This window comes from Pseudophryne corroboree, chromosome 7 (genome assembly GCF_028390025.1).
Source record: "Pseudophryne corroboree isolate aPseCor3 chromosome 7, aPseCor3.hap2, whole genome shotgun sequence".
NCBI classification, from domain to species: Eukaryota; Metazoa; Chordata; class Amphibia; order Anura; family Myobatrachidae; genus Pseudophryne; species Pseudophryne corroboree.
The window spans coordinates 139,901,682-139,973,770 of record NC_086450.1 but is presented as its reverse complement, the minus strand read 5'-3'; positions in this window follow the sequence as shown (position 1 = coordinate 139,973,770).

Sequence of the window (72,089 nt, the reverse complement as noted above, 5' to 3'; positions counted from 1 at the left end):
CAGTCGTGTATCAGGGATCATGTGTCACAACTAGACTGTTCATTTTAGATTTTAATTTAGTGACTATTTGTTAATATTTAAAAGGTGTTCACTAACTCTGCACTTGTAACTCAGCATTTGTAACTCAGCATTTATAACTCAGCATTTGTAACTCAGCATTTATAACTCAGCACTTGTGTAGGGAAACAGTTTGAGAATTCAGATCGAGACTGCATGGTTTTACAATTTTGCAACATAGTAATGTGCAATCTGCTTTCACCAGTTTGTACAACATTTGACTCTCCTGAAAGAGTTCTACAGACTTGGTAACCATTACATTAGATATTAAAGGAATATGTAACCTGTAATGAAATATCTATGTTGTGCTATGTCAAGCTAATCACTCACAAGCAATGACATTGTTGACAGATCATACATGGCCTTAAAAGAAGCAGGAACCATAATGAAAAGAATCCCCCTCTATGTAGTCTATGTACCACATCCTGCCTCTCAGAGTTTAGACTGTACATCAGAATTGACCAATGTGAGGTCATCAGATAAGGACAATTCCAGCCCATCATATTAATACAGTAAAAGTCAATATGCAGCCAGTGACAATAAACTATCATTTGAATTACTGGCTTATTTGTTGACTTGAACCAGTTTAGCAGCTACTCAAAAGATACAGTATGACTGTTCAATCAATTCAAACCTGGAAAAATGTCCCAATTACTAATTAAAAAGTAACTTAGACTTCCTTAAAATAAAAATTTGCTTATTAGACTTTTGAATTGAATATCGGTTATTTTTATGACTTTGACTAAAATGGTTAAATTATCCTTACCTAAGAAGAGAAGATGTAACTGAAAAGATTTATCCAATTTAATTGTTTTCCAAAAATGTATTTGAGCAATTGACAGATTTACATTTTGATGAAAAACCCCCAGTTATCTTCTGGACTTACATGCTGGATCTGGGAGAAGTATTGAATTATCACCCATGTGCTTTATCCCAGGTACTCATATTGTAGGTGCAGGCATACTGTTTTACTTTTTTCCAGGGCTGTGATTTGTCTTATAGTTTTCTCATTTTCATTTTTACTTTATTTACATTTTTAAACACAGGAGATTTTCAGGTCTCTCCCATAACTTTCTCTTATGGTGACATTGATATACTTGAAAGAAAGCAACACACTCATATATTGCTCTTCAACCTGTAGATGTGCTGATGGTAAGCAAAACATCAATGATGATAATGGAGGGACAAGTATTGATGGCAGGCAAGTAAAAAGCAATGCTAGGGAGTTGTTTCGCAGCTTATCTGAACTCTGAAACACCTCAGACAAATAATGATGCAGTTGTAAAAGGTTAATTTTTCTCTGACGTCCTAGTGGATGCTGGGTACTCCGTAAGGACCATGGGGAATAGACGGGCTCCGCAGGAGACTGGGCACTCTAAAAGAAAGATTAGGTACTATCTGGTGTGCACTGGCTCCTCCCTCTATGCCCCTCCTCCAGACCTCAGTTAGAATCTGTGCCCGGCCCGAGCTGGTTGCACACTAGGGGCTCTCCTGAGCTTCTAGAAAAAGAAAGTATTTGTTAGGTTTTTTATTTTCAGTGAGATCTGCTGGCAACAGACTCACTGCTACGAGGGACTGAGGGGAGAGAAGCGAACCTACCTGCTTGCAGCTAGCTTGGGCTTCTAAGGCTACTGGACACCATTAGCTCCAGAGGGATCGAACACAGGGCCCGACCTCGATCGTCCGGTCCCGGAGCCGCGCCGCCGTCCCCCTTGCAGAGCCAGAAGACAGAAGAGAATCCTGAAAATTGGCGGCTGAAGACTTTGGTCTTCATTAAGGTAGCGCACAGCACTGCAGCTGTGCGCCATTGCTCCCTATGCACACCACACACTCCGGTCACTGATGGGTGCAGGGCGCTGGGGGGGGGGGGGCGCCCTGGGCAGCAATTAGAGTACCTTACATGGCTAATTGACACATAATACAGCTTTTAAGCTGTATATGTGCATAATCCCCCGCCATTATACAGATAAAAAAGCGGGAGAAGTCCGCCGAGAAGGGGGCGGGGCTATCTTCCTCAGCACACCGGCGCCATTTTCTCTTCACAGCTCAGCTGGAAGACAGCTCCCCAGGCTCTCCCCTGCAGTTTCCAGGCATCAAGGGTAAAAAAGAGAGGGGGGGCACTAAATTTAGGCGCAAACTATATATAAAAGCAGCTATAGGGAAAATCGCTTTTGTTAGTGTAAATCCCTGATTATATAGCGCTGTGGTGTGTGCTGGCATACTCTCTCTCTGTCTCCCCAAAGGACTTTGTGGGGTCCTGTCCTCATTCAGAGCATTCCCTGTGTGTGTGCGGTGTGTCGGTACGGCTGTGTCGACATGTTTGATGAGGACGCTTACGTGGAGGCGGAGCAGGAGCCGATAAGTGTGATGTCGCCCCCTGCGGGGCCGACACCGGAGTGGATGGATATGTGGAAGGTTTTAACCGACAATGTCAACTCCTTACATAAAAGGTTTGACGACGTGACAGCCATGGGACAGTCGGCATCTCAGCCCGCACCTGCCCAGGCGTCTCAGAGGCCATCAGGGGCTCAAAAACGCCCACTGACTCAGATGGCAGACACAGATGTCGACACGGAGTCTGACTCCAGTGTCGACGAGGATGAGATAAATGTACAGTCCACAAGGGCCATCCGATGTATGATTACGGCTATGAAAGATGTTTTACACATTGCTGACATAAACCCGGTTACCACAAAAAATGGTATTATGTTTGGGGAGAAAAAGCAGCCAGTGACTTTTCCCCCATCTGATGAGTTGAATGAACTGTGTGAAGAAGCGTGGTGTTCCCCTGATAAGAAACTAGTAATTTCTAAGAGGTTACTGACGGTGTACCCTTTCCCGCCAACGTATAGGTTACGCTGGGAGACATCCCCTAGGGTGGACAAGGCGCTCACACGCTTATCAAAAAAGGTGGCACTGCCGTCTCAGGATACGGCCGCCTTAAAGGAGCCTGCAGATAGATTGCAGGAGGCTATCCTGAAGTCTGTGTATACACACTCAGGTACTATACTGAGACCTGCTATTGCTTCAGCATGGATGTGTAGTGCTGCAGCAGCATGGTCTGATTCCCTGTCAGATAACATTGATTCCCTTGACAGAGATACTATTTTGCTAACTATAGAGCATATTAAAGACGTAGTCTTATATATGAGAGATGCACAGAGGGACATTTGCCGGCTGGCATCTAGAATTAATGCAATGTCCATTTCTGCCAGGAGAGTATTATGGACTCGGCAGTGGACAGGTGATGCTGATTCTAAAAGGCACATGGAAGTTTTGCCTTATAAGGGTGAGGAACTGTTTGGGGACGGTCTCTCGGACCTCGTGTCCACAGCAACAGCTGGGAAGTCGACTTTTTTACCTCAGGTTCCCTCACAGCCTAAGAAAGCACCGTATTATCAAGTACAGTCCTTTCGGCCTCAGAAAGGCAAGCGGGTAAGAGGCGCGTCCTTTCTGCCCAGAGGCAGGGGTAGAGGGAAAAAGCTGCACCAGACAGCCAGTTCCCAGGAACAAATATCCTCCCCTGCTTCCACTAAGTCCACTGCATGACGCTGGGGCTCCACAGGTGGAGCCAGGTGCGGTGGGGGCCCGTCTCCGGAACTTCAGCGACCAGTGGGTTCGCTCACGGGTGGATCTCTGGGTTCTACAGGTATCTCAGGGATACAAGATGGAGTTCGAGACGTCTCCCCCTCGCCGTTACCTCAAATCAGCCTTGCCTGCTACTCCCAAGGAAAGGGAGGTAGTACTGGCGGCAATTCACAAGCTGTACCTCCAGCAGGTGATAATCAAAGTTCCTCTCCTTCCACAGTGACGAGGTTACTATTCCACAATGTTTGTGATACCGAAACCAGACGGTTCGGTGAGACCCATTCTAAATTTGAAATCATTGAACACTTATATAAGGAAGTTCAAGTTCAAAATAGAATCGCTCAGGGCGGTTATTGCAAGCCTGGAAGAGGGGGATTTTATGGTGTCACTGGACATCATGGAGGCTTACCTAAATGTCCCCATTTACCCACCTTACCAGGAGTACCTCAAGGTTGTGGTACAGAACTGCCATTACCAATTCCAGACGTTGCCGTTTGGTCTGTCCACGGCACCGAGGGTGTGTACCAAGGTAATGGCCGAAATGATGATACTCCTTCGAAAGACGGGAGTTATAATTATCCCATACTCGGACGATCTCCTTATAAAGGCGAGGTCCAAGGAGCAGTTGTTGATCGGTGTAGCACTATCTCAGGAAGTGTTACAACAGCACGGCTGGATTCTGAATATCCCAAAGTCGCAGCTGATTCCTACAACGCGTCTGCTGATATTGGGCATGTTTCTGGACACAGAACAGAAGAAGGTGTTTCTCCCGGAGGAGAAGGCCAAGGAGTTGTCATCTCTGGTCAGAGACCTCCTGAAACCAAAACAGGTGTCGGTGCATCATTGCACGCAAGTCCTGGGAAAGATGGTAGCTGCTTACGAAGCAATTCCCTTCGGCAGGTTCCATGCAAGGAACTTTCAGTGGGACCTGTTAGTCAAGTGAGGATCGCATCTTCAGATGCATCGGCTGATCACCCTGTCCCCGAGGGCCAGGGTGTCTCTGCTGTGGTGGCTGCAGAGAGCTCATCTTCTCGAGGGCCGCAGATTCGGCATTCAGGACTGGGTCCTGGTGACCACGGATACAAGCCTCCGAGGTTGGGGAGCAGTCACTCAGGGAAGAAAATTCCAAGGACAATGGTCGAGTCAGGAGACTTCCCTACACACAAATATGCTGGACCTAGGGGCCATTTACAATGCCCTAAGTCAAGCAGAACCCCTGCTTCAAAACCAGCTGGTACTAATTCAGTCAGACAACATCACGGCTGTAGCCCATGTAAACCGACAAGGCGGCACAAGAAACAGGATGGCGTTGGCAGAAGCCCCAAGGATTCTCCGATGGGCGGAGAATCACGTGCTAACACTGTCAGCAGTGTTCATTCCGGGTGTGGAAAACTAGGAAGCAGACTTCCTCAGCAGGCACGACCTCCACCCGGGAGAGTGTGGACTTCATTCAGAAGTCTTCACGCAGATTGTAGACCGTTGGGAACGGCCACAGGTGGACATGATGGCGTCCCGCCTCAACAAAAAGCTAAAAAAGTATTGCGCCAGGTCAAGAGACCCTCACGCAATAGCTGTGGACGCACTAGTGTCACCGTGGGTGTACCAGTCGGTTTTATGTGTTCCCTCCTCTTCCTCTCATACCCCAGGTACGGAGGATAGTAAGTAAGAAAGGAGTAAGAACTATATTCGTAGTTCCGGATGGGCCAAGAAGAACTTGGTACCCAGAACTACAAGAAATGATCTCGGAGGACCCATGGCCTCTGTCTCTCAGACAGGACCTGTTACTGCAGGTGCCCTGTCTGTTCCAAGACTTACCGCGGCTGCGTTTGAAGGCTTGGCGGTTGAACGTCGGATCCTAACGGAAAAGGGCGTTCCAGATGAAGTGATTCCTACGCTGTTAAAGGCTAGGAAAGACGCTGCCTGAAGTTCAGACGTTCTTAAGGGAGTGCTGCATATTCAGCCCTTTTTTGTGCCTCCAGTGGCACCTTGGGATATCAACGAAGTGTTGGATTTCCTAAAATCACATTGTTTTGAGCCACTTCAGACCATGGAGTTGAAGTATCTCACGTGAAAAGTGGTCATGCTTTTGGTCTTGGCTTCGGGTAGGCGTGTGTCAGAATGGGCGGCTTTGTCATGTAAAAGCCCTTATCTGATCTTCCATATGGACAGGGCAGAATTGAGGACTTGTACCCAATTTCTCCCTAAGGTGGTATCAGCGTTTCTTTTGAACCAACCTATTGTGGTGCCTGCGGCTACTCGGGACTTGGAGGATTCCAAGTTGCTGGACGTAGTCCGGGCCCTGAAATTCTATGTTTCCAGGACGGCTAGAGTCAGAAAAACTGACTCGCTGTTTATCCTGCATGCACCCAACAAGCTGGGTGCTCCTGCTTCTAAGCAGACTATTGCTCGCTGGATCTGTAGCACGATTCAACTTGCACATTCTGCGGCTGGACTGCCGCATCCTAAATCAGTAAAAGCCCATTCCACGAGGAAGGGGGCTCTTCTTGGGCGGCTGCCCAAGGGGTCTCGGCATTACAACTTTGCCGAGCTGCTACCTGGTCGGGGTCAAACACGTTTGCAAAATTCTACAAGTTTGATACCCTGGCTGAGGAGGACCTTGAGTTTGCTCATGCGGTGCTGCAGAGTCATCCGCACTCTCCCGCCCGTTTGGGAGCTTTGGTATAATCCCCATGGTCCTTACGGAGTACCCAGCATCCACTAGGACGTCAGAGAAAATAAGAATTTACTCACCGGTAATTCTATTTCTCGTAGTCCGTAGTGGATGCTGGGAGCCCGTCCCAAGTGCGGATGTTCTGCAATACTTGTATATAGTTATTGCTTAATTAAAGGGTTTTTGTTATGAGCCATCTGTTCAGTGAGGCTCAGTTGTTATTCATACTGTTGACTGGGTATAGTTATCACGAGTTGTACGGTGTGATTGGTGTGGCTGGTATGAGTCTTACCCTGGATTCCAAATCCTTTCCTTGTAGTGTCAGCTCTTCCGGGCACAGTTTCCCTAACTGAGGTTTGGAGGAGGGGCATAGAGGGAGGAGCCAGTGCACACCAGATAGTACCTTATCTTTCTTTTAGAGTGCCCAGTCTCCTGCGGAGCCCGTCTATTCCCCATGGTCCTTACGGAGTACCCAGCATCCACTACGGACTACGAGAAATAGAATTACCGGTGAGTAAATTCTTATTTTTTCTAACATGCTTTTATTTTTAGTAATTATAACCTTCACCATAATCAGGGCTGCCATCAGGCGGGAACTGCTGGTACTCCAGTCCTGGGCTCAGACCGCAAGGGGGCCCACATGGCCACAGCGTGGATTGGAGCGCATTGCAGGCAGCCATAAAGGAACAGTGTGTCACGGGCAGCGGGACCCTGGCGGTGGGGAGCCGGAGCTTACTTCTCCGGACGCTGCGCTTCCACTCCTGGCAGCACTGCAGCAGACAGAGAATGGCTGGTAGGAGTGGGCAGCGGCTGACTGGTCTGAGGTCTACAGTCAGGAGGGGATGAGCGGGCAGTGTGTAGCTCTGTGCGGCCTGGGTCCTGGTGGCACTGGGCTGTAGGCGCCACCATCTTGATGGCACATGATCACAAAGGTCCAATTAGAGGGCAGATACTAGCAATTCCGGCTGCACCAATCCCAGGAGATCACAGGATATTTCTGTGAGCATTCTGGGGCAGTCTGGCACCAGTGCAACATCTGATGTAGCCTAATTTGCGTGTTAGTGCTCTGTGTTTCCAGTTTCCAGAGTGTGCTCTCGATCCTGGTTCCTGTTAGTAATAGCAGCTGTTTCTTAGAGTAGCCACCTTTCTAAGGCCACATGCTCCCTGCCCTGAACAGGCACTGCATAAGTCCAACAGCTGACACCGCCTCACTACAGTTGCCTCTGTCAACGCTCCAGTCCACAAAGATGGGATCCGGCTCCAGATCATGGTATACCGGTGTCCTCAGTCCTCAAGGGATTCTCCTCTGAACTTCCAGAACCCGTGTCATTCTTCTTTCCTTCATTTTCCTTGTTTTCAAGTTGTCTACACCTCATGCGAAGAAACTTTATTCAACCAGCCTGCTTCCATCCCGGAGAGACCATCTCCCAATTGGAACTTAGTTCAGTAATTCCAGTTCCTCAGGGGCAGCTAAGATCTTTAGCCCTTCAGGTCCCTTTCATCCCGGAGAGTTCGTCTCCCAACCGCAACCCAGCTTAGAGCCAGCAGTCACAGCTAGAACAATACTGACACAGTGACTGCTGAATTTTGAATTTGGAGCCGGCTGCAGGAGGGGTGGTGCGGGCCCCTGTCTATTCTGGCAGTCCCGGGCCTCACAATTTTTTGGGGCAGCCCTGGCCATCATCATCATTCTCATGTAGCATTGTCATGCAATGTTTGCCTATTTTGGAGTTTGCATTTACAGCTTGAATACTTGCCACTTGCCAAAAGTCATAGCATGCAACGTATCACATAATATATTCATGTTTATTACTTTATGCACTAAAACCAATTATTATGCAAAAATGAAAAATGTATTTTTATAGATTCTTTTCCTAATACATTTAAATTATAGTATTTGTTGAGATTTTAGTTAGTACTGTAGATAGATAGATAGATAGATAGATAGATAGATAGATAGATAGATAGATAGATAGATCGATACAGATGTAGCCATGCTCATCGTGACTACATCTTACCACGATCGTGCCTTGTTAGGCACAACCGCATGTACATTTGGGATGCACGTATGTCTAAAGATGCGCACGTGCCCTATTTGTATGAATAGGAGTAACAAATGCCACAGCTCTGTGCCGCTAGGTGTGGGTGCCATGTTCCCGGAGACCTGAGCATATGCAGTAGAATCAGGCACACTTTTAGCAGGAAACACTTTTATTCCACTAAATAGCATGTACAGAAATACTTGTATTTATCTGATTTTCTATAACATAATGCATAGCTGTAACTAGGAGACATGGAGCCCTGGGTCCCGCACATTGGATCCAGCAGGCGCATGCTCAACCCCCAACTTCTATGGACGGCATCATCTGCAGCCCATAGAAGCTGGATTGGGCTGCATGAAAGGCAGGAAGTGGCTTCTTACAGGAAGCCAGCTCTCTGCCTATCGCAGCCCGGTCTGGCTGTCCCGGAGGGAAGAAACACTTCCCAATGGGACTGCCTTATGTGTCTGTGACTGGCAGGTACAGTAGGACTTGCAATAAGATGCCAGTCACAGTGAAGACAGTGCAGTCATGGACATCTGGCTTCACTGACACTGAGCTGTGTGACAGATTTTACCTAGGGGGGCTGCAGTCCTGCAGCACATAGGTAAAATCTGCCACTTTTGTAGACACAGAAAGAAATTTGTAGTTTTGCCCATAGGCACCTTTATATTACAGCTTTGTGGCCAGGCAGTCCTTTTCTTGTATGCTTAGGTTAATAGCCATCATCATCATCATCAGTGCATGCTTGCCCCAGCCTATACTTGGAGCAATAGATGACCCTGTAAATGTGTATTAAGCTTCCATCCAAGTCTGCATACCTTGCCCATGCATTGGCATGCTCTCTATGAATGTTGCCTCATTGCAGCTCAGTTGCAAACGTAGATACAACTGAGATGCATAAAACTCTGCATTTCCCGTAGTTGCGTACGCCTGGCACCAGAGCATGCGCAGTGCAAAAACATGCCAGACATGCTCTGCAAACAGGCGTACATTTAAATCTGCATCAGCCTGTACTCTTGTATTTTGAAACCAATTCTTTTTGTAATATTTTGCTTAAATAAATCCATTGGAAGCTCTTTTGCTGCATGAAAATGATGAGGGAGAGAAGAATATATTATGACATTGTTAAACACTGAGCCATAATTTCTAAACTGCATAAATTCCATGTTTTCACCTATTATGATCCAGACAGCCAAACCGAACATTTTTGAAAGCAAATGACCACAGTGTGATTAATTGCAAGCTTGCAGAATTTGTAGCCTCACAAGTAAATCAGCAGCTAAGAATTGCTAACTCGCTAAAATATAAACTAATTTTAGTCTCTGTATATTAAAATATAATCCATCTTCTTCTTCCATAGGGAGAGCTAATTAGAAATTGTGACTGACATAAGGGATAGCATCAAGAGAACGTTGGGATTAAGTACACTCGTATGAAAACTGTGCTCAGGAGAAAATAGAATGTTCACGTATCGCAATTCCACATGACAATGTCCCGGAAAACAAATTTGCCCAGCGTAATTTTGTCCTCCATGTAGGTATGGTAATTTCTGGGAATTACAATCTCGGCTTTGCTTAAAACATATTTTAATTAAACACATTTTGCTCGAGACCCGGCTAATATCTCTAGATTGCTGTAGCACATAAATTAAGATAATGTAGCATCCCATTGGTGAAATATTTATGTTTGATAGTAATTTAAACTGTTGCCTGCAGAGTGTAATTAATACATATGTTAATGAGGGAGCAAAACAATGAAAATAAGAAGTTGCATTTGGCTTGTAACCAGTTCCTCAAATGGTAACTGGGTGCTTAATGCGTCCTCTAGAAATAAATACATATTTTTCCGTCAGATTTTTGTATTTATTTTCTAAGTAACCTTTTGTATAAAGATAGGTTTATTTTATTTAGAATTATTGGGAGACATTTGACCTTTTTTTTTTTGTTCAAAAAGCACTTTGCTAATCATACAGTTATGCAGAAAAATAGTATACAATTAGTGAAAATAAATATATGAATGAGTGAAGTCACTTAAAGAGTAGTGGTGTCACACACACAAAGAGAGAGAATGTTTGCAGTGGCGTCACTATGGTGGTGTCACACACACAAAGAGAGAGAATGTTTGCAGTGGCGTCACTATAGTGGTGTCACACACACAAAGAGAGAGAATGTTTGCAGTGGCGTCACTATAGTGGTGTCACACACACAAAGAGAGAGAATGTTTGCAGTGGCGTCAGAGTAGTGGTGTCACACACACAAAGAGAGAGAATGTTTGCAGTGGCGTCACTATAGTGGTGTCACACACACAAAGAGAGAGAATGTTTGCAGTGGCGTCAGAGTAGTGGTGTCACACACACAAAGAAAGAGAATGTTTGCAGTGGCGTCACTATAGTGGTGTCACACACACAAAGAGAGAGAATGTTTGCAGTGGCGTCACTATGGTGGTGTCACACACACAAAGAGAGAGAATGTTTGCAGTGGCGTCACTATAGTGGTGTCACACACACAAAGAGAGAGAATGTTTGCAGTGGCGTCACTATAGTGGTGTCACACACACAAAGAGAGAGAATGTTTGCAGTGGCGTCAGAGTAGTGGTGTCACACACACAAAGAGAGAGAATGTTTGCAGTGGCGTCACTATAGTGGTGTCACACACACAAAGAGAGAATGTTTGCAGTGGCGTCAGAGTAGTGGTGTCACACACACAAAGAAAGAGAATGTTTGCAGTGGCGTCAGAGTAGTGGTGTCACACACACAAAGAGAGAGAATGTTTGCAGTGGCGTCACTATAATGGGTGCAGTGTCCCTTCGGGTCCAGGTGGGCTCACATCGCACACGCTGCACCTATTTCTTTTATACTTACCTCTCCAAAGTTGTGATTTTGCAGCAGCCTGCAAAATCACTGGAAAAATTGCGGCTTTTTACACAGTGGCTTTGCAAAATTATGCAAGGGGTGCAGGAGGCGACTTCTATGAATAGACACCCACGGTCGGCTCTATGATACTCTGTTGTGTCTGACGGCATCAGATCAGACGTTTGAGTAACCCTTCGTTTACTCAGGATGTTCTGAAAAATCACGCTGCCAGGGTCAATGAAACTGTGTCTGATGACGCAACCATTGGCTTCAGCACTCCCAAAAACGGGGCAGCCACACCCCATTTTTTTCTGAAACATTGACAGGCTGCTGGCATTTGTTAATGGCTATGGGCAATCATTCTGCAGCGTTTGGGGCACTGCGAGCAACATCACAAACCCAGATCTGCACATGTGTAGTACGACTTCTGCATGTGCGCAGATCAGGGCCGGTGCAAGGTCTCTCGACACCCTAGGCAAAACTTCTGCCTACTGCCCCTTCCCCCTACCTGCCCTTCAGGAGAAAGGCATACTGCTGCTCAAGCTCCCCCCCCCCTCCCATCTATGGCTGCTCTCTTCTCCACATCTTTCCAGTCTGTGTGGTCTCCTGCCTGTGCAAGGTGGAGCTGGATGCTGCAATACAGGAGCTTAGCAGTCGCGGCTACTGTAGATACGAGTGCCAGGGGATTGCGGCGGCTATGAGATGTAGGACCACACTACCTTTTTCATACAGCTATAGCAGGCCGCCCCTTCAGGTCCCGGCGCCCCTAGGCAGCTGCCTAAAGCTGCCTAGTGGAAGCTCCGGCCCTGGCGCAGATCTGCAAACATCGGCCAACTGCAAAATAATTGCCATAGCATCCACCTCTGTATCAGCCCCATAAATAGGTAGGTATTTAATATTCATGAGATGGCCCTCACTTAGAGCTGTAAGTCATCCCCTTTTCATACACAGCACTGAGCAGTATACAATGATAGCAGTAGCCTCTTTATTACACATGAACTATCCATTTTCATATCTTCCTAGAACCCCAAGTTAGAAGGATTGTCTTAATTGTACGGGGATCTCCATCCACCCCCAGTGCATGTGTTCTGCTCACCTCAATGCAGAGATATTTCTCGGAGAGGAGAGAGGTGTTATGACCAGCCTAGCACTTCTGAAGACAATAAAAATGTCTAATATGAAGCAAGAGGAGCAAGTGTTGCTTAGAGTGGAGACAGAGCTAATTTCAAGGTTGTGCAGAGTGTAATAGGTACCAGTAGGGTAGGGACAAAAAGACAATACCTGAGGTAGAATTATGCACTTTTCTGTGTGTTGTTCTAATGCAGCTGCTCAATGTAGATTATAGTCAAACCTACTAACCACAACACAATAACAAGAAAATAGCAGCGCTAGGTGAATCTAAAATGGATGGATGAGTACACAACAATTAAAAAGGGGAGGGTGTAAAATCCACCATTGGTGTTCCTGGCAGCTTATCAAGTTTTTATCTCTTTTTTTTTACTATTATTAAAAATATCTATTTTTTAATTGTTGTTTACTCATCCATCCATTTTAGATACACCTAGTGCTGCGATTTTCTTGTTATTGTGACCAGTAGGGCAGGCTCTGGTAATGAAGAGCCTGACTAGACATGGGATCAGGGCCGGACTGGCCATCTGGCACTTCTGGCAGATGCCAGAAGGGCCGATGGCCACGTGGGCCGGTCCAGCGGTCACTGAGACGCGCTGCCGCTCAGTCCGGCGACAGCGCGTCTCAGCTGACAGGATAGGAGAGCTGTGAGGGACGGGGGTGAGAACGCCGGGCGCCCGCCAGCACGGCTGTGTCTGGCGCGGCGCGTATAGCGGACTTCAAAGCAGCCGCCGGTTCGTGAGCCAATCAGAGCTCGCGGACCGGCAGCCAATCAGGAGCCGCCGGTCCGCGAGCTCTGATTGGCTCACGAACCGGCGGCTGGTTTGAACGCTATACGCTGCCGCGCCAGACACAGCCGTGCTGGCGGGCGCCCGGCGTTCTCACCCCCGTCCCTCACAGCCCGGAGGAGGAGGAGCAGCAGCAGCAGCAACAGCAGCAGTGCAGCAGCGGTAAGCAGCTGCAGCACTGGCTGCTGTGGGGGCAATTGTATACCTGGCACTGTGGGGGCAATTGGCTGGCACTGTGGGGCATTTGTATACCTGGCACTGTGGGGGGCATTTGTGGATCTGGCACTGTGGGGGCATTTGTGTACCTGGCACTGTGGGGGCAATTGTTTACCTGGCACTGTGGGGGCAATTGTTTACCTGGCACTGTGGGGGCAATTGTTTACCTGGCACTGTGGGGGCATCTGTATACCTGGCACTGTGGGGGCATTTGTATACCTGGCACTGCACTATCGGGGGCATATAATGTAAATTTCGACTCATACCGGGTGCTGTAATGTGAATTTTGTCTTATACTGTGTGGTATAATGTGAAAGGGGCAGCAGTACTAGATAGTATAAGGGGTCCTACTATTGTGGTGCATAATGCGTATAAGGGGTGTATGGTGTGGTAAATTACACTGAAGACCACACCCCCTTTTGAGTGACCACGCCCCCTTTGAGTGACCACGCCCCCTTTTCCGGAGCGCGCGCAAGCCTACAAGCCTCACATTTCCATACCCCCACTTAAAAATTTCCACTTCAACCACTGGTTGTGTATATTTTAATAGAGAATGATGTACGCCTGTATGTTGTTAGAATATTAATTATATTTGTAAGAACATAGACTAATAAGTGGGAGGAGTCAGGAATAGTAAGGGGAGGAGTCACAGAGGTGGGCCTGTGTGCTTCAAAAATGCCAGGGCCTATTTTTAGTCCCAGTCCGGCCCTGCATGGGATTGAATTCTTTAGGCAAGTACAGTAGCAGTGCAGTTCATGTCTTGTAGGTAGGAGTGAGAGGTGGTCATTAATAAGAAAGTGAGGTAGAAATAAGGGAGAGAGGGAGGAGTTTCTTTTAGATGAGATTGAAGATGTAGGAGTGGGTGGTGTCCTTGTGAGATAAGTAATATAGTTAATAGTAACATAGTTAATGAGGTTGAAAAGAGGCAAAATGCCCATCGGCTTGAACCTGTATTCTGTATTAAGCAGTGCAGATTATAATGCACCAGCTGAAGTAGTAGTTTCGTACCAGTTGACTATATTTCGTACTACTCCCAGATACTTTGTCAATATATTAAATGCTATAGCCTTGGATACTTTCTTCAGCTAGAAAACTTTACAATCTGTTTTTAAATGCATTTACAGAGTCTGCCATTATTACCTTCTCCAGCAGGGAGTTCCAAATCCTTATCACTGAGGCTAGAGGAGAGAAATTTCCGTACAAAACGTAGGGCAACGTTTTGTACGGAAATTTCTCTCCTCTAGCCTCAGTGATTGCCCACGTGTCCTATACAGAGTTCTATTAATAAACAAATCCCCTGCTAACTCTTTGTAATGACCCTTTACATATTTGAAGATATTAATAATGTCTCCTCTTAGACGCCTCTTTTCTAGTGTATACATATTTAACCTAGTAAGCCTTTCCTCATACTCCAGTGTCTCTAACCCTTTAATTAGTTTTAATAGGTCGCCTTTGAGCTCTTTCGAGTTCCCCGATATCTTTTTTATAATATGGTGCCCAAAATTGGACACAATATTCCAGGTGCAGATGTACCAATGGTTTGTACAGCAGCATGATTACATCCTCGTATCTTGTCTCAATACCCCGTTTTATGTACGCAAGGATTTTACTTGACTGCTTTGCTGCATTTTGACATTGTGTACTGTTATTAAGCCTATGAGCACCCCCAAATCTTTTTCCACTACTGTTACCCCTATATTTTCCCCATTAAGTGTGCAGGATGCAAGTTTGTTTTTAACCCCAAAATGCATAACTTTGCATTTTTTAATATTGAACCTCATTCCCCATTTAGACACCCAGGTTTCAAGTTTAAATAAGTCATTCTGTAGAGACACCACGTCGCTTTCTGAATTAATTATCTTACACAGTTTAGTATCATCTGCAAAGATTGACCCTGTGCTTCCCAGACCTATTCCTAGATCATTAATAAATATATTGAACAGTAGCGGGCCAAGGGGGTCATTCCGAGTTGATTGCTAGCTGCATTTGTTTGCAGCGCAGCGATCAGGCTAAAATCTTGCAGTTCTGTGCATGCGTATGTGGCGCAATGCGCACACGCATCGTACGGGCGCAACGAACGAGGTAGTTTTGCACAGGGTCTAGTGAAGCATGTCAGTCGCACTGGTGGCCGCAGTGTGATTGACATGAAGTGGGCGTTTCTGGAGTGTTCGGAAAAACGCAGGCGTGCCAGAAAAAACACAGGCATGGCTGGGTGAACGCTGGGCGGGTTTGTGATGTCAAAACAGGAACTAAACAGTCTGGAGTGATCGCAAGCGCTGAGTAGGTTTTGAGCTACTCTGAAACTGCACAAAAAAACGTTGTAGCTGCACTGCGATACATTCGTTCGCACTTCTGCTAAGCTAAACTACACTCCTAGTGGGCGGCGGCATAGCGTTTGCATGGCTGCTAAAAACTGCTAGCGAGCGAACAACTCGGAATGACCCCCTAAGTACGGACCATTGTGGCATTCCGCTGGCTACTGGTGCCCAGTTGGAGAGTATCCTATTGACAACTACTCGTTGTACCCTGTTATCCAGCCAATTGCCTATCCATGTACAAATAGTATTTCCTAGGCAAAGTTCCCTTAATTTGATGATCAGTCTCCTGTGAGGCACTGTATCGAAGGCTTTTGCAAAATCTAAATATCGCTCACTTCCTTGTAGAAGCTAATTAAGTTAGTTTGACATGATATGTCCCTCACAAACCCATGCTGACTCTTGCTAATAAACTTAGTATTCCGCAGATAATCCTCTATGCTATCCCTCAAAATTCCTTCCAATATTTTACCCACGATAGAGGTTAAACTAACTGGTCTATAATTCCCGGGATAAAACGCCAATCCCTCGGTACCATACCTGATCTAACTGAACTATAGAAAATCAAGTGTAAGGGTCTTGCTAGCTGTGCCCTAAGTTCCATAATAACCCCCGGGTGAAAACCATCTGGGCCTGGTGATTTATTAATCTTTATGTTGCTTAGTCTTTCCAGGACTACTTCCTTACTTAAACAAGCATCTAGCCAAGAATCATTACCTTCACTGTCGTTATGCACTACTATCACCGTCTGATCCTCCCTGGTAAATACTGATGGAAAAAAAATTGTTCAGTATATCCGCTTTTATTTTGTCATTGTTTATCAAGACTCCCAGTTCATCTTTTAATGGGCCTATGTTGTCGTTTTTTAACCTTTTACTTTTTATATATTTATAAAACGTTTTAGGATTGGCTTTACTCTCTGTAGCGATTTGCTTTTTGTTTACAATTTTAGCTGAGGACAAGACATTTTTATTGGATTCTGGATGATGTGGAAAGCCAGTATAGGGTTTTCTGAGTGGTGGGGTGTTTGTAGTGTTGCGGACTATTTCTTTAACCAGATAAAGCTAAATCAATAAGAAAGCATTGATTATAAGGGATAGTATCGGGAACCCAGCACTTGGGATGTTGGTGGACAGAATACCAACAGTGGAATCCTGAAGTGGAGATGCTGGAATACAAGGAAAGGCTTGCAAGGCTAGGCATGTTTACATTGGAAAAGAGGAGACTAAGAGGGGACATGATCAACATCTACAAATATATAAGGGGTCAATACACAGAGCTTGGGAGGGACCTGTTTTCTATAAGATCAGCACAGAGAACACGTGGTCACTCGCTTAGGTTAGAAGAGAGGAGTTTCCGCACATTGAGGCGAAAAGGTTTTTTTCACATTAAGGACAATACGTGTTTGGAATTCCCTGTCTGAGAGAGTAGTAACTGCAGACTCAGTCAACACCTTTAAGAATGGGTTAGATAAATTCCTATTGGATAAAGATATTCAGGGTTATGGTGCGTAGGCACGCATTATAGTTCATTTAACTAGTCCTAACATAAAATTAACTATTCCTATAATAAGACTGCATTGGAGGCCACAATTAGGTTGAACTCGATGGACAATTGTCTTTTTTCAACCTTAGTTACTATGTTACTATTTTACTAAGTGCAGAATCATGATTCTTGCTGGGTAAGTATTCTAACCCTAACCCTCTACCCCTCTCTACCTGCAGCCTGACACTACCCTCCAGCAGCCTATCCCTAAACTTTCCTGCTTAATGCCTAATCCTAACCCTCCCTCAGCCTAACCCTTACCCTCCCCCCTGCAGCCTAACCCTCCTTGCTTAGTGTCAACTTGCAGCCTAATCCTAAACCCCACCACCACCACCACCACCACCACCACAGCCTAACCTTCACCTTCCCTATACAGCCTAACCTTAACTAGCACTAGCATACTTACAGTCGGGTTGCCAAGAGTCGGGATTCCTGCACCGGCATTGTGATCGATGTCGGGATCCCGGTGTCAGACCTCTGACCAGTGTGGGGATTCTGGCCGGTATGCTGACCAGATCCTGATTATAAGATATGCGGCCCTACTTATCAATTATTATAGGTGGGTTATCCCCCCAAAACACACCTTTTTGCTGGTGGTGAAGGTGTGTGGGGGGGGGGAGGGGGGGGTTACCCACAAATAAATGTTTGGGAACTGGAGCAGATATCAGAGATACTTACTATGAATTATCTAGGACTTGATAATTAATAAATATGTCCCATGGTCTTTGGAAGCAGATATGGGTGTAAAAATAGCTTGTTGTTGCACCCCGATAATCCACAATTTTTATTGTGTAAGTTATTGCTTCTAAGGTTGGCACTGTTATCTCTCATAATTCTTGTAGCCCACAAAATCTCACCCATATGCTTATTTCTACATGATAGTTTCCTCTGACAAAAGAATTACTGTATGACAAGTTGCCGTTTGAAGAATAATAGAAAATAAGAAACAGAATATTAGCATCCAGGCAATGTGCTATAAAATGAGTACATAAAAACAAGAAACTATTGTGTGAAAGCAGTGTGCTGCTGCACTGTCTACTTACTGTGCATACATGCTGGGCACTAGGACCGAGAGAGGTCTATCCTCCAATCTGCTGTTCTGCTGCACCTTGTTACTGTAGCAATCTTTAGTACTATGTAATACTGTGTGAGAAGTAACATGAGGGGATCACAAGTTTCCCACTTAGCTCCAGAGAGACCTGCAATATAAAGCTGTTTCAACAACCCTGCCGCACTACCTGCAAGCAGCATACGTACACTCACTGGCTGGTGAGCTGTATAGAACTCCACTTTGCACAAACTCGTGTGTATTAGGGTGGTTGCAAGAAATCGATGTCCGAATTTCTTTGACAGGAACCACTAAAAAGTTGCCAATTGGTGTAAAAATTAGATTGTTAAAGTTTCATCTCCATCTGATAACATTAAGACATCAGCTCTAAAGTATTAAACAGCTATTATATCTTGGGAACGTGTTTTTTTTTTAGTTTTGTAGAGAAGTTTCCTGGCTTCAATTTTCACTCCCACAAATTGTTTGACAAATGTACTGATCGGAAGATACATGGGTTTTTCGTGGACCGGACCTGAAAATTCGACTTTTTCAAGAAAATGTGTAAATTTGCGTAAGTTGATAATTTTCTATAAAAATGTTTTTATACTAATTTTGAGTTATTTAGCATCAAATAGTTAAAGTAAGATGCTTTTTAACCAGGTAGGTGAAAAGAAGGAGTGGGATAAAGGTTGGGGGGGGGGGGGGGGGGGAGAGAAAATATTGTCATACGAATCAATTCTTTATTATAATCAAACCATAATAAATTTAAAACATAGGACTTTATTATTACAAAAACAGTCTTCAGAAATAGCAAGAAGTAACATCAGAACAGGTTTTATGCCTACATTTTCTCAAAAATGAAATAGGTAGGTAGGCAGGTCGAATTGGTAGGTAGAATTGTGTGATTGAGCCACCAGAATCAAGTAGGTGGTACAGGTTTGAGAGGGTAGATTTCATTGTGTCTGGGAATAATTTTCGGCATTCAGGAACTACTTGCAAAACATACTACTTCTGTTCTTCATCTTTTGTTATGCTCGTATTGTAGTCTTGAATTAATTTGACACCCCTTTCGGCTGTTTCATTTACAACCCTGAAACGTTTGACAATTCCCTGTCCCTTCAAAATATCCAGGTCTTCATTCCAAACATCGGATCGGAATGTAAGAAATTAAGTTGAAATGTTGAACCTTTTGAAGAAGTTGAATGTTAGTGGTGTAATAAAGTAATCAACTTCTTTGTCCAAAAAGAATGAGCTTCTTTCAAAGCGATTTTGGCTTTAACTATCCTATCATACTGTATGTTTTTTTTCCTTAAGCTCAATGAGCTTGCTTAGCTCATTATTATAATCACTGTTTTGCTGAAAAGACAATAGTTGTGCAGCCATGTTTATTTTGATTTGTTTGTCTAAAGTTTTATAAAATAAAAAAATAAAAAGTGAAAGCAACTTGCTCTGGGTTCAAATACCACAAATTATTTAAAAGTTTAGACAATGTCACCTTTGAAATGTCTCCATCAATTTTTTCATAATTAATTAAGGTTTTAAACAACTGTAAACAAGAAATATATTTAAAAAATAGATACATTTAAAGAACTTATATTGAAACATTACTTTTATGGGTTTCAATGCAAATAATTCAAAGAACAAGAAAAGCATTGTTAAAAAGTAATTTTATCAAGTTTATAGCGAATTTTTTATTTTTTTTTAAAAAGTAGATTTTCCTTGTCCGGGCCACAAAACACCCACATATCTTCTGATCTGTATATTTGTCAAACAAGTTGTGGGAGTGGAAATTGAAACCAGGAACATTCTCTACAAAACTTTAAAAAAAAAACATGTTTCTTGGATAAACTGTTCTAATTTTATAGCGGTAAACCCCTGATTTTTTGAGAAAAATAGCTGTTATTTAATTTTTTAGGGCTGATGAGGCTGGTCTTAACGTCATCAGATTGAGCTGAAACTTTGACAATCTAATTTTTACACCAATTGGCAACTTTTTAGGTGTTCCCGTTGAAGATACGACAAAAAATATTTTCCCCCTATATCTTGCAACCACCCTAGTGTGTATACAACGTGTGTAACAACTCAAGTGTAAAATAGTGTGTATACAGCAGTAAGTACGGCTGTACCTGTTAAACTCCAATAAACCAAAGCCACTGTAAGTAACTGGGCCTGTAAGTAATGGACTGTTCATAGCTTGAGTCATCTGCTGGTATGTGTATAAATAACTCTGCAAATAACAACACATCATTTCCAATAGGTTATGGGCTCAGGTACACAGGTGTAATGTACCCAGGCATACAGGCTATTAGAGACGCCCAGAGCAGCACACAGATGACACCATCTTAAGCACATGTGTAATGCCGAGGATGCATAGAAAGAACACAGAGTGAAGACAGCACAGAGTGTTTATAGAGCAATGCGTCAGCACAGAAGCTGTTTAGTACACAGAAGCTGCATAAAACACAGAGGGGCAGATGTATTAACTAGTGATGAGCGGATTCGGTTTTACTCGGTTTTACTCGATGTCACGTGTTTTGGATAGCCAATAAGATTCGGTTTTGAGAACCGAGTAAAACCGAGTAAAACCGAATCCGCTCATCACTAGTATTAACCTGGAGAAAGCATAAGGAAGTGATAAACCAGTGATATGTGCAAGGTGATAAAGGCACCAGCCAATCAGATCCTGTTAATTTACATATTGGAACTGATTGGCTGGTGCCTTTATTACCTTGCACATATCACTGGTTTATAACTTCCTTATGCCTTCTCCAGGTTAATACATCTGCCCCATTGTGAGTTCAGCACATAGGGGGTCATTCCGAGTTGTTCGCTCGTTATTTTTTTCTCGCAACGGTGCGATTAGTCGCTAATGTGCATGCGCAATGTCCGCAGTGCGACTGCGCCAAGTAAATTTGCTATGCAGTTAGGAATTTTACTCACGGCATTACGAGGTTTTTTCTTCGTTCTGGTGATCGGAGTGTGATTGACAGGAAGTGGGTGTTTCTGGGCGGAAACAGGCCGTTTTATGGGTGTGTGCGAAAAAACGCTACCGTTTCTGGGAAAAACGCGGGAGTGGCTGGAGAAACGGAGGAGTGTCTGGGCGAACGCTGGGTGTGTTTGTGACGTCAAACCAGGAACGACAAGCACTGAACTGATCGCAGATGCCGAGTAAGTCTGGAGCTACTCAGAAACTGCTAAGAAGTGTCTATTCGCAATTCTGCTAATCTTTCGTTCGCAATTTTGATAAGCTAAGATTCACTCCCAGTAGGCGGCGGCTTAGCGTGTGCAAAGCTGCTAAAAGCAGCTTGCGAGCGAACAACTCGGAATGACCCCCATAGTGTTTCCATCCAGTCAGTAGAGACTGATTAAAGTACGGAAGTTGCATAGTTATATCTATAAGAAGCATGTATACAGGAGCTACATCTATAATTGGCTTTATTAGGAAAAAGGCTGAAGAGAATTATGCAACCAGGAAGTTTGCTGTGGAAATGTAATTGAAACATGAGAGGTTGTGGAAGGTCAGTGTAGAGCCAGATGCAGATTCAAACCAAAAATGAGGCGGACATGATGTCGTGAGATGTGTTTGGCTTTCCATAATATTTTACATGCACCTATTTAAAAGTCAAATTGCTTAATTTTATTGTAATAGAATGTCAATGATACATACTGTATATAAACAATGACAACATATTGTGAGGAAAAGAAATTACAGCTGTAACATGAGACAGTAATACAGTATATCAACGTGCCATAATTAACTAAGAGTAGATGAGCCAAATGTACGCTGCACAGAACAAAGGGGCAAATGCAAGTACATACAGTACAATATGTGGTAGGGTGAATTAGTGTAATTGGAATAGGGAAATGGTATGCGATCAGCATTTGGCATCTCGAGCGGCGGTATACTATACCGATCCCAGAAAAATCTGTGTAAGTACCATAAAAATTAGGAGAATAGCAAGAGGTAAGACATAGGGGTATGAAAGTAAAACAGCTAATGAGGAATTAAATGAAGTTGAATGAGGGAAAATGGATACACAAGGGAAGGGGAAGAGGGAGACAGGAAGAGGGATAAGGACAGGAATGGGGTGGAGATCAAGGCAGAGGACTCAAAAAAAAAACAAAAAAACTCTGAGGCCAAGAGTTCGCAGGGTGACCCAATGTATTGGTACCAGGGAGCCCATCCAGTGCGACATTATCCTCAATAACATTTTGATTGCTAGTGATGTTCTTCATTCTGGAGATGAATCAAGATCTATTCAGAATTTCAGGTGTCAGAGGTGGTTCTGTCCTTTTCCAGTTGCTTTCTTGTGCCTTTTTTATATTATTTTTTATTAAGTGATTTTCAGAAATGTTGCAGACAGTTTAGCCATATAATCTGTTTCTATTGCTATGTTTGATTCAAAGTACATATTGTTTATAAATATAATATATTTATACTACATATGTTGTTATTTCTGATTAACACCAACACTGGAAGTCTAATTGCCCTGTTTTTAAACTTCAATGATGAAAAATAGGTCAACAACAGAGTCGTAACATGAATACATGTCATAGTGCCTACTCTCCTGTAATCTTCGTGAGTGTAACATGTTTGGAGAGTAGCCCAATTGATTTGGGCAGAACTGGCACATCAGGGGATTATAGCGCATCACTATCAGTGTTAATTTTGTCTGAAATTATTCGTTGACTAAAGTTTATTTTAGGACTAAAGTTAGACTAAAATGAAAACTGAGATCCACTGACTAAGGGGGTCATTCCGAGTTAATCGCTTGCTGCCATTTTTCGCAGCGCAGTGAACAGGTTACTACTGCGCATAAGTATGCACTGTACGGGTACAAAGCGTATCATTGCTGGGCGATGGATTTAACGAAGAATCCATTCACACAACCGATCACAAGGAGATTGACAGGAAGAGGGCATTTGTGGGTGTCAACTGACCGTTTTCAGGGAGTATTTGGAAAAACGCAGGCGTGTCCAAGCGTTTGCAGGGCGGGTGTCTGACGTCAATTGCGGCACCAAAAAGACTGAAGTGATCGCAAGGGCTGAGTAAGTCCAGAGCTACTCAGAAACTGCAAAAAATGTTTTCATCCTGCTCGGCTGCACACGCGTTCGCACACTTGCAAAGTGAAAATACACTCCCCCATGGGCGGCGACTATGCGTTTGCATGACTGTTAAAAGTAGCTAGCGAGCGATCAACTCGGAATGACCCCCTAAATCTTAACTAAAATAAAGCAAAGAAAAAGTAACTAAGACTAAAACTAAATTCACAATCCTTGTCAAAGGACACTAGAATTGACACTGGAAGTAGGGTTTTAAATAAAATTACACTGTATGTTCTAGATATTTGCAGACAATAAATATAACCTACTGTGAATAAAACAGGATTGTGTATTGCACTAACAAACTTAAGACATTCATTGTTTATGATATATGGGAGCACTACGGTAAGCCATTCTCCTTATGTAACACATTCTCAGCAAGGGCGTAGCTACCGTAGGTGCAGACAGTGCAGCTGCTATGGGGCCCAGAGCTGAGAGGGGCCCGCCTTCCTTGTCACAGTTACATATGTTATATTAATTTTTTGCCATTCAGGGGGTACGTAGGGGTCCTTTCAAACTTTTCCTTGCCTTCAATATATCTGGGTATGCCCCTGGACTTGCCCAATGTAGTGTGGTATAAAATGAACTGGAGGGCATTTTAATGTTATATAATATGAACCGGGATACTGTAATGAGGCACAATATGAGAAGCACTATATATCATAATGTGAATTGGGGGTACTGTGATGCATAATGTGTACTGGCAGCTCTGAAATGTGACATAGGGTGAACTTAAGCACTACTGTGATTCATAAAAGAAACTAGGGCACTACTATGAAGCATAACATTAAATAAGGCTCTACTATGGTTCAGAAAATGAGCTAGGGCACTATTATAGGGCGTAAAATTAAAAACTGCTGCAGAGAAGTGTCTCTCTAGAAGCATTGGGACGGGGGCCCTTCAAAATGTTGCTATGGGGCCCACAAAGTTCTGGCTACGCCCCTGATTCTCAGCCTACTGAGCCTAGATTAAAAAACACATAGTTCAAGGTATGCAAACTTCTCAAGAGAATTTTAGAGAAATGTTCCTCATCAAAATCCATTAAAGTATAATTAAACTGTAAAAGTAAACTGTAAACTGCAAAAGAAGCAAATGAAAAATACTAAAATGTGGCTATAAACCAACTACAATTTTAACAGTGATCATTATGCACCCAACACTGGCACCATGGAACTCCTTCTAGGAACTTTTGGAGAACAGCAAAAAGTAGGTACTGTAAGTATGATAAGAGTTGCACCCCACACTCCAGTTACAAACATCAGATACAGCCAACAGCTATTAGCTGGCAGTATGGGTTGGGTATGTGATGCCGGCAGCATCAGCATCCCGACCGCCGGTAACGTGATTACATCCCGGCAGTATACCATTGACTTTTATTTGGCCTCATTAAACTCCACTCAATACTTTTTTTTCTGGGCATTGGATGTTATAGTCTAATCTTATCTTTCATTATTAATACGTACTAACACTTTATAATATTATTTATTTATTAATAGTGTTTTTGCCAGGATGGAAAGGTTGTTCTCAAGAAGCCTACTGTAGATCATATTATTCTACTGAATCTACTGAATAACACAGTTACAAGTCGAGGATCAGTTAAAAGTTTTACTACATGCTAGAGACTGTAAGAACAGAAGATTGTTCAAGATTAAACTGCGTGAACCAGATGAAAAGGATAAGTAACAATGAGGGGGGAAAAAAGATTAAACTCCTTTGGGAAGTGTACAAAAAATGTACAGTACAGTGACAAACATAACAAAGCTACTTAAGAATTGCCAGACTTTGTATCTTTATCGAATGTATAATTCATTCTAACCATGCTACTTGTAATATTCCTTCATTACTATAATCAGATAAGTTAGCACTTAAGTATAAACATAATTTTCACTGTACCTAGAACCTAACCTTAATTTTTATGTTACCCAATTACTAGTTACTGTGATTACATATAATTTCACACTCCTGAATGTTCAGAAATTTAAGGTTTAATTTAGTCTAATTATATTGTTATGTTGCAGTAAAAATACTCTTAAATGCAGCGTCACTACTACATAGTGTGAGTGATGACATACTGTAGGAGTAAGATTAATGTTCCCAAACTGAACAAATATATTATTTAATTCATGTAGAAAGCAAAATAATCTTAGTTTCCAGCGTGTATTTTCCTGTTCTCCAGTACCAACAAGCTTTCCAGTGCTTGTATTCTGTTTCATAATCCATGCAGTATTCAGTCACATCGTCGACAGTATCCATGTCGCAATTCATAACGTTGACACCCCAATGTCATCATGGTTCAAACTGATGAAAGGCACCAGGTTGACATCATGAAACTGTCCATAGGTTAACAATGTCGTCATGTGAAATGTCAATTTAACAGGATGTCGGGGGGGGGGGGGGGGGGGTTATGGTCAGGCTGTAGGGGGAGGTTAGAGTTAGGTTGCGGGAGGGGGGAGATTAGGGTTAGGCACTAGGGGAAGTGATAGAGTTAGGGGGAGAAATACACACTGCATGGCAGGAGTATCACAGGTCCGCACCTTTTAGACAGCAAAACACATTGAAAGCACACATTGTACAAATGACAATTATAATTTGTTTTTATTTACACATTTATAGACACTGCGGATCAGAGGGGAATTTCTGATTTAAATTGAAACCAGATATTTTCCAAATCATATATAAAATCTAGCTTTCAGTGCCAATTTTGTTACTGTAGTTGCTATGTTTTGTCTCCCTGTACTGTCCTTTGTACGGCGCTGCGAAACACATGTGGCGCCTTATAAATAAAATGTAATAATAATAATAATAATAATAATAATAATAGTGTTGTTAAGTGATGCTTGGTAACATATTATTATTATTATTATTATTATTATTATTATTAACAACAGTTTTTATATAGTGCAGCAAATGATATTGCACTTTACAATTGGAAAAAAAGTCTCTATAGGATGTATATTTAGACTTGTGTTCGAACTTAATCTACTGCTTGAGAATAAAGGGGGGAATTCAGAGTTGATCGCAGCAGCAAATTTGTTAGTAGTTGGGCAAAACCATGGCCCTCATTCCGAGTTGATCGCTCGCTGCTGTTTTTCGTAGCATAGCGATCAGGCTAAAAACCGGCTGTTCTGCGCATGCGTATGGGCCGCAGGGCACGCGCCAAGTAATTTCACACAAACTAAGCAATTTTACACGGGGCGAGCGATGCTTTTCAGTCACACTGCTGATCGTGAGTGATTGACAGGAAGTGGGTGTTTCTGGGTGGTAACTGAGCGTTTTCCGGGAGTGTGCTAAAAAATGCAGGCTTGTCTGGCTAAAACGCAGGAGTGGCTGGGGAAACGGGGGAGTGGCTGGCCGAACGCAGGGCGTGTTTGTGACGTCAAAGCAGGAACTAAACGGACTGAGGTGATCGCAATCTAGGAGTAGGTCTGGAGCTACTCAGAAACTGCAGGAAAAGATTTTCGAGCAGTTCTGCTAATCTTTCGTTCGCTATTCTGCTAAGATAAGATACACTCTCAGAGGGCGGCGGCCTAGCGTGTGCAATGCTGCTAAAAGCAGCTAGCGAGCGATCAACTCGGAATGAGGGCCTATGTGTACTGCAGGTGGAGCAGATATAACATTTGCAGAGATCATTAGCTCTCTTTGCACATGTTACATCTGTCCCACCTGCAAACAAATCTAAATCTCTTTGCACATGTTACATCTGTCCCACCTGCAGTGCAGCATGGTTTTGCCCAGTTGCTTGCTTTTTTGCTTTACTTACAAACATGAATCAGGCCCATGGACTTCAGGGACCCGAAAAGAGATTGTAATAGGTATTCACCCAAATTATTATGCACTTATGTGAACAATGTTTTACGCCTGCATTACTCTTCATTATTTATTAAGCAGCTGTAATTCATGTAACAAACGTCTGTTTTGGAAATATTTTGTAGAAAATATAAGTACTATGGATTTTAAAACATTTTAAGTTACATAGTAACAATAAATTCCTTATACAGTACCCGCTATTAATTCTAGTATTCCTACTTATAATACTTATAATAATACTTATATACTATTATATTATATGATATTATTATTATATATTATTATATATTATTATTATATTACATATTATTATTATTATTATTATTATTATATTATTATTATATATTATTATTATTATTATTATTATTATTACTATTATTATTATTATATTATATTATATACTTATAATACTCCACAGACTTCATGATAACAATAAATTATTGCTAGAACTTGTGACACAGACCAATGTTTCAATAAAGGAAAACAATATTTGACTAGGTGTATAAACTAATTATTCTTAATCAAGGATTAGCTGTCAGCTCTCACCATTAGGCTGTTTTCCCGATTCGTACTGTTGCCTGGATTTTTTTTATTTTTTTTATTATGAAACAATGGAAACTATTTATTATCTTTTACTGGTTAATTGTTACCATGGAGAAATGTATTTGCAGTTAAAAAGAGACAAGAATTGTTTAGTTATTAAACTATGGGCTAGAAATGCTAGCGGTTCTAAGCATAACCTTGGGGTTTATCAATAGGTTGGTAGCTATTTATATTTTCAACATAAAAAGTAATGGTGAAAGAGGGCAACAAGGAGGAATTCAGGAAAATAAGAACTTTTGTTGATAAATCTTTAAAACTTTAAATCTGGTATTATTTTCTCATAGAACTGAAAAAGTAAAATTAACTGTTATACTTATCAAGCAATCATTTGTACAGTTCTTAGAAAATGCTTTGAAGTCAGTTTTGAATTCATCTGTAAATGTCTCTAATAGTAAGTGAAAGTTGGTTAATATATATATTACCATAAAGTGTGTTTGTAAACAAAGACCGGTCTACGTACTTTTTGGAAATATGTTATATGTCTGTATATACACTATTACTATTATTGAATTATCATTGCTTCATTTCAAACTAATTTTTTGAGTAAAATATTATTGGGCTTATTCAGAGGTGGAAGCATACACAAGCTGTGCGGTTTTTTTGGGCCACAAATTGGTGTTTATTGTAGAGCATATGATTGTTTTTTGAGAAGATTGGCTTTTTCCACATGCAGTTTAGACTTCTTACGACAAAGGGGCCAGGATGTGGGTTGAAGGGGAGGCATTTGATATCCTGGCTGTCGGGATCCTGGCGCTCACCATATCGGCGCCGGGATCCCGACAGCTGGGATACTGACAACTATTCTCCCTCGTGGGGTGTCCACAACACTCCTGGAGGAAGAATAAATAGCGTGACACACATAGCGCACCACCGAGCGTGCAGCGCGGCGAGTGCAGCGAGCCCACAAGGGGCTGTTCTGCACTCACCCCGCTACCTGCATGCTGGCGGTCAGGATTCCAGCGCCGGTATGCTGACCACCAGGATCCAAAGTGAAGGCATAACGTAGTAGACCCGGGTTGAAGGGGGGATTGTCAATGTGGCTACAGTACATTATGAGCACGGTGCAGGCATGTTTATACAAATTGGATCCAACATGGCAGCCTCATCTGCCTGGAGGGACATGACTTTTGGGCAGGGTGGGACTGGCCCATGAGGGTACAGGGCCCACCCTCTCCTCTAACGATCAGGTTCCAGACTCTGCACTTGAATTATACATTATTTGCTTATTATATTATACTGCACGGGACTACAATGTACGGCTGGTACATTATCATTCATGTATTACTGTATATATTTATTAAGGGGTCCAGACCATGCACTCTCTAATGGTTAGCTAGGCCTCTTTGGTAGCCAGTCACACCCCCTATAGCGTATGGCCACACACCCTAAGTGTGGGCCCTTATCACTGCATACCCCAGTGGGCTCTCCATGTTCCAGTCGACACTGCTTTTGGGTACTGAATTTCTGGTGCAAGTTGCAAACTAATGATGATGATGACAGCTGCAGGCTGAGTTTCATAGGATGAAAATAACTATAGTTATTAATGCAAATAGAGTTAAACTGCTGCAATTGTATTTTAAAAGTCAAATTCCACTGCATTGAATACTTGTTTTACACAAGAAAATTATGTTTCATAACCTGTTTGTGAAGGGGAAGGTCAGAGGGGGATCAGGGAGAAAAAGCAAAGACAGAGCAACAGGTTAGGCAGTAATGCACTAAATCACATTTCAAAAGATTAGTAAGTAAGCAAAGGTCAGGTAAGGGGACAATCTATCAAAATCAGTATCCAAGCAAGAAGACAAAACATAATAAACTGAAACAGAAATTACACTCTGGTATAAAAATGACAAAGGTAGGCAAAACGGTAACTGTCTAACAGAGAACCAGGCTTGTTCTTCAATTTATACTACTCATAAGCGTCTTGGGCATCTGTGCAGAAACATAAGTCACTTAGGGTGAAATCGATGACAAAGTGGGAACTCTTGCACCATAGGGGACACATTTCACAGAAACTCAGGGTAATTTAGATTGCAATGCCAGTCCATCCTATGGTCTCACACATGCAGGTTTGCTGCCTGCCAGTGGTGGCCACTAAGCTCCTATGGGAGTAAATTTCAAGAGCACAGTGTTGGTGTTGATTCTGACTGGGACGCTGCTACAGCTATGTTAGCTTCTTTTGCCATAGTGGCATCTGTAACTTTATGCTTTTATCAGTACATCCACTGGTGTACAGCTGTGTGTCTGAATATGCAAGAGTTAGAAAACCCACTCTTAACAGCTGCAGTTACAAAACCATCGGAAACACCACGAGACTTGTTCTAGCTCCATGCTACAGGTAAGTGCCAAATCATCATGCAGAGTATGGCCACCAATATATGCAATTAAGCATCTGAGTTACTCAACACCCATAATTTGGAATAACTTTGTGCGTCTGCACAGCCACCTCTCAGTCACCGCCCAGGAAGGTCCAACACAGAATCTGTGTGCGGCTTAATCAGTCCTGCGACTCTGTGTGTTAAAACCGTGGGGTGCACGCACCATGTGACATGACTTTTAAGGGAGATAGACGTATGCGCAGTCACAACAAGTCTCCAACTACGTGAGCACTGGCATTGCGCCAGACTCAGAATGATCTCCAATGTTATCTGCCTCTGAAACAACATGTAAGTGTCAAATTGATAGAATTTTTAAGTAAATATTGAGACACGAATGTGCTTACTAGAGTTACTTTAATACAAAAAAGGTAAAACATGGTGTTTGGCCGTTTTTAGGTCATCTGGATGCGGTAATCTTGTTCGATTTTACAGTATAATTAAGGATTGCTTAAGGACATTCTATTATGACAATTATTAAAAAAATGCAACATTTTCACTTTTCAATTTGTATTAATAAAACCCAAAGTAATCTGGTTGACTGGGGGAAACTCTTCAACTAGGAATGACCAGAAAATGGGGTTATATTTTTTTCAAAGCTGACACTTTTCATTGGTTCTGGCCATGGGATATAAAAGGAATGTATTAAATGCAAAATACTGTAAAGAGTACTTTGCATTTATTATTAATGCCTTATTAAATCTCACAGCCAGCACTGCCGAAGAGTGTTGGCTGCTTATTGCATGTACCCCTTAGTCTCAGTCTTATAAAATCCAGTTTGTGTTTCTGATTACTGTATACTGTATGCTGAGCCATAAGTTCCTTATTGGGTGCATTTAGCAGATTTTCAGGAATACGGCTCAGAGAGTTGATGCACCTAAATACCAATGTGCTGACAAAGAATGAACATAACAAAGTGGTCCCTGTCTGAAGGAGCTTACAGTCTAATCATGCTTATTGGAAGATCAATAGAAACAGTAGTTGACAATGTATTATATAAATCAACCTGAACTATAAGTGTCAAGTTGCAGAGCAGAGGTCATCGTCTCATTAGACTGCTTCGCTTCCACTTATCTTCAGCCACCATCTCTGCCTCAGTATCAGAGCCAGGTCAGGGTGCAATGGCGTTATAGGCATATTATAATCACTATCACTGTTTATTTATCAAATGCTTCAAAATTCTACAGCCCTATACAATAGGGGAAATACAGCATAGCCCAAAATCACAGATGTCCAACAAATAAAAGGCAATAATACAATAAAATGAAACACAATATGGTAGAGGTAATAGGCAAGGTACAGAATAAACCTAAAACATAGTACACACCATGCAGGAAGAATAAAACCTGTGCGCACAGGTGAGAGCTGACAAGACGATGGGAATGATGTGTATGCAGGTGTTGATAATATAGAGTTATATAGGCACAAACCAGCAGATGACTCAAATGATGAATAGCCCAGTTACTTAACCAGTGGTGTTGGATTATTGAAAGATAGCAGGACAGCCATACTCACTGTTGCACTCTGGTTCTCATGGAGCAGCGGTTCAGTGGAGTGGGGTTTCATACAGCTCACCAGCCAAGACAGCCCCTGCACATACTCAGTAGAGATCTCCGTGGCCATCTTGGGATAGGGCATGAAGCTTCCCTGTGGAACAGAAAGACTGGAGTATGGGCAGTAGCACACTCCTATTTCAACATCAGACAGGTGAAGCGAGGGCCCTGCTAATCAAGCTTACAGTCTAATGGGTATGGACATTGCACAATTACTGTGGTCCCAACCATACACTTTGAACTGACCACAAATCCTGTGATGTTATCAGCTATATTGGCCCATTGGATTGACATTATATGATGTGTTGGTGAAAGAAACTGAAATTGAATGCCTTTTATAAATTAACCGTGGTTGGCTGTTTGGGGTCGATTCAATTAGCCATGAACTACTGTAGCACACCCTTCAAATAAGTGTGTGCATATGCTGCAATTACGGTAGTCGCAGAGTCATGGATTTTTGTTTGCAGCTTTATAGGGCTGATATCGGGATGTACTGAGGTGAATTTATGTTATGTTGCTGGTGTTTCCTTGCCATTGCAATGGCACACTACAGGGATCTTGGTTATTTGAGTTGACCTTTTTAATTTTTTGTCCTTTTGGTTCCTCAACCACCATTAAACTAAATCCAACACATTGAACAGTGAAGCAATAACCGGCTGATGGGCACTTAAAAGAAATTGCATCTTCTTCGCTTTCCTTAATGTATTGTAGCAGCATCAGTAGCATTAATGCCGTAAAAAAAGAGTAAACATGTGTCACGCCCAAAAATATATTAGTGAATTGTATGCAGATGTTACAGAATAATAAAAGCTATTTTTTACAGTAATATGCAGGCTTCATTTGATTAGACCTCCATATAGTCATATTGCACCAGTACTACAGAATGGGGAGCAGTACTCAGATGTACATATGAATCTCGCGGTAAACTTTATACTTGACCTAATCTATCAAATTCTAAATCTACATACATCTTTCACAATATATATGATAAAAATAATAATTCACAGGGACTGTTCACTATTACTCTTTAGAGGCAGACAGAAAGGTGCCAACTGTTGCATTAGACATACTGTAAGTATATTTTCAAATGTACACATGGCCTCCCTCCAACACAACTACCTTACTCAGGCAGTGTTGTCAAACATAAATAAAAGAAGTCACATTTTCATTCATCCTCTGACATTACAGTTAGACATTCAAAAGCATCATATAGAGGTATTTGACACTATGCACAATTCCAAAATCACATTTTTGTGTAGATTGTTCTTTTACCTTTAGTTAAGAAAAATAGTAATGTAGCATAATAATAATATGGCACTAAAAAAAGATACCGTTAGGTACAGCTGCCTGGTTAATGGAAGTGACCTTACACTTGTTGGCCATCCCTGTTCTTTCACTGACTGTCCCATAGACCAATCACAACGTGGGTGCGGGTCTTCAGGGGTGTCCCAGCATCTTGTAAATATAAAAAAACTATTCAGATATGCTGTGCCATCGATAGAGGGGAACCATCTGGTTCTCGCCCATCGATGGCAATAATATTCAACATCAGCCATAAACATAAAATCATTATTGTTATGAATCATCGATGGTCGATGGCCGTCCCTACCATGGAGCAACTGATTGTGTGCATGCCCATTGCCAAGATATTCACAACTCTGGATTCCAACCGTAGTTTCTTGCAGATCACTTTGGACAGAGATTCCTCCATCCTCACTGTTTTCATGTCTCAAATTAGAAGATACACATTCCTGAGAATGCCCTATGGCACCTGCATTGGCAGTGAAGATTTTCAATGCTGTATTAAACATTCCTTTGAAACCTACAATGTGAATTCATCATAGACGATATACTTGCAGGGGATTCAACGATGGAGGAACATGACCAATGTCTTTCAAGAGTGCTTAAAAGAATTTGCTCTAACAGCATGAAGCTTAATCCTGAATAATTCCATTCCATATGTGGGTCACTTCATTTCACAGGGTGTAAAGCCTGAACCAGCCAAAGCATTGGCCATACAAGAAATGCCTGTTTCTTCTGACTGGTCTGCACCATGTGCTCCTGCAGCAACAGTGGAGCAGGTTACCACCGATAATCCAGTTAAACGGATAATCCGGCACAGTGCCGGAACCAAGGGTGCCAGACAATTGGTGGTGTACCGTACCTGTACTACTGTACGTCTCTAAACTGATTACAGGATTATGGGGTTCTCAATTATTTGATGGTTATACATTTGATCTTACTCTCCAAGCAGTGACATCTAAACCTACTCTCCATGCTGTGACTTCTGTTTCTACTCCCCAGTCAGGGACTTCTGGCCTACTCTCCGTGCAATGATTTCTGGACCTCCACTGCATGCACTGACTTCCTTATCTATTTCCAATGCAGTGACTTATGGATGTACTGTCCATGCATGCAGTGACTTCTGAACCTACTAGTTATGCAATAACTTCTGCACCTAGTCTTCATGTTATTACTTCTCAATCTACTCTCCATACAGTGACTTCTAGACCTTTCTACATGCATTCACTACTGTATCTGTTCCCCATAGAGTGACTTCTGGACCTACTCTCCATGCAGTGACTTCTGGACCTACTTTCCATGCTGTGATTTCTGGGCCTTTCTTACATGCAGTGACTTTCGTACCTATTCTATATTCACTCATTTCTGTATCTGCTCCTCATACAGTGACTTCTGGATTTACTTCTCATACTTCCCATGCAGTGATATATGCATTTACTTCCTTGTAATGACTTCTGGACATTCTCTCCATTAAGTGATTTTTGGCCCTACTCCCCATGCAATGACTTCTGGGCTGACCCTCCTTGCAGTGGGTGACTTCATGTTCAGGCTTTTGATTTACATATTTGTCAAATATAAGTATAATACATAAGTGATGTCAATAATTTGTATGTGTAATCTTCTGTGTACAATATAAATTTAAATAGTGGTTCCTAAAGTGTCATTTATAATCCAATGGTATCATTTCAGGTTTAATTGGGAAAACCTATGCTTTAGTACAGAGGTGTCAAACTTTAAACTCGCGGCCCCTACCGCCTACTTTTGTGGGCTGCGCGCTGAACACCTAAGGGCTAAGACGGCCTTCTGCTATTTCAAATAAGGCGCTGGTTCATGAGCCAATTAGCTCGTGGACTGGCAGCAGCGGCTCTTGATTGGCTGCCGGGCCGCAAGCTTTCATTGGCTCACGAACCGGCACCTGATTCCACTCACACGTGCCGGAAGAGACCCTCGGACACCAGCGTGACCAGCGGAGGCGGCGCCGTCAGCGCTAGTAGAGCCCTGAAAACAGTGGTGAGCACACTGCTGGGGGCACATATATAAATATATATGAGGGCGAATAACAGCTCCTATATAAGTAGTATTATTACTATATAGGAGAGAGAGGAACGCATTTTTATATATGAGGGCGAATAACAGCTCCTGGCACACACAGAAATATAAGTAGTATCAGGGCCGTAACTAGGTGTGTGCCGATGGTGCATTGCCCACAGTGCAAATGCACTGAGGTGCACCATCGTACAACACACCCGCAGGACTGCAATCTCCAGACTCCAGTCTGCACACACACTCACTGCAGCTGGCGGCGCCGCCTGTGTCCAGCATGCGATGCCACCTGTGTCCTCTGACTCCCACTGGAGGTGCCCCCTGTGTGCTGCTGGCGGTGCCGCCTGTGTCCCGTCTCCAGCTGGCAGCGCCGCCTGTGTCCCATCACCCACCGCCGGCTCTGCTTTTACACATAATGGTCTGGCTGCCGCTGCACTCACCCGGATTACCGCACAAGCTGACTGTCAGACCAGTGCCAAGGGGAATGTGATGCTGCTGCTGTAGTCATGTACTGACAGCCCCCTTCCTCCGGTGAGATGGTAAGTATCAACTATTCTGTATGTCTATCTATCTATCTATCTATCTATCTATCTATCTAGCCATAAAAAGGGGGGACACTGACTGTCGTAATGTGTAAAAAGGGGGAAGCTGGCTGCCGTAATATGTAAAAAGGGGACGCTGTCTGCCGTAATGTGTAAAAAGGGGAAGCTGTCTGTCGTAATGTGTAAAAAGGGGGACTGGCTGCCGTAATGTGTTAAAAGGAGACGCTGTCTGCCGTAATGTGTAAAAAGGGGGACTGGCTGCCGTAATGTGTAAAAAGGGGACGCTGTCTGCTGTAAAGTGTAAAAAGAGGACGCTGTCGGCCGTAATGTGTAAAAAGAGGATGCTGTCTGCCGTAATGTGTAATAAGAGGACGCTGTCTGCCGTAATGTGTAAAAAGAGGAGGCTGTCTGCCGTAATGTGTAAAAGGGGCTCTACCTGGTGTAGTGACGCTACTGTTCGGCATAATTTGAATAATGGAGACTACTGTGCACCGTAATATGAATTGGTATTATTTTGTGACCACACGCCTTCCCCCTATATATTTTTGCGTGCCTACGATGCGCACTGCCCCTATTTTACATAAAGGGGGGGCGACAATGCCGTTTTTTGCACACCGCTAAAATGTCTAGTTACGGCACTGAGTAATATTATTACTATATAGGGGAGAGAGGACCGCATTTTTATATATGAGGGCGAATGATAGCTCCTGGCACACTCAGAAACATAGTAGTTCTGTGTGTGCCAGGAGCTGTTATTCGGTCCTCTCTCCCCTATATAGTAATAATACTACTTATATATTATTATTATATAGGGGAGAGAGAGCACCGCATTTTTATATATGAGGTGAATAACAGTTCCCGGCACACACTGAAACATGGTATTATTACTATTATTTTATAGGGGAGGAGTGACCGCACTTTAATATATGATGGGGAATAACAGCTGCTGGCACACACTGAAATATGATATTATTATATAGGGGAGAGAGGACCGCACTTTTATAGATGGGGCATAACAGCTCATGGCACACATTGAAATATGGTATTATTATTATTATTATTATTATTATTATATAGGGGAAAGATGACCGCACTTTAATATATGAGGGGGAACAACAGCCCCTGGCACACACTGATATATGGTAGTATTATTATTATTATTATTATTATATAAGGGAGAGGGTACCACACAGTTATATATGAGGGGGAATAACACAGCTGTCAGCTCCCACTGATATATGGTATTGTTATTATTATATAGTAGAGATGAGCGGGTTCGGTTCGTCGAGATCCGAACCCCCCGAACTTCACCTATTTTACACGGGTCCGAGGCAGCCTCGAATCTTCCCACCTTGCTCGGTTAACCCGAACGCGGCCGAACGTCATCATCCCGCTGTTGGATTCTCGCGAGATTCGTATTCTATATAAAGAGCCGCGCATCGCCGCCATTTTCACTCGTGCATTGGAAATTGAAAGGAGAGGATGTGGCTATGTTCTCTGCCCGAAAAGCTCCATATCTGTGCTTAGTGTGCTGCAAATATCTGTGCTCAGTGTGCTGCAAATATCTGTGCTCAGTGTGCTGCAAATATCTACGTTCTCTGCCTGAAAAGCTCCATATCTGTGCTCAGTGTGCTGCAAATATCTGTAAAAATATTGTATTAAATGACCTTCAGGCTGTGTGTATAAGGTGTATATGAAACATAAATGAATTGTGTGAGTGTAGACACACTTTGTTTAATGCACAAAGTTATAAAAAATATTGGCTAAAATTGCCTTCAGACTGTGTGTATACGGGCCCTCATTCCGAGTCGTTCGCTCGGTATTTTTCATCGCATCGCAGTGAAATTCCGCTTAGTACGCATGCGCAATATTCGCACTGCGACTGCGCCAAGTAATTTTACAATGGAGATAGTATTTTTACTCACGGCTTTTTCATCGCTCCGGCGATCGTAGTGTGATTGACAGGAAATGGGTGTTACTGGGCGGAAACACGGCGTTTTCGGGGCATGTGGATAAAAACGCTACCGTTTCCGGAAAAAACGCAGGAGTGGCCGGAGAAACGGGGGAGTGTCTGGGGAACGCTGGGTGTGTTTGTGACGTCAAACCAGGAACGACAAGCACTGAACTGATCGCAGATGCCGAGTAAGTCTGAAGCTACTCTGAAACTGCTAAGTAGTTTGTAATCGCAATATTGCGAATACATCGGTCGCAATTTTAAGAAGCTAAGATACACTCCCAGTAGGCGTAGGCTTAGCCTGAGCAACTCTGCTAAATTCGCCTTGCGAGCGATCAACTCGGAATGAGGGCCACGGTGTACATGAAACAAAAGCATTCTGTGCTTAGACTTAGGTCCCATCGCCATGATATCTCATTATGGTATGCAATTATTCCAAAATACGGAAAAATCCGATATCCAAAATACGTCTGGTCCCAAGCATTTTGGATAAGGGATACTCAACCTGTATATATAATTGTTATATGATGTTGTTTGAGGGGTTTTCTCTTCTGTGGATTGCCATTATAAAGACTACCAAAAGATGTAACAAAGAAGTAATTGGCTGCAAAGTCAACACCATAAGATATGAGTCTTAAGTGATATAAATTAACAGTTTATTATATGCAATATTACAATACTGTTAAAAAAGGAGAGTGTACATCAATAGATACAAAGTATTGAATTATGGGCCTAATTCAGAGTTGATCGTAGCCATGCTAAAATTTGCACGGCTACAATCAGTTACTCAGATATGCGGCGGGACGCCCAGCACAGGGCTAGTCCACCCCGTATGTCTGGCTCTGCCCTGCCGCACAAGTACAAAAGTGCGATGCTTTTGTACTTGACGAGTAGCTCCCTACCAGCGCAGCTACTTCGCGCTGGCAGGGAGCTACTGGCGGGTCACAGCAGCTGCATGTGACGTCATGCAGCCACCGCGGCTCACCCCCGCACAGTCCGGGCACACCTGCATTGCCCGAACCGTGCCCCTAAAACGGTGGCCAAACGCCGCCGGCCCACCCCTCCCGCCCAGTGACTGCCTTTGCCTATCAATCAGGCAGAGGCGATCGCAGGGCTGAGACGGACGTCGGCTGTCTGGCAGGTGCCGGCACACTGCAGTGCCGGCGCATGCGCAGTTCAGACCTGATCAGTTGCTGTGCGAAAACACACAGCAGCGATCAGGTCTGAATTAGGCCTTTTGTTTTGCGAACAACTCTAAAATAGGAATCTTAGATGAAAAAAACCTACATTAATTGCAGATACAGAAAGCCCTGCTTATATATTGTACTCAATGTGTTTTAAGGTCTATTTATTCCAAAATACATAAAAGTTCAAGAATTGTCGCTGTCAGTGCAATAGGCTCCATTTGTGAATTAGTCTCTGTTAATCTAAATAGTTATGTGCAAACTGAGTTTTTGATAAGTTGCCAACCTCACTATTCAAACGGAAGAGTTTAAAAAAAAAAGAAAAATCAAAAAATAAAAAGAAAAATTTTATCACCCAGCTTTTTTTCTTATTGCGATAAATCAACAAAACAGAATATAGGCACAATCCCAGGACAAAAAAATAGTTTGTTTTTTTTCCAGATGTACAGTAATCATACTTGTTGCACCACCTGTACTTTTCTTGTTAACAATTGCAAGACAGTTGCTCCTTATATATATATATATATATATATATATATAAACAGCAGTGGCGTAACTAGAAATTTTTCTCCCCCAAGCCAAAAAATTCTTCGGCGCCCCCCCCCATCCCCCATAATTGGCACTATTAAAGGGATAAATGTGCGAAATAGGGGGTGTGGCTTCGTTGGGATGGGCGTGGCTTCACATAAAGGGGCGTGGTATTGCAGGAAAAGACTACGTTATACCCCAGTTTTCCAACCTGCACGCCCAGACGTTAGCCACCACTGGAAAGAAAAATAATCCTGATTCATGCCCCTTACATTATTTGTAATTTTTCCTCCTTATAGTAATGCCCAGTATACATTATGCCACATACTGCAATGGCCCTTAGACATTATGCCACACACAATAATGCACATGACACAATATGCACACACCATAATGCCCCCGACACATTATGCCACACACCGTAATGCCCCCGACACATTATGACAGGAATCGCAATGCCCGTTTTACATTATGCTACACACTGCAATGCCCCTGATACATTATACCACATACCACAATGCCCGTGATATAGTATACAACACACCGTAATGCCTGACACATTATGACCGGAATCGCAATGCCCGTTATACATTATGCTACACACTGCAATGCCCCTGATACATTATACCACATACCACAATGCCCGTGATATAGTATACAACACACCGTAATGCCTGACACATACCGCAATGCCCGTTATACCCGTAATGCCTGTGACACATTATGACACACACCGCAATGTCCGTGATACATTATGCCACACACCGTAATGCCCATTACACATTAAGTCCTACAGTAAGGCTTCTAATTACTTTTAAATTACCTGCTCGTTGCCAGGGGTTTTCATGCTCAGGGTGTCATGCTCGTTGCCAGGGGTTTCATGCACTGGGTGTCATGCTCGTTGCCAGGTGTTTCATGCACTGGGTGTCATGCTCGTTTCCAGGGGTTTCATGCACTGGGTGTCATGCTCGTTGCTAGGGGGTAGTGCTTGTTGCTAGGGCTGTGCTCCCAGTGCCACATATGTCCCCAGTGCCAGATATTACCCCACGGTGCCAGGTACTCACATGACCCCAGTGCACAATATAGCCCCCCCCTATGTGCCAGGTACATATATACCCCCCCAGTGCCACATATGCCCCCAGTGCCAGATATTCCCCCTCAGTGCCACATATGCCCCCAGTGCCAGATATCCCCCCCAGTGCCACATATGCCCCCAGTGCCAGATATTCCCCCCCAGTGCCAGCTATGCTCCCAGTGCCAGATTCCCCCCCCAAGTGCCACATATGCCCCCAGTGCCAGATATGCCCCCAGTGCCAGATATGCTCCCAGTGCCAGATTCCCCCCCCCCCAGTGCCACATATGCCCCCAGTGCCAGATATACCCCCCCCAGTGCCATATATGCCCCCTCCCCCGCCGCCGCTGCTGCTCCCCCGCTGGTTTGTGTTGGAGGGACACGGAGGGCACAGCGCGCGCCTCTCCTGTGTCCCTCCTGCATCATCTCCGGCGGCCGCGGGTCTAATAAACGAAGTGCTGTTCGTGAGCTCTGATTGGTTCACGAACTGGCACTTCTTCTATTAGACCCGCGGCCGCCGGAGATGATGCAGGAGGGACACAGGAGAGGCGCGCGCTGTGCCCTCCGTGTCCCTCCAACACGGCAGGGAGGGTTAGTAGGAGCAGATTGACATGCGGACGCTCGTCCGCATGTCAATCTGTGCTAAATCAGTTGCGCCCCCGCAGCCCCTCGCCCCCAAGCCACCGCGAGGGCTGCGGGGGCAGTAGTTACGCCACTGAAACAGGAATTCTATATAAATTCCTTTATATACTGTAGCACAGAATACAGTAGGTTATAATGTATAACTTTTATAATGCTTCTATGATTTGCAGTACGTTGGCCATACCACTTGGGCTCTCAAGATATGCTTTGTAGAAAAAAAAAGAAGAAATATATATAACATACAGCAATGTTGCAAAACAGGTGGGGATCACTTTAAAACTGTATGCACGCATAAAGCTATGTGAATAAAAGGATGAAACACTAGAGGATGAAATTCCTCTAATTGCACACTGTCAGACCACAGAGATAAAGTACCAGCCAACCAGCCTTTCATTTTCATTTTTCAAACCCAGCCTGTAACATGGCAGTTAGGAGCTGATTGGCTGGTACTTTATCTCCATCCACTTTATCTCCATCCAAGGCTTAGTAAATAGACCCCTAAGTCTGTTTATCTCTCCCAGTTCTCTCCTACTTGTCTATTTACTTTATCAGCCCAATATGGTTACATTATTCTCATATATTTATAACTATATTATGATGAACTTTTTAGTTGTATCTATTTTATTAGTTTAATGAATGTTTACTATCATCTTGTGACCAGTAGATTGGATATGCATATTGTGTTTCTGTTTCGTGTGGTATAATAGATCTACAGTGATTAGATAGACAGTCAGTGGGTCGATTCTATATGGTTGACATGCTTTAGGCCAACAGGGTTAAAAGGCCGACATGGTCAAAAGATCGACATGGAAAAGGTAGACAGTAGAAAAGGTAAACAGGGTCAAAAGGACAACATGGAAATGGTCAACACAAAAACAGGTTGACGAGTTTTTTAAGTTTTTTTTTGGGTCATTTTGTATGTTTAATCATATGTGACCACAATTAGTGCAAACATATACCATTGTGTGCTTGCTTCGCTCGCCACGGATCGGGCAAGGTTACTGTTCCCAATAGTAGTCCATGTGGATAGTAAATCAAGCAAATGTTGCCAAAAATATGTGAAAAACCCCCCAAAAAGTGTGTTGATCATATGTGTATCGACCATTGTAATATCGACCTTTTGAACTTGTCAACCTTTTTTCCTGTCGACCTTAAGCACTGTCTACCTTTTACCCATCAATCTTTTGACCCTGTCGACCTAATGCAGGCTGACCATATGGTGTTGACCTATTGACTATCTATTCTAGACACTGTCTATCCATCATATGGATGCTGGTTCTGTTATTGTATGAGTATATTTGTATTTATGTGATATCTGAATTTTTTGATATCTGAAGGTTGATTAGACACTCAAGTGAACAGCTGCTGATTATTTACCTGAATTCACTAAAGGAGGACCAACCCAAATGCGTTTTCTACCATATAAAAATCAGCTTCATTTCCTCCTGATGAGGCTGGGAGTACCATAGAAACTCTTGAGTATGTTGCTTTTCCATTCTATCTACCATGGACTGCCTTCATGGTTTAATGGGCCCCCTAGACCAGAGATTCCCAAACTCAGTCCTCAAGGCACCCTAACGGTCCAGGTTTGGGAACCACTGCCCTAGATCATTGGACTGATGACATAATAGCACTCACTGTCATTATTGACACAATGGCACCAACTCACTATGCACCAGATGTTGACATGGGGGAGGAGCAGTCAGTAGCCTGTGTTACCTTCTTACTGCTGCTCCTCCATGTTGGTCCCTTCATGTTGGTAGTGGTCTGGGAGTATGGCTCATGGCTATGATGTCATAGCCAGATGCCACACTTCCAGGAGGTTAGCGTGTCCCTTAACCACCTGTCCCTTAACCACCTGTCCACATAAGTTAAATAGGGCAGGAGCAGGACAGTCTCTGGGTTGGTGTTAGGGATGGTGGCTTTATCGTTCGGCAGCTATCTAGAGTGCCCAAATTTGGGGGTTGCCACTGAGTCTGCCTATCACATAGATAAGGTAATCTCTAACAGAAACAGCCTAGTTGTACTTAATGGACACAAGTGGTTGTGGAACTTATTAGACACCATCTCCACACATTGACCTTTCTGACTGGGAAGTGGGTAATTGGAGGTGGGAGAGGGGGCAGTAGGCAGACTGTTTGCCTTGTGTGTCAAGAAACCTTGCACCAGCGCTGGGGTTGATACTGTCTAAGGCATCAAGGGGACACACTCCAGTCCTTAAAATGAGTGACACTTACAGTAAGGACTCTCCCACTTCAGATTTAGGAAGATTTTATCATGGTAGATTAATATTCTGAAATACCAAAATTTAGATGATGCTCTGTTTGTAGTGTATTGTGATGTAACTTGTTTTGATGCAGTGGTGAAAATAAGGGGCTAATTGACAGCATAATAGATACAATCAGTAGCTATTTAAAGAAGTAACTGAAAGGCTAAAACCACTTTCCTCTAAATGTCAATATTCTATCTAATCTAACCTAAAATTAAAAAGATAGGAACAGAATTTGATGGCAGTTAAAAACCACTTGGCCCAAAATCCTAATGATGTTTCTATAAGTATCCCTACCTACTGTTACAGGACCTTGTGTTTGCCTGTAGTAGTGTAAGCTGATTAAATTCCCTCATGGTAACACTTCAATGTTAGAAAGGGTAGGGTACGGGTGACCAATGGTTGGGATCTCGGCGGTCAGCATACCGACGCTGGGATCCTGGCCAATAGAATGCGACAGTGGGGTAAGCGCAACAAAGCCCCTTGCGGGCTCGCTGTACTCATCACACTGCGGGCTTGGTGGCTTGCTGCGCTCGTGGACATCCAAGAGTCATGGGCCCCCTGCCGGCATTCTGGCAGCCAGGATCCTGGCGTCGGTATGCTGATCATGCCCATGCTCTCAATATAGTTGCGCTCCGTAATGGCCATTGAATCCCCATGTGTCAGGTTACTGATGCTCCAATTGATAGCATGAATACAGTAGTTAGGTTAAGATGAATACTTTAGTAAACATTAGTAAATGGTGCAGTACAAGAGAGTGATTAAATTGTTCATGGGAGCTTAGCTCTCGTCTAAAGCTACTTAATTGTTTTGGGTTAACAGCCCCATGGCTGCACTTATCGCAGATTTCTCCTTGCACTTTTCTGAGGTGCAAAGAGAAATCAGTGCAAAGAAAGGCTATGAGGCTAGGCGCAAGTACCAGGTGCACCTTAACTGCAGCCTGGCATTTAGCATGGGAGATACTCGTTAATGTGGCTAACCCTATACATTCTCATGCACAAATGAGGACAACACGATCAGTTCCATGCAAATAGCTCCCGTGCAGTTTAGATGGTAGCTTTGGGAGCTATAAACAAATTGCCACCCAAGAAGTGATTAGAAAAAAAATTCAGTTTGGGTCTCTTTCTGAATGCTAATGATGACTTATAGAATAAGGCTATACATCTGCCAAGTGGTAACTGAAACAATATCTTACAGGTCTGACCTGCACAGAAATAAAATAAGAATTCTATATAAAATGTAACTCGGGTGTAGCATGAAAAAGTTTTTGTTTGATACATTCAGCACCTTTTAGAGATCAAATCTTATTTGCACCTTTAGTTGGCTTAATGACAGAGTATTGCAGTAGATGAGATATTTGAATTCATTTCACTGCCCTTGCTATGGCATGTGCCCCATCGTCATAACACAGAGGGGGCTATAAAGGCTGCTGGGAGCTGAGCAAGTAATATTAATGTGTTAGTCTCTCTGTGAAATACAACAGCAATCTGATATTGAATCGAAAGCTAAATAATAAATGAGAAACAGTGTATTGCAGAATTATTTAACAATTAGGTCATGCAACAATGCAAACATTTCTTATACATATATCTGAAACTAATTAAAATGAAATACTCAGCATCAAAATTCATTGGGGCAATTGAACACAGGAAATAAATTCTGCTGTGAAAATTAAAGCTCCTGCACGAGTCCTAGTTTACATGGTGAGTGTTAGAGTAATTCACTAATTGAATCATATCGAAAGTGGATATGAAGGGTCTTCGAATGTTACACGGCGGTAAAGGATTTTGATTGCTTCCTGATTCTCTGGCAATACAAAAACAAGTTGATATCTAGCACAATAAAATGATAGGCTACCAAATGTCAGCAGAGGGAGTCATGTTAACCTTTCAACAGTTGGAAGATAGAGTTGTAAAACCCGTGTTGCTTAATGACAAATAAATCTATCATTCTCTGCTCATTTGCATTTTTCCATTGACAAATTCCTGCATTCTACTGTAATGGAGAAATGTGGTTCCTTTTCTGTTTGTTTTGTCTGTATACTTTGTATAGACCAAGGCGATGTCTCTTGGCAAAAACATTAATTTTTTTTTTAAAGTACAGTTAAGTTAGCATGTAAAAAGTTCTTAACAGACTGAAAGAGATGTGTTTACAGTCTATGCAAGAATCTAGTAGACAGCTTAAAGGAATTCTGCACCAACACTGCCCTCTTTTGGATAATTTGGGTATGTTTACAAGACAACAGACACCAACAGGCAATGATCAGAATTTTTTTTTGCATGAAAATGTGTTAAAAAAAAACCCAGGAATTTCAACAACCTAATAATGTACTATAGTAATCCAATGGCAACTGATACAAAACACATTTGTGCTGATGTAGAATTGAACACTGTTTTTGCTAATGTATCTTGCTTGTGTTGGCACTGTGCATTCTCCAGAGCCGTGCACACACAAAAACAGGTGATGCAGACCTGTATTCTACTCAGCTGCATCTCCACTTGCAGCTGTGGATATTAGAGATGAGTGGTTGGGTTCTCAGAAATCCAAATCCGCTTGAATTTTGTGGATCCAAACCAAAACAAAACCCGGTCCAGATCTAACGAGGAGATCCGGTGCGAACCGAGTCCTGCTTCGGATCTTCCTGTGGTTTAGAATTCAGATTTTAATTCCAAATTTCGGGTATTGGATAGCAAAAATTACATGGTTTTAGCTGTTTGTTTTTTTAATTGATTTTATCAATGATTATCGATTTTTTTACCGAACCAAAAGCTAAATATGAACCAAAACACTTGAGGGATGTTACAGGGCGGTAGGGATGTTAAGGCACTTAGACAAAGTTCAGAGAGGTTGTGTTCTATGCAAATCTGTGCATATGTGTAATTGCACATGTTTTCAGATAGATCTTCTGCGTCAGGGATAGAGCAGCAATGTATCCTAGCATACAGATAGGCATGGTCTGACAGCAGACGTGAACTCTACATATAAACATATTTTTTCCATACACGATGCAGAAGCAATTATGGACAACATTTGATCAGTCGTACTATAGTTTTGTAGTTTTGTTTTACATCTAGTATTATTTTAAGTTGCTGAACCATGCAACCCATCAGTGTTCAGTAAAATCAAAAGCAATTATTCTTCATTTAACAAGTTTGCAGTCCATGTCTATCTGTGTGTGTGTGTGTGTGTGTGTCTGTGATGGGGGAGGGGCAGTCCAAGTGTGTGTACATCGGGGGCAAGCAGCAGTCCACAGTCAAGTGTGTGGGCAGTCCAATTATGTGTAAGTGTGTGTGGGGGGTGGGAGGAGGGGGGGTATCTGCAGACCAAGTGTGTGGGTGGGAGCAGGGCTGGTTCTAGACCCTGTGGCACCCAGGGCGAACGTTTCCTGTGGGCCCCCCCCTCCCTCCAGGTAAAATACAGTTGGTGCACGCCCCAAAACAGGGGCATGGCTTCTTCATAGGGAACGGGCATGGCTTCTTCATAGGGAAGGGGCATGCCCACAGTTATCCCCCTGTACTTGTGCCCCACTGTAGCTGTGCCCCCAGTAGTTGTGCTCCCACTAGCTGTGCCCCCAGTTAATTTTCCCCCAGTAGCTGTTCACCCTGTAGCAGTGCCCCCTTTAGTAGTGCCCCCTGTAGTTGTGCCCCTTGTAGCTGTGCCCCCAGTAGCAGTGCCCCCAGTAGCTGTGCCCCCAGTATGTGCCCCTGTAGTTGTGCCCCTAGTAGTTGTGCCCCTGTAGATTTGCCCCAAGTAGATGTGCCCCCAGTAGTTGTGCCCCCCTGTAGATTTGCCCCCAGTAGTTGTGCCCCCCTGTAGATTTGCCCCCAGTAGCTGTGCCCCCAGTGGTTGTGCCCCCAGTTAATTTACCCCAGTAGCTGTTCCCCCTGTAGCAGTGCCCCCTGTTGTTGTGCCCCTAGTAGTTGTGCCCCCTGTAGCTGTGCCCTTGTAGTAGAGATGAGCGCCTGAAATTTTTCGGGTTTTGTGTTTTGGTTTTGGGTTCGGTTCCGCGGCCGTGTTTTGGGTTCGAACGCGTTTTGGCAAAACCTCACCGAATTTTTTTTGTCGGATTCGGGTGTGTTTTGGATTCGGGTGTTTTTTTCAAAAAACACTAAAAAACAGCTTAAATCATAGAATTTGGGGGTCATTTTGATCCCAAAGTATTATTAACCTCAAAAACCATAATTTACACTCATTTTCAGTCTATTCTGAATACCTCACACCTCACAATATTATTTTTAGTCCTAAAATTTGCACCGAGGTCGCTGTGTGAGTAAGATAAGCGACCCTAGTGGCCGACACAAACACCGGGCCCATCTAGGAGTGGCACTGCAGTGTCACGCAGGATGTCCCTTCCAAAAAACCCTCCCCAAACAGCACATGACGCAAAGAAAAAAAGAGGCGCAATGAGGTAGCTGTGTGAGTAAGATTAGCGACCCTAGTGGCCGACACAAACACCGGGCCCATCTAGGAGTGGCACTGCAGTGTCACGCAGGATGGCCCTTCCAAAAAACCCTCCCCAAACAGCACATGACGCAAAGAAAAAAAGAGGCGCAATGAGGTAGCTGTGTGAGTAAGATTAGCGACCCTAGTGGCCGACACAAACACCGGGCCCATCTAGGAGTGGCACTGCAGTGTCACGCAGGATGTCCCTTCCAAAAAACCCTCCCCAAACAGCACATGACGCAAAGAAAAAAAGAGGCGCAATGAGGTAGCTGTGTGAGTAAGATTAGCGACCCTAGTGGCCGACACAAACACCGGGCCCATCTAGGAGTGGCACTGCAGTGTCACGCAGGATGTCCCTTCCAAAAAACCCTCCCCAAACAGCACATGACGCAAAGAAAAAAAGAGGCGCAATGAGGTAGCTGACTGTGTGAGTAAGATTAGCGACCCTAGTGGCCGACACAAACACCGGGCCCATCTAGGAGTGGCACTGCAGTGTCACGCAGGATGTCCCTTCCAAAAAACCCTCCCCAATCAGCACATGATGCAAAGAAAAAGAAAAGAAAAAAGAGGTGCAAGATGGAATTGTCCTTGGGCCCTCCCACCCACCCTTATGTTGTATAAACAAAACAGGACATGCACACTTTAACCAACCCATCATTTCAGTGACAGGGTCTGCCACACGACTGTGACTGATATGACGGGTTGGTTTGGACCCCCCCCAAAAAAGAAGCAATTAATCTCTCCTTGCACAAACTGGCTCTACAGAGGCAAGATGTCCACCTCATCTTCACCCTCCGATATATCACCGTGTACATCCCCCTCCTCACAGATTATCAATTCGTCCCCACTGGAATCCACCATCTCAGCTCCCTGTGTACTTTGTGGAGGCAATTGCTGCTGGTCAATGTCTCCGCGGAGGAATTGATTATAATTCATTTTAATGAACATCATCTTCTCCACATTTTCTGGATGTAACCTCGTACGCCGATTGCTGACAAGGTGAGCGGCGGCACTAAACACTCTTTCGGAGTACACACTTGTGGGAGGGCAACTTAGGTAGAATAAAGCCAGTTTGTGCAAGGGCCTCCAAATTGCCTCTTTTTCCTGCCAGTATAAGTACGGACTGTGTGACGTGCCTACTTGGATGCGGTCACTCATATAATCCTCCACCATTCTATCAATGTTGAGAGAATCATATGCAGTGACAGTAGACGACATGTCCGTAATCGTTGTCAGGTCCTTCAGTCCGGACCAGATGTCAGCATCAGCAGTCGCTCCAGACTGCCCTGCATCACCGCCAGCGGGTGGGCTCGGAATTCTGAGCCTTTTCCTCGCACCCCCAGTTGCGGGAGAATGTGAAGGAGGAGATGTTGACAGGTCGCGTTCCGCTTGACTTGACAATTTTGTCACCAGCAGGTCTTTCAAATCCCAGCAGACTTGTGTCTGCCGGAAAGAGAGATCCAAGGTAGGCTTTAAATCTAGGATCGAGCACGGTGGCCAAAATGTAGTGCTCTGATTTCAACAGATTGACCACCCGTGAATCCTTGTTAAGCGAATTAAGGGCTGCATCCACAAGTCCCACATGCCTAGCGGAATCGCTCCCTTTTAGCTCCTTCTTCAATGCCTCCAGCTTCTTCTGCAAAAGCCTGATGAGGGGAATGACCTGACTCAGGCTGGCAGTGTCTGAACTGACTTCACGTGTGGCAAGTTCAAAGGGCATCAGAACCTTGCACAACGTTGAAATCATTCTCCACTGCACTTGAGACAGGTGCATTCCACCTCCTATATCGTGCTCAATTGTATAGGCTTGAATGGCCTTTTGCTGCTCCTCCAACCTCTGAAGCATATAGAGGGTTGAATTCCACCTCGTTACCACTTCTTGCTTCAGATGATGGCAGGGCAGGTTCAGTAGTTTTTGGTGGTGCTCCAGTCTTCTGTACGTGGTGCCTGTACGCCGAAAGTGTCCCGCAATTTTTCTGGCCACCGACAGCATCTCTTGCACGCCCCTGTCGTTTTTTAAAAAATTCTGCACCACCAAATTCAAGGTATGTGCAAAACATGGGACGTGCTGGAATTTGCCCATATTTAATGCACACACAATATTGCTGGCGTTGTCCGATGCCACAAATCCACAGGAGAGTCCAATTGGGGTAAGCCATTCCGCGATGATCTTCCTCAGTTGCCGTAAGAGGTTTTCAGCTGTGTGCGTATTCTGGAAACCGGTGATACAAAGCGTAGCCTGCCTAGGAAAGAGTTGGCGTTTGCGAGATGCTGCTACTGGTGCCGCCGCTGCTGTTCTTGCGGCGGGAGTCCATACATCTACCCAGTGGGCTGTCACAGTCATATAGTCCTGACCCTGCCCTGCTCCACTTGTCCACATGTCCGTGGTTAAGTGGACATTGGGTACAACTGCATTTTTTAGGACACTGGTGAGTCTTTTTCTGACGTCCGTGTACATTCTCGGTATCGCCTGCCTAGAGAAGTGGAACCTAGATGGTATTTGGTAACGGGGGCACACTGCCTCAATAAATTGTCTAGTTCCCTGTGAACTAACGGCGGATACCGGACGCACGTCTAACACCAACATAGTTGTCAAGGCCTCAGTTATCCGCTTTGCAGTAGGATGACTGCTGTGATATTTCATCTTCCTCGCAAAGGACTGTTGAACAGTCAATTGCTTACTGGAAGTAGTACAAGTGGGCTTACGACTTCCCCTCTGGGATGACCATCGACTCCCAGCGGCAACAACAGCAGCGCCAGCAGCAGTAGGCGTTACACGCAAGGATGCATCGGAGGAATCCCAGGCAGGAGAGGACTCGTCAGAATTGCCAGTGACATGGCCTGCAGGACTATTGGCATTCCTGGGGAAGGAGGAAATTGACACTGAGGGAGTTGGTGGGGTGGTTTGCGTGAGCTTGGTTACAAGAGGAAGGGATTTACTGGTCAGTGGACTGCTTCCGCTGTCACCCAAAGTTTTTGAACTTGTCACTGACTTATTATGAATGCGCTGCAGGTGACGTATAAGGGAGGATGTTCCGAGGTGGTTAATGTCCTTACCCCTACTTATTACAGCTTGACAAAGGGAACACACGGCTTGACACCTGTTGTCCGCATTTCTGGTGAAATACCTCCACACCGAAGAGCTGATTTTTTTGGTATTTTCACCTGGCATGTCAACGGCCATATTCCTCCCACGGACAACAGGTGTCTCCCCGGGTGCCTGACTTAAACAAACCACCTCACCATCAGAATCCTCCTGGTCAATTTCCTCCCCAGCACCAGCAACACCCATATCCTCCTCATCCTGGTGTACTTCAACACTGACATCTTCAATCTGACTATCAGGAACTGGACTGCGGGTGCTCCTTCCAGCACTTGCAGGGGGCGTGCAAATGGTGGAAGGCGCATGCTCTTCACGTCCAGTGTTGGGAAGGTCAGGCATCGCAACCGACACAATTGGACTCTCCTTGTGGATTTGGGATTTCGAAGAATGCACAGTTCTTTGCTGTGCTGCTTTTGCCAGCTTGAGTCTTTTCATTTTTCTAGCGAGAGGCTGAGTGCTTCCATCCTCATGTGAAGCTGAACCACTAGCCATGAACATAGGCCAGGGCCTCAGCCGTTCCTTGCCACTCCGTGTGGTAAATGGCATATTGGCAAGTTTACGCTTCTCCTCCGACAATTTTATTTTAGGTTTTGGAGTCCTTTTTTTACTGATATTTGGTGTTTTGGATTTGACATGCTCTGTACTAAGACATTGGGCATCGGCCTTGGCAGACGACGTTGCTGGCATTTCATCGTCTCGGCCATGACTAGTGGCAGCAGCTTCAGCACGAGGTGGAAGTGGATCTTGATCTTTCCCTAATTTTGGAACCTCAACATTTTTGTTCTCCATATTTTAATAGGCACAACTAAAAGGCACCTCAGGTAAACAATGGAGATGGATGGATTGGATACTAGTATACAATTATGGACGGGCTGCCGAGTGCCGACACAGAGGTAGCCACAGCCGTGAACTACCGCACTGTACTGTGTCTGCTGCTAATATATAGACTGGTTGATAAAGAGATAGTATACTCGTAACTAGTATGTATGTATAAAGAAAGAAAAAAAAACCACGGTTAGATGGTATATACAATTATGGACGGGCTGCCGAGTGCCGACACAGAGGTAGCCACAGCCGTGAACTACCGCACTGTACTGTGTCTGCTGCTAATATAGACTGGTTGATAAAGAGATAGTATACTCGTAACTAGTATGACTATAAAGAAAGAAAAAAAAAACACGGTTAGGTGGTATATACAATTATGGACGGGCTGCCGAGTGCCGACACAGAGGTAGCCACAGCCGTGAACTACCGCACTGTACTGTGTCTGCTGCTAATATATAGACTGGTTGATAAAGAGATAGTATACTCGTAACTAGTATGTATGTATAAAGAAAGAAAAAAAAACCACGGTTAGGTGGTATATACAATTATGGACGGGCTGCCGAGTGCCGACACAGAGGTAGCCACAGCCGCGAACTACCGCACTGTACTGTGTCTGCTGCTAATATAGACTGGTTGATAAAGAGATAGTATACTCGTAACTAGTATGTATGTATAAAGAAAGAAAAAAAAAACCACGGTTAGGTGGTATATACAATTATGGACGGGCTGCCGAGTGCCGACACAGAGGTAGCCACAGCCGTGAACTACCGCACTGTACTGTGTCTGCTGCTAATATAGACTGGTTGATAATGAGATAGTATACTCGTAACTAGTATGACTATAAAGAAAGAAAAAAAAACCACGGTTAGGTGGTATATACAATTATGGACGGGCTGCCGAGTGCCGACACAGAGGTAGCCACAGCCGTGAACTACCGCACTGTACTGTGTCTGCTGCTAATATATAGACTGGTTGATAAAGAGATAGTATACTCGTAACTAGTATGTATGTATAAAGAAAGAAAAAAAAACCACGGTTAGGTGGTATATACAATTATGGACGGGCTGCCGAGTGCCGACACAGAGGTAGCCACAGCCGTGAACTACCGCACTGTACTGTGTCTGCTGCTAATATAGACTGGTTGATAAAGAGATAGTATACTCGTAACTAGTATGTATGTATAAAGAAAGAAAAAAAAACCACGGTTAGGTGGTATATACAATTATGGACGGGCTGCCGAGTGCCGACACAGAGGTTGCCACAGCCGTGAACTACCGCACTGTACTGTGTCTGCTGCTAATATAGACTGGTTGATAAAGAGATAGTATACTCGTAACTAGTATGTATGTATAAAGAAAGAAAAAAAAAACCACGGTTAGGTGGTATATACAATTATGGACGGGCTGCCGAGTGCCGACACAGAGGTAGCCACAGCCGTGAACTACCGCACTGTACTGTGTCTGCTGCTAATATAGACTGGTTGATAATGAGATAGTATACTCGTAACTAGTATGACTATAAAGAAAGAAAAAAAAACCACGGTTAGGTGGTATATACAATTATGGACGGGCTGCCGAGTGCCGACACAGAGGTAGCCACAGCCGTGAACTACCGCACTGTACTGTGTCTGCTGCTAATATATAGACTGGTTGATAAAGAGATAGTATACTCGTAACTAGTATGTATGTATAAAGAAAGAAAAAAAAACCACGGTTAGGTGGTATATACAATTATGGACGGGCTGCCGAGTGCCGACACAGAGGTAGCCACAGCCGTGAACTACCGCACTGTACTGTGTCTGCTGCTAATATAGACTGGTTGATAAAGAGATAGTATACTCGTAACTAGTATGTATGTATAAAGAAAGAAAAAAAAACCACGGTTAGGTGGTATATACAATTATGGACGGGCTGCCGAGTGCCGACACAGAGGTTGCCACAGCCGTGAACTACCGCACTGTACTGTGTCTGCTGCTAATATAGACTGGTTGATAAAGAGATAGTATACTCGTAACTAGTATGTATGTATAAAGAAAGAAAAAAAAAACCACGGTTAGGTGGTATATACAATTATGGACGGGCTGCCGAGTGCCGACACAGAGGTAGCCACAGCCGTGAACTACCGCACTGTACTGTGTCTGCTGCTAATATATAGACTGGTTGATAAAGAGATAGTATACTCGTAACTAGTATGTATGTATAAAGAAAGAAAAAAAAACCACGGTTAGGTGGTATATACAATTATGGACGGGCTGCCGAGTGCCGACACAGAGGTAGCCACAGCCGTGAACTACCGCACTGTACTGTGTCTGCTGCTAATATAGACTGGTTGATAAAGAGATAGTATACTCGTAACTAGTATGTATGTATAAAGAAAGAAAAAAAAACCACGGTTAGGTGGTATATACAATTATGGACGGGCTGCCGAGTGCCGACACAGAGGTTGCCACAGCCGTGAACTACCGCACTGTACTGTGTCTGCTGCTAATATAGACTGGTTGATAAAGAGATAGTATACTCGTAACTAGTATGTATGTATAAAGAAAGAAAAAAAAAACCACGGTTAGGTGGTATATACAATTATGGACGGGCTGCCGAGTGCCGACACAGAGGTAGCCACAGCCGTGAACTACCGCACTGTACTGTGTCTGCTGCTAATATAGACTGGTTGATAATGAGATAGTATACTCGTAACTAGTATGACTATAAAGAAAGAAAAAAAAACCACGGTTAGGTGGTATATACAATTATGGACGGGCTGCCGAGTGCCGACACAGAGGTAGCCACAGCCGTGAACTACCGCACTGTACTGTGTCTGCTGCTAATATATAGACTGGTTGATAAAGAGATAGTATACTCGTAACTAGTATGTATGTATAAAGAAAGAAAAAAAAACCACGGTTAGGTGGTATATACAATTATGGACGGGCTGCCGAGTGCCGACACAGAGGTAGCCACAGCCGTGAACTACCGCACTGTACTGTGTCTGCTGCTAATATAGACTGGTTGATAAAGAGATAGTATACTCGTAACTAGTATGTATGTATAAAGAAAGAAAAAAAAACCACGGTTAGGTGGTATATACAATTATGGACGGGCTGCCGAGTGCCGACACAGAGGTTGCCACAGCCGTGAACTACCGCACTGTACTGTGTCTGCTGCTAATATAGACTGGTTGATAAAGAGATAGTATACTCGTAACTAGTATGTATGTATAAAGAAAGAAAAAAAAAACCACGGTTAGGTGGTATATACAATTATGGACGGGCTGCCGAGTGCCGACACAGAGGTAGCCACAGCCGTGAACTACCGCACTGTACTGTGTCTGCTGCTAATATAGACTGGTTGATAATGAGATAGTATACTCGTAACTAGTATGACTATAAAGAAAGAAAAAAAAACCACGGTTAGGTGGTATATACAATTATGGACGGGCTGCCGAGTGCCGACACAGAGGTAGCCACAGCCGTGAACTACCGCACTGTACTGTGTCTGCTGCTAATATATAGACTGGTTGATAAAGAGATAGTATACTCGTAACTAGTATGTATGTATAAAGAAAGAAAAAAAAACCACGGTTAGGTGGTATATACAATTATGGACGGGCTGCCGAGTGCCGACACAGAGGTAGCCACAGCCGTGAACTACCGCACTGTACTGTGTCTGCTGCTAATATAGACTGGTTGATAAAGAGATAGTATACTCGTAACTAGTATGTATGTATAAAGAAAGAAAAAAAAACCACGGTTAGGTGGTATATACAATTATGGACGGGCTGCCGAGTGCCGACACAGAGGTTGCCACAGCCGTGAACTACCGCACTGTACTGTGTCTGCTGCTAATATAGACTGGTTGATAAAGAGATAGTATACTCGTAACTAGTATGTATGTATAAAGAAAGAAAAAAAAAACCACGGTTAGGTGGTATATACAATTATGGACGGGCTGCCGAGTGCCGACACAGAGGTAGCCACAGCCGTGAACTACCGCACTGTACTGTGTCTGCTGCTAATATATAGACTGGTTGATAAAGAGATAGTATACTCGTAACTAGTATGTATGTATAAAGAAAGAAAAAAAAACCACGGTTAGGTGGTATATACAATTATGGACGGGCTGCCGAGTGCCGACACAGAGGTAGCCACAGCCGTGAACTACCGCACTGTACTGTGTCTGCTGCTAATATAGACTGGTTGATAAAGAGATAGTATACTCGTAACTAGTATGTATGTATAAAGAAAGAAAAAAAAACCACGGTTAGGTGGTATATACAATTATGGACGGGCTGCCGAGTGCCGACACAGAGGTAGCCACAGCCGTGAACTACCGCACTGTACTGTGTCTGCTGCTAATATAGACTGGTTGATAAAGAGATAGTATACTCGTAACTAGTATGACTATAAAGAAAGAAAAAAAAACCACGGTTAGGTGGTATATACAATTATGGACGGGCTGCCGAGTGCCGACACAGAGGTAGCCACAGCCGTGAACTACCGCACTGTACTGTGTCTGCTGCTAATATAGACTGGTTGATAAAGAGATAGTATACTACTAATATTATATATACTGGTGGTCAGGTCACTGGTCACTAGTCACACTGGCAGTGGCACTCCTGCAGCAAAAGTGTGCACTGTTTAATTTTAATATAATATTATGTACTCCTGGCTCCTGCTATAACCTATAACTGGCACTGCAGTAGTGCTCCCCAGTCTCCCCCACAATTATAAGCTGTGTGAGCTGAGCAGTCAGACAGATATATAATATATATAGATGATGCAGCACACTGGCCTGAGCCTGAGCAGTGCACACAGATATGGTATGTGACTGACTGAGTCACTGTGTGTATCGCTTTTTTCAGGCAGAGAACGGATATATTAAATAAACTGCACTGTGTGTCTGGTGGTCACTCACTATATAATATATTATGTACTCCTGGCTCCTGCTATAACCTATAACTGGCACTGCAGTAGTGCTCCCCAGTCTCCCCCACAATTATAAGCTGTGTGAGCTGAGCAGTCAGACAGATATATATATAATATTATATATAGATAATAGATGATGCAGCACACTGGCCTGAGCCTGAGCAGTGCACACAGATATGGTATGTGACTGAGTCACTGTGTGCTGTGTATCGCTTTTTTCAGGCAGAGAACGGATTATAAAGTAAACTGCACTGTCCTCATTAGTAAACTCTCTCCACTCAGTCTCTACACTTCTACAGTAACAGTACTCCTCCTAGTCAGCTCCAGTAAATCTCTCTCAGTCTCTTATAATCTAAATGGAGAGGACGCCAGCCACGTCCTCTCCCTATCAATCTCAATGCACGTGTGAAAATGGCGGCGACGCGCGGCTCCTTATATAGAATCCGAGTCTCTCGATAGAATCCGAGCCTCGCGAGAATCCGACAGCGTCATGATGACGTTCGGGCGCGCTCGGGTTAACCGAGCAAGGCGGGAAGATCCGAGTCGCTCGGACCCGTGAAAAAAAACATGAAGTTCGTGCGGGTTCGGATTCAGAGAAACCGAACCCGCTCATCTCTACCTTGTAGCAGGGCCCCCTGTAGCAGTGCCCCTTGTAGTAGCGACCCCAGTAGCTGTGCCCCTTGTAGCTGTGCCCCCAGTTGATTTGCCCCCAGTAGCTGTTCCCCCATAGCAGTGCCCCCAGTATGTGCCCCCTGTAGATCTGCCCCCAGTAGCTGTGCCTCTTGTAGCTGTGCCCCCTGTATGTGCCCCCTGTAGTAGTGTCCCATGTAGTAGCGCCGCTTTGAAACCCTTAAAAAAACCCAACACAATACTTACCAGCCTCGCTCCTGCTTCCGGACCGCTGCTGCTGCTGTCTCCGGGCGCTGGCTCCTCTCTATGGGAGAGACGTCATGACGTCTCTCCCATGGCAGCGCCGCACTGACACTAGGGGTCAATTTTGACCTCTAGCGTCAGTCAGTGACGCCGGCTGCAGCGGGCGCACACGGCGCTCGCTGCAGCCGGGGAGCGGGGAGGGAAGGAGGGTGGATCAGTATCGGCTCTTCCAACAGCGACGGCGGCGTCCTTAGGGTAGCGGCGCCCCGGACAAAAAGCCTGCTTGCCCATGGCAAGAGCCGCTACTGGGTGGGAGGGAGAAGGTAATATGGAGTCCAAGTGTGTAGTAATATGCAGTCCAAGTGTGTGTGTGTAAGGGGGAGAGGGGGCAATAGGACTTCCAAGTGTGTGTGTGTGTGTGTGTGTGTGTGTGTGTGTGTTAGTGTGTGGGGGGTAGCAATCCACAGTGCAAGTGTACGTTGCAATCCTGCATTTGCCCCAGCCCCACACCCTGTATAATGAGTCAATGGTGGCCCATACTGCACAATCTGCACCCAATGAATATACTTACCTTGTGGCTACCGCTGAAGAAAGTAATTGGAAAATGGAACATTTTCTCAGAGATATGCCCATGTGTAGTAGCAGTGGCGGAACTAGCGAGTGGTGGTCCCAGGTGCGACAAAATGCTTTGGGCCCCCCTCATCCCGTTCAAGGATCTGGTGAGGGGGGACCTGCTCAGGGCCAGGGAAATGGCAACAGTGCTGTAACTAGACATTTTAGCACTGTGTGCAAGAAACGGCATCGGAGCCCCCTCCCCACTATGTAAAACAGGGGTAGTGCGCGCCATAGGTGCGCGCAAAAAATATAGGGGCATGGCTTCATGGGGAAGGGGTGTGGTCACAAAATAATACCAATTCATATAACAGTGCACAGTAGTCTCCATTATTCAAATTACGTCGCACAGTAGCACCACTACACCAGGTAGAGCCCCCTTTACACCTTACGAGGGACAGATTCCCCTTTTTACACATTACGGCAGACAGCGTCCCTTTTTTACACATTACGGCAGACAGCATCCCGTCTTTACACATTACGGCAGACAACGTCCCCTTTTTACACATTACGGCAGACAGCGTCCCCTTTTTTACACATTACGGCAGACAGTGCCCCCTTTTTACACATTACGGCAGACAGCGTCCCCTTTTTACACATTACGGCAGACAGCATCCGCTTTTTATACATTACGGCAGACAGCGTCCCCTTTTTACACATTACGGCAGACAGCATCCGCTTTTTACACATTACAGCAGACAGCGTCCCTGTTTTAGACATTATGGCAGACAGCATCCCCTTTTTACACATTAAGACAGACAGACAGAATAGATAGATACTGTAGATAGATAGATAGATATACACACATACAGACGCACAGAAATATGGATTGTCTCCCCCCCACCCACAAGATTTTTTAAACACAACTGTGGGAGTGTCATCGGTGGTCCTGATAGCTGTTAGCCATGCTGCGGACTTAATAGAGTGGCAGCAGCTTCTGGACAGGACGGGGGAAGGGGTGGGGGGTCGCCCTAGGGGGTGTATGTGACAGTTATCACCGGGGAGACAGGGAGGGATAGATTACAGCCTTCCTGTATGACCCAGGGATGGTGGTAAAAAAAACGGAACAGTACGGACCATACAGGGAGGCTGTAATCTCTCCCCGTCTCCTTGGTCACTACTGTCTCATACACCCCCTGGACTGGGATGGACAGGGACACGCAATTCCAACTCTACAATGGCTGAGATTGCTGTAGGGGTCCAGACCGCTCTGGTTTTTACCAAATCTCTACCCACCAACAGTCAGGACTGACAGAACCATGCTTAGACAGGAAGTAGTCAGTAGTATATATACAAAAGACATTTACTTTATTACTTTTATTAAACTATACTTACTTAAATTGAAGTTGATCCTGGATTACAGTGGCAGTGGTCACTGGCAGCTACTCTTGCTGCTCCATGCATTTTCCTGCCTGAGGCTCCAGTCCTTGTCCCTTGTAGAAGGAGGCTGGGGAGGGGACGAAGCTTCACAGACTGACTGGATGAAAAGCAGGGAAGGGAGCGGTGCTGCTGCTGCTGCCTGGCTTCCTGGTGCTACCAGCCAGGACTGTCAGTGACACTGTTGTCACACTCTGTAGAATAGCCAATCCAGTGAAGTAAGGGGGGCGGAGCCATGGCGGCATGCAGCATCCGAGGCAACCAGCTCAGCCTCAGCTTCATCATTCACCCAGGTAGCAGCACAATAAACCAGGCGATTTACCCCCCCCCACCCCACCCGCCCCCTTTCTTTAATCCGGCTCTCAGACTCTGCACGGACTGACACAGCTGCGTCAGCCTCCTCTCTCTCCTCCCGCACTGTCTCTCCCAGCTGGCTCCTCGGTAGGCTCTGGGTCAAGGTCGGATGTTACTGACGGCGCCCGCGACCAGAGCACAGAGGAGGTGAGCCGCCGCAACCCCCCCCCTAACACCTCCTCCCATACACACACCCCCCCGTGGCTGCTGCGTCCCGGCTGATCTTCTCCTCGGCAGGCGGCGGTGGCCCGCAGCACACAGCGGCATGTAATGAGTCAGTTTGACTCATTACATGCCGCGGTGGCTTTGGGCCCCTTGACAGTGGCGGGCCCCAGTGCAAGGTAGTTCCGCCTATGTGTAGTAGACTCTGGGGTCTATTTACCATGCCACCACCGAAGGGGGAATAGAATAGTGTGGCGTACAAAGCTCACCACTAGGCCTGAAGCATGGCGAGCGGACTCACTGAGCTTGCTGCTGGGATTGCGGCTGTCGGGATTCCGGCTTTTGGAATACCGGCATTGGTCTCCTGACCGCCGGGATCCTATACTGAATCCCTACCAATAGACACTGTAGGTTAGAGATACTACATAATACTAATAGAATCCCACTGACTTTCAGCTGTTGTTCCACATAACACAGGTTGAGTGTCCCATATCCAAAATGCTTGGGACCAGAAGTATTTTGGATATTGGATTTTTCCGTATTTTGGAATAATTGCATACCATAATGAGATATCATGGTGATGTGACCTAAGTCTAAGCACAGAATGTATTTGTTTTATATACACCTTATACACACAGCCTGAAGATCATTTAATACAATATTTTTAATAACTTTGTGTATTAATTAAACAAAGTTTGTGTACATTGAGCCATCAGAAAACAAAGGTTTCACTATCTCACTCTCACTCAAAAAATTCCGTATTTCGGAATATTCCGTATTTTGGAATATTTGGATATGGGATACTCAACCTGTAGCAGCAGAATTTTACTAATAACCACTGATCAGCAATGCTTCCTCATAATGCCATATAATCCCACCGATACCCAGCAGTACTCCTACATAATACCAGCATAACCCTACCGATAAACACTTTTCAACAGTGCTCCCTCATAATATCAGCCACTAGTCAGCAGAAGTACAGCACATACCAGCAGATCCTCATTAATAAACTCTATCCAGCAGTGCTCCCACCTAATAACCAAAAGAAAACCATTGATGAAAACTGTAAAGCACTAACTGCACTGCCACATAATACCTGCAGAACCCCACAAATAAACATTGTTAAGTAATAATTGCAGACTTCCACCACTATAAAGCAGTGCTTCCACATGGGTGGTCTTCAGTATGCCGGCTGTCGGGATCCCGGCACACAGTATACCGGCGCCGGAATCTCGACAGCCGGCATACCGACACTTATTCTCCCTCATGGGGGTCCACGACCCCCCTTGAGGGAAAATAAGATAGCGTGGCGCACATAGCGCACCACCGTGCCCGCAGCGTGGCGAGCGCAGTGAGCCTGCAAGGGGCTCATTTGCGCTCGCCACACTGTCGGTAAGCCAGCGGTCGGGCTCCCGGCGCCGGTATGCTGGTCGCCGGGAGCCCGACCGCCGGCCTACCATACTACACCCCTTCCACATGGTACCAGCAGAACAACACAGATAATCCTATCCAGCAGTGCTTCCACAAAATACTAGCAGAATCAATAATTGTTAGACAGCAGTGCTCTTAAATTCAGCAAATACAGAACACCACTGAAAACCACTATCCAACAGTGCACAGAATCAGACTACTGAGGAAATGCTTTCCAGCGAGAAAGGCCCACATTAAGGCTGAACACATGCACCCCCCTTTCTTGATCCGCCCCTGCACTGAACACACCAACCCTGTCCTGAATGTTCTCCCACAGTGACATGTGACACACACCTGAAACGAGCACACCAATCTGCCTGATCACCTGTCAATCCAAATATCCCCTAGATTGTGAGCTCCTTGGAGCAGGGCCCTCTTCCCTCCTGTTCTCACAACCCTCTACTCTCACACTTCAATTACAGCTCTCTCTTACTCAGCGACTGTCTATACCTGCATCTCCTCTCGCTCGTTACCGTTTATCTCTTCCAGCAGCTGCCTGTCCCTAGTAGTACGCTGATTACTCTTTTGCTTCCTACCATCTCAGCTGAATTGTGTGCTGAGAATTGTGGTGATAATTGTTACCTGTGCTCTGTTTCAGTTACTGTAATGCTAAGTTCTGAGTACCCTGTATTGTTCTAATGTCTGACGTATGTACGGCGCTGCAAAACACTTGTGGCGCCTTATAAATAAAATGTAATAATACCTTGCCAATGGGAGCCACAATACAGCAACTAGTGGTGCCCCTTTCTGCTGCACTCCCCATACTTGCCTGCCCTCCCGGAATGGCCGGGAGGCTCCCGAAAATCAGGTGATGCTCCCGGTCCCCCAGAAAGGCTAGCAAGTGTCCAGCATCCGCGGCCAGCTCCCGCACCCCACCCCCCCTTGGCTGCCCAAAATGGATCACCAGTGGGCGGTCCGAAGGGGACCCGATGACGCTATTCGCACTGAATCACGTCATTGTAGCTCCGCCCCCGCTCTCCAGCTGCCAGTTTCCTAGCACTGGATAGCGGGGAGGGCGGAGCACATTGACGTTTTTATGCCGCCACGCCCCAGGCAAGCACCCTCACTACCGTAAAGGATACAGGCTTTGCACTTTAAGGATCATTACTGCTGTCTGCTTCAAATTGAATTTCAGAGCCGTGCATAGGAGCCCGGTTTTGATTACTGCAGCCCGGAGCATTCGATCTGCAGCCTTTCATTCCTACAGCCCCAGCCGTTCATCTCAAGTTGGGGCGGTAGAAGCAACAGGTGCCGTTCCCGACAGGTCCGGTGCGGACCGGCGCACGGAAATTACACCGGGTGTCTGCTCCATTCAAGACAGGCCGACTGCCGGCCAATACACCCGGACCGATCATCACAACAGCTCCGGCTTCACCAGCTGTTTGCCTCCGTTTGGAAAGCACGGAGGTACCGGAGGTGGCGCTGATCGGGTAAGGACGGACAATCGGGACTCCCCGCATGGCGCGGCATCAATTCCATTCGCTGAGGCTCTGGTGTGTGTCTCCACTTGGTTAACGAGACAACACCAGGGAGCAGGGACCGAAGAAGCTCCTGCCCAGCGTTATAGGTGCATATAAATTCTTTTTTCATCCTAATAATCTTGCACCAGCCGCTTACTGCTATTCATCTGTGATACATGCAAATCTTCAAAGCACACAGCCGTGAGTGATCCTTTGTTCTGACAAAGTACTTTATAGCTATACACTTTTGTGCATATACTGAACCCTGCACGTTTTATGACCTTCCAGGTGTTATTAGTGGTTAATTGTATGTATATAAGATCATCTACAATTGGTGTTTTAATTATAGCCTGAACACTCAGTTATAATATATTGTAAATCTATATTATTGTGATGTTTTAATATTGTTATACACCCCCGGGAGGTTGTTGTAATTCATATACATTTTTAAAAATAAATGTTTTAATTTTCTGACTGTCAAGCGCCACTTGTTATTTGTTTGGCACTCCCCATACTTGCCTACCCTCCCGGAATGGCCGGGAGGCTCCCGAAAATCAGGTGGTGCTCCCGGTCCCCCAGAAAGGCCAGCAAGTGTCCAGCATCCGCGGCCAGCTCCCGCACCCCCCCCCCCCCCTGGCTGCCCAAAATGGATCACCAGTGGGCGGTCCGAAGGGGACCCGATGACGCTATTCGCACTGAATCACGTCATTGTAGCTCCTCCCCCGCTCTCCAGCTGCCAGTTTCCTAGCACTGGATAGTGGGGAGGGCGGAGCACATTGACGTTTTTATGCCGCCACGCCCCAGGCATGCACCCTCACTACCGGACACGCCTCCCTGTTCGCCGACCCTTGCCAACAGCTGTCATTGCAACTGAGGTCATCATGACAGTGAGACAAACCTTCTCCCACTTTCTCATTCCAGTGTTACCCGATATCATACTGATATATATAGCCTATTGGGATGGTGGTCACAATAGGTGCACAGCGCATGTGAAAGTGACGGTTAGGCCACACAGAAGTGGTCTTAACCAGAGTATTGGTTTATTTAGTATCACAGTAGCTACAGGGTAACAGCAGTAACCTGTAGTTATACAGGGGTTAATGCACAGCAGTAACAGTGGTAGATGCAGCAACAGCCTGGAGCAAGTAGGGTGTGCTGTGCTCTGTAGTGCATCTGTTGCACTTCAATACATTTAGGAATATACTTTTTCATATAAAGCAACTGGCATTGTTGGTCTGGCTGTCCTTTAGATCTTAGTCATTTTATGCAACTGTGACAGAAGTGATTGATGTGGACACAATTGTCCCTGCAGTAATGTGTCTGGGACCTTATCTGCAATGTTTTATGTCTAGATTTTGGTCAAAGCCAATGACCACAAAACTATAAGCAAATTAAGAAAAGTGAAGTTACAAAGGTCAAATGACCACAACACGATCAACTTCCAAAGAAGCTACAAATCAAAGTCAATTATGTTTTCCAAATAGATTCCTACAAACTTTTAGAATCTATAACTTATTAAATTAGTTAATGATACGTAACCCTTCCTTATCTGAATGTACACAGTTTGCTGCAGTAATTTATCACTGAAGCATTGATATAATACTATGCCAGGGAATTGCATTGATGGATGCCATTAAGTGCCACTATACTGAGTTTGTACAGAAATGAAACCAGTTTTCTTTTTACAAAGGGGCAAGTACTTACTGGGTGAACAGGGAAGCTTTTGGTCTTTATGTAAAAAATATTGCAAGGAAATGGTAAAAAGTGTTGCTGTGACACTATTATACTGTAGTGAGTGTTATATGAGGGAAAACTCTGTACCGAGATTGTGGACCAACAATGCTGCCCGTGTGGAAAGGAGAACTATTCAGCGGCCCTGATGGTGACAATAAACGCTGATCTTTATATAGCCAAGTAAGGTAATTAGACCTAGTTGGCCACAGAGTGCAGCATGTATGTAAAATAGGGCTTTCTGATGTATTATATGTATGCAGTGTTGATTTTGTAACAGTGGAGCGATATTTTTCGCCAGTGCACTAGCGTATAAGTCGCACTACGCATGATCCGCGATGGTGGTCGCAGAGAGAATTTATTCGCAGAGTGAATGACAGTAAGGGATAGCGGGTGGGGTGAGTGGTGTTTGCAATATCTAATTAGACAGGTGACAGATGCTATCCAATCATTTGACACAAATGCTATATCCGTGTCTACAGTGATGTTACCTAATTACCAAAAGACTTGATGATAACTCTCTGCATCCGTAGACAAGTATACCTAACCTACCAGTGGATGTCAATTGGAGAGGAGGGATACAGTATATAGTAAATATAAAAAGAGCAAAATAAGAGTCAGACAGTCAGACAGACCTCAGATCATAGTTTACCATGTGTTGGATGTCCATAAAATATAACGTCACCGATGTAAAGGACACATTTAAATAATTGTTATGACTAGGTAAAAAAAAAAAAAGAACACTTGAAAGAAATAAGCAAACACACAACTAACATTACAAATAGGCTAAATGTATAAATGTACTAACTACTATATATATATATATACACCGTCTGACTTTCTCTACTCATCAATTATATTGAAAAAACAAAATATGCATAAAATCTATAGATGTTTCATTACATGAAGAGGTTAGCAGGACATAGCACAAGTGTAACACCCTTCAATGATCTTCACCTTTGGAAGAAGCAAATCCAATTAAAAGAAATATAATTGTTATCTAGAAAAATAAAGTCTATTTAGTTAAAAAAAAACATGATAGGCTCTGAATAGCCACTTAATAAGTCAAGCAGATAAGACATACTTGCCAACGATCCCTGATTGTCAGGCAGACTCCCTGAAATTGGAGAAATCTCCCTGACTCTCTGAAGAGTCTAACAATCTCCCTGATTGCACCGTACCCCCATTATGTAGCCGTTAAAAAGAAATAGAGATATACTGTATACATTCTAATGGAATCATCAGTGCCATTTCCTTGCATTGGTTATAAGGCACAATGGACCTAATTTAGATGCGGTTGTTCTTGCGATTGCTGTTGCTATCTTTTACCATTTGCAATTGGGAGTATGGGGGTAATTCTGAGTTGATCGCAGCAGGAACTTTGTTAGCAGTTGGGCAAAACCATGGCCCTCATTCCGAGTTGTTCGCTCGCTAGCTGCTTTTAGCAGCATTGCACACGCTAAGCCGCCACCTACTGGGAGTGTATCTTAGCTTAGCAGAATTGCGAACGAAAGATTAGCAGAATTGCGAATAGAAAATTCTTAGCAGTTTCTGAGTATCTCCAGACTTACTCTGCCACTGCGATCAGTTCAGTCAGTTTCGTTCCTGGTTTGACGTCACAAACACACCCAGCGTTCGCCCAGCCACTCCCGCCGTTTCTGCAGACACTCCCGTGTTTTTCCCAGAAACGCCAGCGTTTTTTCGCACATGCCCAGAAAACGGCCAGTTTCCGCCCAGAAACACCCACTTCCTGTCAATCACAGTACGATCACCAGAACGATGAAAAATAATCGTTATTCCGTGAGTAAAATAGCTTACTTTTGTGTAAAATAACTAAGCGCATGCGCTCTGCGAACCTTGCGCATGCGCAGTAAGCGACTAATCGCAATATAGAGAAAATCGTCAACGAGCGAACAACTCGGAATGACCACCAAAGTTCCTGCTGCGATCAACTCAGAATTTCCCCCTATATGCTAATATGAGCAGAAACCTGTGCATAGGGACACCCACTGCTGTCGCATCATTTCCATCTGACGATATATAGCTTCTGATACATTGATTCGGTATCATCGGCGCATATCTGGTCATGTCGCAGTATCTGAGTACCTCTGTAGATGCGCAGGCTGAGCTGCTCTCCAGGGACACAGAGGGCTCTCAAGTAGCAAGTAAGATCGCAACTGGTAATATATGCATGCCCACAAAATGCTGTCTGAATGGCAATGACTTAGAATGTAAGCTCTCACGAGTAGGGCCCTCTTCCCTCATGTGCTTATACTTTTCTTACTTTAATAATCCTCAACCGCCCAGATCCCACAGTTTTTTGACCACCTGGAACTTATCTCTATGTTTACTGGTGTAGTTATGCTTAGCTGCCCTGTACTTGTCCTATATTGTATTCAACTGTAAGTCACTGTTTTCCTATTTTTTATGTGCATTTGTACTCTGTAATCGGGCGCTGCGGAACCCTTGTGGCGCCATATAAATAAAGGATAATAATAATAATAATAATAATGACACGCCTGCATTTACCTGACCACCACCAGTAACCACCCCAACCAAGCATTATTATGAAATGACACTGGCTTCAGCCCCTTTCCAATATGGAAACTGCATGGTATCACCAGGGCCGGTTCGAGGGCCCTCGGCGCCCCGGGCAGGGAATGGGGGCGTGGCTTAATACAGGAGGCGTGGTCAGTCGCGCCCCCTGTACAGTAGAAGCGCCGCTTAAATGCTGAGCGGTGCGCGATGACGTCATCGCGCACCGCACAGCAAAAGGTACTCTCCACGAAGGGAAACTAGACGCGCAGCGTCTAGTTCCCTTCGCGGAGAGGACCTTTGCTGTGCGGTGCGCGATGACGTCATCGCGCGCCGCTCAGCAAAGGTCCTCTCTGCGAAGGGAAACTAGACGCTACGCGTCTCGTTCCCTTCACAGGGGACCACAGCCGCAGGAGCCGGGGGACACAGCGTGACAGCGGGCAGCGGAGGGCACAGCAGTGACGGATCTTGCCATGGTGCGGCGCCCTCCGGATGGCGCCAGTGCCCTCCGGAAGGCGGCGCCCCGGGCAAAAGTCCTGCTTGCCCGTGGCAAGATCCGCTACTGGGTATCACATTAGCGCAAACAGTAACAAGGGAGTGGAGTTTAATCCCTACGAAGAGGTTTAGACTACACTACATCCGGTATGCACGTGTTACTAACAAGATAAATAGGTAGTAGCAGTCACTCAGAGATGTCAGTAAGCTGTGATCTGATACACTTCAGGCTTCATATAAACCACAGGTTTTAGGCAAGGAGAGTCAATAGCTAAGTTCAGAGTAGGATGCAACTCTGTTTACACACCCACAACTACATGTATACAATAACGTTACTGCCTCACAGCACTGAGGTCATGGGTTTGATTACCACCATGGCCCTAACTGTGTGGAGTTTGTATATTCTCCCCCATGCTTGTGTGGGTTTCCTCCGGGTACTCCAATTTCATCCCACAATCCAAAAATATACTAGTAGGTTAATTGGCTCCCGACAAAATTAACCCTAGCGTAGCAAGTGAGATCGCAACTGGTAATTTATGCACGCCCACAAAACGCTGTCTGAATAGCAATAACACGCCTGCATTTTCCTGCCCACCAACACTTTTCGTGTTTTGTGTTTTGGTTCTATTTCCCAGCTCGTGTTTTGGTTTTGGGTTGGTTTTGCCAAAACCACCCTTTCATGTTTTGGTTTTGGATCTGGATGATTTTTGAAAAAACATAAAAACAGCTAAAATCACAGAATTTGGGGGTAATTTTGATCCTACTGAGTGTATTACTAACCTCAATAACATTAATCTCCACTAATTTCCAGTCAATTTTGACCACCTCACAATATTGTTCACCAACATAGGCCAAAGCCTGGCTGGCTAAACTAAGCAACAGAGCAGCGGCACAAACACACGGCAGCTATTTCTGTTTAAAAATGTTTTACAAATTAGTACTGTATTAGCAATAACCAATCAAACCAATAGAAAACAATCCAACACAGAAATTTCGTCAGAATAATGTGTACAATATCATTGCTCTGAAGTAGTTACCAAACAGCAAATAAAAAAACACCCTAAACCATGTGCAAAATAGCAACAGTGGACATTGATGCCCCCTACACACGTGCACATGCCCCCAGCACATGCCTATTCTCAGTGCCCAGTCTGTACCTCCTTCCTGGGGGCCCTGGGTCACTGATGACTGGCACCCTGTGCCCATGTAAAGCCCCAATCAGCCATTTTGTCGAGCAGCTCCCCAAATTCTCCCTAATCACAAAAAACAGCATTCTGTACCTGTGTAGGACAGTGCGGAATACTTTGGGACACACAGTTACATATTGACCAGGTTACAGTGCTGGTCGGATACAGTGCGGTTCAGACACAGTGCAGGTTACAGTGCAGGTTGGATACAAAGCGGGTCAGGTACAATGCAGGTTACAGTGTGGGTCAGATACAGTGCAGGTGGATACAAGGCAGGTCGGATACAGTGTAGATGGAATTCATTGCGGGTTGTATATAGTGCAGATCGCACACAATGCAAGTCGGATACAGTGTAGGTCGGAGTGCGGGTTGGATATAGTGCACGTTGGCTACAGCGCAATGTCGGATACAGTGCAAGATACAGTACATGTCGGATACAGTGCAGGTCAGAGTGTGGATTGGATACAGTGTGTTGGTTGGATACAGTGTAGGCTACAGTGCAGGTTGGATACAGTGTGTGTTGCATACAGTGAGGGTTGGCTACAGTGCAAGGTCAGATACAGTGCACGTCGGATACAGTGCGAGATAAAGTGCAGGTCAGATACAGTATGGGTCTCATACATTGTGAGTTGTATATATTGTGGGTCAGATACAGCGTGGGCTGGATAAAGTGCAGGTTACAGTGCGGATCAAATACAGTGTGGGTTGGATACATCGCAGGTTGAATAGTGTGGGTTGGATACAGCGCAGGTCAAATACAGTGTTGGTTGGATACAGTGCGGGTCGAATACAATGCGGGTCGGGTGCAGTGTAGGTCAGATACAGCACGGGTTTCAGTGCAGGTCAAATACAATGTGGGTCGGATACAGTGTTGTTCAGATACAGCATGGGTTACAGTGCAGGTCGGATACAGCATGGGTTACAGTGCAGGTCAAATACAATGTGGGTCGGATAAAGTGTTGGTCAGATACAGCATGGGTTACAGTGCAGGTCAGATACAGTGCAGGTTAGATATACCAATAGTGCACTTACTGTGACAGAGGGTCCTCAGTGCGGGGTTGTCAGCTGTGTTTTCAGTGTGGTGGTGCCAGCAGTGTCGGCACTGCATGAATGCCTGCAGTGTCGGCAATTGTGGGAGTGCTGGAGGTGTCCTCAGTGCAGGAGTGCCGGCAGTGTCCTCAGTACAGGGGTGCCGGCAGTGTTGGCAATGCGGGAGTGCCGGAGTTGTCCTCAGTGCAGGAGTGCTGGCAGAGTCCTCAGTGCAGGTGTGCCAGCAGTGTTGGCAATGCGGGAGTGCTGGAGGTGTCCTCAGTGCAGGAATTCAGGTGTGCCGGCAGTGCCGGCAGTGTGGGAGTGCCGGAAGTGTCCTCGGTGCAGGGGTGCCTGTAGTGTTGGCAGTGTGGGAGGTGTCCTCAGTGCAGGAGTGCTGGCAGTGTCCCCAGTGCAGGGTGCCGGCAGTGTCAGCAGCATGGGAGTGCTGGCAGTGTCCTCAGTGCAGGGGTGCCGGCAGTGTCGGCAATGCGGGAGTGCTGGAGGTGTCCTCAGTGCACGAGTTCAGGGGTGTGGCAGTGTCGGCAGTGTGGAAGGGCCGGAAGTGTCCTCAGTGCAGGGGTGCCGGCAGTGTCAGCAATGCGGGAGTGCTGGAGGTATCCTCAGAGCAGGAGTTCAGGGATGCGGCAGTGTCAGCAGTGTGGGAGTGCTGAAAGTGTCCTCAGTGCAGGGGTGCCAGAAGTGTCGGCAATGCGGGAGTGCTGGAAGTGTCCTCAGTGCAGGAGTTCAGGGGTGCCGGCAGTTTCAGCAGGATGGGAGTGCTGGAAGTGTCCTCAGTGCAGGGGTGCCGGCAGTGTCAGCAGTGTGGAAGTGTCGGCAGTGTGGGCGGCGGTGTTGGCAGTGCAGGCAGCGGGGTCGGCAGTGCGGGCAGCGGTGGCAGCAGTGCGGGCGGTGGTGGTGGCAGTGCGGGCAGTGGTGTCGGCAGTGTGGGCGGCGGTGTTGGCAGTGTGGGCATTGGTGTCAGCAGTGCGGGCGGCGGTGCTATTAGCGCTGTGGGAGCATCCATCTTGGGGCCATTGTAGCCTATGGGGAAACTCTGATTGACTGAGAGCCGTGACAGACAGCTCTCTCAGCCAATCAGTGGCCTTCTATAGGTTACGATGGAGACCAGCGTCAGTGCTGGAAGTGTCCTCAGTGCAGGGGTGCCGGCAGTGTCAGCAGTGTGGAAGTGTCGGCAGTGTGGGCGGCGGTGTTGGCAGTGCAGGCAGCGGGGTCGGCAGTGCGGGCAGCGGTGGCAGCAGTGCGGGCAGCGGTGGCGGCAGTGCGGGCAGTGGTGTCGGCAGTGAGGGCGGCGGTGTTGGCAGTGTGGGCGTTGGTGTCAGCAGTGCGGGCGGCGGTGCTATTAGCGCTGTGGTAGCATCCATCTTGGGGCCATTGTAGCCTATGGGGAAACTCTGATTGGCTGAGAGCCGTGACAGACAGCTCTCTCAGCCAATCAGTGGCCTTCTATAGGTTACGATGGAGACCAGCGTCTGAGGCAAAACCTCAGGATCCGACAGTGGAATCCTGAGGTTTTGCCTCGATTGGGGATCCAGGGCAGGCAGGGACATCCGAGCTGTGGCTCGGATGGCCCCAGATCCCCTGGGTTCGGGGGGAAGTTTGGTTCTCTGAGAACCAAACCCGCTCATCTCTACCAGTAACCACCCCAACCAAAACCCTGTCTTCCTGTCACTCACTTTGATGGGATGGGGAGGGGGGTGCTGCCAGGGTTCCAGAACAAATCCTGGTGATTTTTTCTAAAATTAATGATTTTAGGAAAAGTCAGACCTGCTCTGGAGGTGCGTGAAAAAAAGACGCCACCATTGCGTCCTTAGGAGCATTCACGCGGGGCACCAAGCTACTAAGGGCACAGGTAATTTCTAATGTGATGCTGGCTGTAGCAATGGTGGCTCCTGATTGGCTGCCGGACTACGAGCTTTGATTGGCTCATGATCTGGCATTATACTGGGGTATTATATGTATCTAGCACTGCTGGGGGCATTTCTTGTAACTGGCACTATACTGGGGGCATTATGTGTAGCTGGCACTATGTTATTTATTATTATTATTATTATTATTATTATTATTATTATTATATTTATATTGCACCACAAGATATCTGCAGCGCCCATTACAAAGTACATAAACAAATGACCAAAACAGGAAATAAAGCACTTACAGTTTGAGACAATATAGGACAATTACAAGGTATATACAGAAACCAGGGGTTAGGTGCCATCAAGAGGAGTATTGAATACAATAAAGTGTAAGTACGGTAAGAGAAGGAAA